Source organism: Ctenocephalides felis, unplaced genomic scaffold (assembly GCF_003426905.1).
Source record: "Ctenocephalides felis isolate EL2017-DRISC unplaced genomic scaffold, ASM342690v1 CF-g0.4_SCAFFOLD_01886, whole genome shotgun sequence".
NCBI lineage: Eukaryota > Metazoa > Arthropoda > Insecta > Siphonaptera > Pulicidae > Ctenocephalides > Ctenocephalides felis.
Window position 1 is genome coordinate 140,790,211 of NW_020538040.1, and position 53,066 is coordinate 140,843,276.

General features: G+C 29.9%; 1 protein-coding gene across 1 annotated transcript; it reads left to right on the forward strand.

The window, feature by feature from the left end:
- Nucleotides 1-19,680: 19,680 nt before the first annotated feature.
- LOC113375998 (cytochrome P450 307a1-like) lies at nucleotides 19,681-28,327 on the forward strand. The gene is made up of 4 exons (XM_026615934.1): nucleotides 19,681-20,128; nucleotides 20,616-21,038; nucleotides 22,719-23,099; nucleotides 27,987-28,327. The coding sequence occupies exons 1-4, from the start codon at nucleotides 19,681-19,683 to the stop codon at nucleotides 28,325-28,327; spliced, it is 1,593 nt and encodes a 530-aa protein (XP_026471719.1).
- The last annotated feature ends 24,739 nt before the right edge of the window (nucleotides 28,328-53,066 follow it).

Genomic DNA, 53,066 nt, shown 5'->3' on the forward strand with positions numbered 1-53,066 from the left:
ATTTTGGTCAAAAAATTTTGGAAAAAAAATTTTGGTCCAAAAAATTTTGGTCAAAAAAATTTTGGTCAAAAGAGTCTATATATATATTATATATATATATATATATATATATATATATAATAAAATCTATACAATATATTATTAATTCAATTAAATTTAAAAACTTGTATTTCCATGTACAACAATACGGATTACCTTTTATAAGTGGTGAAAGGAGATTAATTCAAAACATGTCAAAACTCCACATGTTTGACACATTTCAAAAGTGCATAAAATCAAATTGAGAAATTGAAATAAATCAAAAGTTTCGGTAGAATCTTCATAAAAGAGAGAGAGAAAGAGACAGACAGACAGACAGACAGACAAACAGACAGATAAAGAGAGAGAATTAGAGAGAGAGAGAGAGAGAGAGAAAAAGCATTAATTTGTTACATAGCATAATTAAGATCGTTCTTCATGCAAGAAGTGGATACAGAACATCGGATGAGTGATGAGTGAATGAGGAAATGGGCAGAACCTGAAACAATAAAGCAACACGTTAATTATGCATCAGTTATAGTGTAAGAAAGTGAAGCAAAAGTATAAATAACAATATTTAGAAGAATGCCTGGTTTTTTTCTTAATTTTTTCTGGCCTTGCTTACTCTGGGCATTTAGCCACATACAACATTTTTGATAAAAAATTTAGAAGAAATAATTTTGTAAAACAAATTTTTGGAATAAAGAATCCACAATTTTGAAACTGAAGTTAAAACAAAAAAAAAATAAAAAACATTGGTCCATGTTTTTAAAACTAGATTTAGAACAGAAAAAATCAAGACAAAAAAACAAAAGGCTTTGGAAAAAAACATTAGAAAAAAATTGGAAAAAAAAATTCGGAAAAAATTTAGTAAAAAAGAATTGAAAAAAAAAATCATGGGCCAGCTCCACGATTTTGAAATTGAAATTGAAATTTATAGAGCGTTAAATTACTTTAATCGCAATAGCAATCGTTATTGTGAGGGATTTTGATTTCGAATCCCCAAGCAATTTAATAATATAACATATGAGTATTAAGACAGTATTTTTCATACTTTCATATTATTTCCATACAAAACTTTGATTGAATTGCACTCTATCTAAACGTTAATTAAGATCTAAAACTTTCAGAGAATTGTATTTTATCTATTTGGAACCATTTGAGCCCCTGGGAGCAAGGAAATTTGAAAATAACCATTTTAAGGACCACCCTATATATATATATATATATATATATATATATATATGTTGTAATCGCTGTGAGTTTTATTAAAATTGCAAAAAAAGACATTTAATTACAAGAAAACGACCACGTCGATCTAATTAGCATGATTCCTAAATGATATCACTCGAAGAAATTTTGGATTTCTAAAATCAATTCAAGATTTTTGGCAAAAGCGTTGAGGAATAATTTTGTACTTATCTATAAAGAAACGGCTGGCTGATCGTCGCGTAAATCTAATCAACAAAGGTACTCATCGAGCATAGATAAGGAAATCGAGTGTAATAAGAAATGATCAAACTTTGGCTCACATACACCCACATACTTTTTCCAAGTTTTCTGTCAAATGATTCAGAATAACTTGCAACGCCGGAAAAACATTAATCTTCTGGCGAAAACATAAATATATTTTCCATCAGAAAGTTATAAAGCATAAACGGCTTTATTAATTCAGATTAGAAAAAGAAACAAAGAGAGTTTGGCGTTTTAGACCGAAGATTGTATGAACATTCTCAAATGTTTTTAAACGGCAAAATGTTTTTAAATATTTCATCAATTACTAACTTAAAATAATTGATTGTTTTCATTAGAACAATTGTTTTTTAAATTACTAAAAATTTTCCAATATTTATCAATTATTATGTTTTTAAGAATTTCATCTTAATATTGTATTTATCAAATTATTTGTTGATTTTGATTTATGTTGTTAATTGGATTTATTTATTTTGTTAGAAATTAGGAATTTTCAACAATCTCACTGAAGGATACAAGGCGACGCACTAGTAGTTTGGACGCAATTATTCGGAAAACGACCTTCTATTTGTTTATAAGGAACTTCTTATACTTATCGATAGTGTCATTTAAAAGGTGAAAGCAGAAAATTTGTATGTCAAGTTCGGAAGCGAAATTCTATTATATTCAATAAATACAATAGAAAGCATGATCCTGTGTAGGTAATTCATTGAATATTCACTACATAGCCGGAACAACTGATGATGGACGTCTAAAGATTGATTTTCATCGTGGTCGCCCCACACAAAATCACGTATTAATTCCAATGTAATTCAAGAAAAGGTCAAACAGATGTGTAATGGATTCACTTGAATTACAATGTTATATAACTAATTCAATAGTTTTTAGAGATGCCTCCGAGAGAGCAAGTTAATAATAATTTAGAAATTCTAATTGGATTTACAAAATTTGGCCGATGTAAAATGCAAATTCAAATATCTTTCTCTCATAAAGTCAAACAGAGGTCGTTTTTCGTGATCTGCGCTGTGTAAATGTCGTTTTAAAGATCAATTTTAATGTATTACAGTTGCATTTAGTAGTTTGTCAAAAAATCCATAAAAATTTATATGTTTTGTTTTTTGCATACGTAAATACACGCACAAGTATATATATATATATATATATATATATATATTAAGAATTAAGTCCCTTTCTTAAAAAAATAATTTATTAACTTTCCGTAGGGTAGTTATAGTAATGGGCCGAAAATGGAAAATGAGAATTTTTGCATATCTTCACGTTTTGAAGGTTTTTGAACATTTTGGCATACCTCAAAAAATGAATGTGTGTGTGTGTTTTGTATGCCCGCATTTTTTCGGCCACGTTTTCGGGCGCACGCATCAACCTATTTGAATGGTTCAAAAAACATTCCATTTGTGTTAAAATCATTCAAATCGGACGCTTAGTTCACAAACTGACATTTTTTGCACATTTAGCTCAGTATCTTTGAAACATCTCCCTATCAATACGAATCGAATGTTTTTCGAATGATCCGTGCGCCCGAAAACGTGGACGAAAAATTGTATTCATACATACATGCACCATGCACTTACACACACAGAAGTATGCCAAAATATTCAGAAACCTTCAAACGCAAAGAACTACAAAAATGTTCAATTTCGATTTTTGGACGATTACAATAACTTGCCCCACAAAAAGTTAAAAAATAAAAAAAAATTGAGGTTAACGATCCCTACAACTCAGGAGTATGAAAAATAGATGTAATCCAATTCACAGTCTTACTGGACGTGAATGTACAATTTCATAAAAATTGGTCAAACTGTTTCGGAGGAGTATGCAAAGTAACACCATGACATGGGAATTATATATATATATATATATATATATATATATATATATATATATATATATATAGGGTGGCCCATTGAAAAATTGGAATTTACCGCTAGCAATTTGCCTAATCGAAGTTGTAATATATGGAAAAAAAAAACTAAGAATTTTGAGACCTTTCTGACGATGTATAACACTTTATGTTTTCTTTATAGAAATATCTAAACCGTAAGATCACTAGATCGCTAGGACCACTAGATGAACCATCCGTTATATATATATATATATATATATATATATATATATATTATATATATATATATATTTATATTATTTTAGTCAGAATCTTAATGGCAAGCCCAGGTGACATCAGGTAGCATTGATCTCAAATTTCCACTTGAGGTTATATATCTCGATTATAAGCACAAGTGAAAATCGTCTCTCGTGGAATTAGCTGTATATTATAGAGAATGTCAACAAATACTTCGAATATTGTTAATTAGTTACAACTGGATTGAACTAAAGGGTTGCCCGGTTGCCATCCATTAAATAGAAGCTATATAATCGTCAAAACAATTACGGAATCTCCTAGGTATAACATATTATAATACAAAAAGATCTTCAATTGATAATTCAATTATTTTATTTCAAATAATATACTCTTCGTGAAATACGCTTATGTGCAATAAATTATTAAATTGTTGATACATAAAATGCAAAGAGATGTTTGTAAATTGTATGTTATAAGTAGAAAAAGTAACTTAATAAGCATTATAATTATTTATTTTCAGAAAATATTCGTACAGTCATATGTTCTCTACTTGTCGCTCTGCTTCCTCAAAAAGCGTTCTTTCGCACAACGTTAATTTCGAAGTTCATGGCTTTATGAAAATTAACTCGGAATATATGAATAACTCAATTGCAATGGCTTATCCATGTTAAAATTTTCATTTTCAATTCCAATTTACATATTTTTCAAATTGCTTTTTATTAGACCTATTTCAGATGCACTTGATTTGCATTTACTGTTCATAAAAACTATCAATAATTTTATTGACCTTCAAGGTGTTTTTTTTTCTAACCACATTTTACAATTGTTGTTCAATAATATAAAAAAGATGTTTTACATAAATTTTACGTTATAAACATTCAACATATAATTAAGTTGCATGTATGTATTTATAGACGAATCACAATTGACTAAATTGAATGTTGTTAAAAAATATCAACAAGAAACTAATTCTACCATAATAAAGCCAAACGCAATCACATATAATCTATTTACTAAGAAACGGAACGGATTTCCAACGTTTCGAACAGTTTTTAAATTTACAAATTGATTCAGGATTTTTGGCTTAAATTTTCACGAGTTCTTGACGATAGGCTTATACATTCCTATATATTATATCATTCTTATATTATTCTTATAAGAGATATAATTTATTTCCATATAAAAACTATGTTCAAATTTACTATTATGAGGATGATACTTTGTACGTTTGACCAGCCCAAGAATCTAATATTAATATAAAAAATCCTTTTCGACATATGACTTGAAAACATTAATAAAATTTATTCACTGCAGTACAATCTCCACGATCCCCACAATTGTAAATTTGAAAATGATCTTTATATGGAAATAAATTATATATCTTCTTCCGTATTATTGCTGATATTAATACAAAATTAAAATGTTTCAGGAATCACTTAACATTCATATGATCGTAAGTTTCATAACTAATATCAAAATAAAAATTTACGGGTGTTACGGAGGACTTTATTATAGAATATTTAGCGAAAAATATAAAATAAATGGAAAAGTCAAATAAATTTTGATATTATTTACACGTGAAATTATAAATATCAAATAAAAACAATAATAAAAAATATATCTGAATCGGGAATTGAACCCCGGAGCAAAAATTAGAATTCCACGACGATAGCCACCCGGCCAATCTGCTATTGATAAGGAAAAGCAAAGCAATGCAAACTTATTATAATTATTAATTTTTATAATTAAACCGCTTTTCATAGGCCTCTAATATTTTACCACGGTAAGTTTGGGCGTCAAATCTACCATTGTGCCAAGTTTTATCAAAATCCGAGACGAGCAACGCGCGGGTTCTCCTTATTAGAATTGGCGCAGCTGTTTTTGAATAAAACTCGACGTAATCATATTTTGGCTCACATACACAAAAATATACAACATATACAGAAAGAGATTTTACGATTGGAGGAAGAGGAATCACCACCATAAAATACGCTGATAGTGATGATATCGAAAATCCAAACCGAGCTGCAAAACATAATGAGCAAAATCGTCCAAGTGTTTTTTTTTTGTATAGCGAAGGAAATGCCTTTATGCATCCCAGACTGGTCTTTTGTCTGGGTATGTCGGACTCAATACCGCTCTGATATAATACCGACTAAAATCGTCAAGTGGGTAGAAGATACGGAATGGAAATCAACTTCGACAAGTCGAAAGTAATGAGAATCACAAAAAGAGATGGTCTCCTGAGGATAACGGTAAGAAATCGAGAATTGAGAGACTGATACTGCATGAGAGAGATCAGGACAAGGATTGCAAACGCCTAGGCGGCATTCACAAGTGAATGCTACTGACGAGCAAACTGAGTCTCGACTTGTTGAAGAAACTAATAAAGTGCTTCGTATGGGGCATAGCTTTGTACTGATCGGAGACATGGACTCTAAAACAGGTCGATAAGAACTAACTCGATAGTTTTGAAATGTGGTGCTGGAGGAGATAAAGTGGACAAACAAAATAACAAATGAAGTTCTGAGAAGAGTGGGCGCAAAAAGGACTTCACTGAGCTCAATCCTGAGAAGAAAAAGACGACGTCATCGAGGGTAAAATAGAAAGTATGAAAGGAATTGGAAGAAAAAGAATGCAGACGATTGACGACTTACGCGAGAAGAGAAAATACAGGGAACCGAAAGACAAAGCGCAGGATCAAAAAGCATGCAAACAGAAGTTTGGAAAAAATATATTTATATAAAAAAGAAGAGAGAAATAGTGGTAAGAAGAATGATAGACGTAAGTGGTGGTAAAGCGAATAATGATAGAGTAAGGGAATCCTTTATGTGTGGTGGCTCTCACACCATAGACCTGCCTTTGGGCAGACTACCATTTATTATTACACAGAAACTGACTCCAACATTTGTGTCAAACAATCAAAAATGACTTCAAACATCGAGAATACAAAATTAGCTAATCAAACATACTAGGAATAACAAACTTCCACATCGGGAGATTAATTATGAATGGCGATTGTCATTCTAAATTATATTCAAGAAAAACAATAATAAATTTCAGTAGTTCGAAAAAAAAATAGAACAGAGTTTTATACGAAGCGAATTCAATATTATGTTATGAAAGCAAAAACGTTATGATTACCTAAATAATTTAAATAAAGGTTTTTAACTTCCCGTAGAGTAAGTTATTGTAATGGGCCGAAAATCGGAATAGAAAATTTTTACATTTCTCGACGTTTTGAAGGTTTCTGAACATTTTGGCATACTTGAGAAAAAATTGATGTGTGTGTGTGTGTGTGTATGTATGTATGGATACAAATTTTCGTCCACGTTTTCGGGCGTACGGATCAACCGATTTGAATGGTTTAAAAAACATTCGATTCCTATTGATAAGGAGATGTGCTGATTAGTTTTTGGCAAAGGCAGGTCCAGCAGTTACGGAGGTAAGGAGCAAAGAGTGCAGAAAATAGAAATCAAGTTTTTGAGAGAACGGAGCATCCGATTTGAATGATCTTAAAAACATTCAATTAGTAATAATTGGGAAAAGAGGTTATTAGTTTTTTGCTAAGGCAGGCCCAGCCATTTTGGAGATACAGAGCTAAACGTACAAAAAATGGCAGTTTTTGAGAGAACTAAGCGTCCGATTTAATTGATTCAAAGAACTTTTTGCTTGTCTTAACAAAATAATTGATTTTGAAAAAAAAATTTTTGTTCAATTTTTTTTTTTTTAAATTTTTTGTATATCGTAAATAATTCAGATTTTATTTTTAATTCTGACTATAGTTTTAATATACTTTAAACAAATAATTTCAACTCTGCAATTCAGTTTATATAATTCTTATAAATATTAAACAATGTTACAATATTTATAATAATCTATTTGAAAACATTCAATATTCCTCAAACATTTCGTTACGGTACGGAAAGTTCCTGCAATTTGCCTTAAGGCACGATGCCACCCACCCCACTAGTTTGTATTTTAATGGCAAGAAACAATTAGTATGTAAGGTATAAACGGGAACCTAAATTTTAATTTACATATAATGATAAAGTTCTAATCTATAACTTCGGCTTATTTATATAGTGTTCCAATGTATGAATATTTTACTAACTAGGTGTAAGAGACATTTTGGCTTAGAGATAATTGCATTAATTTTACTATATATGTGAATAATCGACTTTACGTTATGAGTAGGGAGGACTAAGCACGGTAGTTCCAATTTTTTCTATCAGAAATAATTTTGTTAAATTACTAGTTCGCAGAGAGATAAGTAAATTAAATGCTAACTTTAAAACACGATGTATGTCATAAAATGAAATCATGCAAGTAAAGAGCGAGTGTCACAACAGTCCACACCCCTAGGTCAATCAGTTATGATTAAGCTAAATTATCTACGCTAAAACTAATTGCTGGTAATTAACTATCAATGTTTAATTTACAAAAAAATAAGAAACAAAGTGATCTATCTGTATACAAGTACCAGTTATTATTGAAATAAATCTAACAAAAAATCTTACTTTTCGCTCTTCAAGAGCAATGCGGTCTGCAGATCATATTAATGTACGGCGTATGTAATGTACTGACTCAATAGAATAAACATACTTCATTATTCTCTGTGTATGAAAGCACTTTTTGTAGGCCTATAATATTTTTGGATGTTTGTTAAGATAAACATTACTTGTATTGAGTTTTGTCAAATGGCTTTAATAATATTTTAATAATAATTGTGGCCGTTTTTAAAAAAACACCGACGCATAGTCAAGCTTGACTCACATACGCATAATTTTGGCTTCGAATGATTCAGAATGACTTGAAACATCCAGAAAACATATAATTACCAAATCAAATTTTCTGGTGAATACATAAACTTATCGCTGACTAGTTTCGTGAGACGATCGTAAGAAAACTACAATAAAAAAGTAAAAAAGGTTTATGCAAAAAAATATAAACCTAATTATAATTTGCATTGATTTATTGAAAAGCGAAAACTTTATTTTCGAAATAAACAGTAGGAAATTTTATTTTAGCCAAATCTCATATTTAAATTGATTAAGTCACACTAGAGATAGGCTTATCATATCCGAAGCCGGATCGGTTAGGATTTGACTCCGCTTCAGAGAGGAGTTAATTCCACTTAACAACTCCACAACTCCGACAACTTTGAAACATAATACTTGACACAAATGTGTTCTCTGGTGTGTTGTTAACATATCTAAGGATTTGAGACTTTGGAAATAGTTTACAAATAGTTCAAACATTTTTGTTCATTTTATAATAATAATTACTATTTTATGCATTTCAATATGCATACAAATCTCAAATTGACAAAAAACATGGGAATTTTGTAATTATTTTTGGAAAAAAAATATTTATTTTTATATGAAAATAATGCTGTGAACCTTATACATGAAATAAGAACAAATCTTTGTGTATAATATTTTACACAAAATAATAATACCTCACATTCTTTTATTATTTCCTTTTCTAGAATTAATTATACATCAGGTAGTTTGATTAGCATACTATTACTTTTACACAATTATAAAATCATAATTGTGTAAAAGTTATAATATAATACTAAATATGTTTTAGCTAGTTGTATACCATTGAAAGGGCTCATTTACAGAATATAGAATACAAAATAGCATTATTTTGAGACATTATATACCTGGATAGTCCTAAAACTGCCTGTGAGACGAGAAAAAAAAACACTTCTTTCGACCCAAATCTTTGTATTAGTAAAAAATTTCAAGCAAATATCTGCACATGCTTACAGATTTAGTAGCAGTTTAGGGAAGTCGTATATGACAAATCCTGTGAGACAACTCCACTCGGATTCACTCCGAGGAAGGATCGGAGTGATAACTCCGGAGTGAGTTACCCATATCTAATTTACACGTATCGAAAAATTCATGCGACTTTCCTTAAAACAAAACGTCACTTACGACTAGTATAACCAGTTTAGTCAACGTTTCCTTGGAAACATATATGCCCAATAATTTCAATAATTTCAATTACGATTACTATTATTTACGATACGATTTTAATTATTCTTACGTATCAAGAAGTTCATGCAACTTCCCTTAAGGCAAAATGACATTTACACCTAATTATAAGCAGTATAGTCAACTTTTTTTTAACAATATATACTGCGATTTCTAATTTAAGAAGATTCGATACATACTCAAAAATAAGTGATAATTCATATGCATTAATAATCAGTCGAGTGATTTCTTTGTAATTAACTTTTAAAAAATCGTCAACACTCTTTGATTCCAAACCGATTTTGAATTTAAAGCTAAATTCTAATGATATTAGTCGGTAGAAATAATCCAAACTGTTTATAAGAAATTTATATTTTTGGTATAGATGATTTATGAAATTATTAACTTCCCGAAGGAGAAGTTTATATTTTCATCAAAAAATCCGAATCGCTAATTTTACGTTTTCTCGACGTTTCAAGCCATTCTGAATCGAATGAGACCAAATTTGGAAAAAGTATGTATGCATGTGTGTGTGTGTGTGAAGAGATTTTTTGCCGTAAATCGACGTTTTCTCGAAAACGGCTGGAGCGATTTCAAAAATTTAAAAGCCGCTCAATGTCCCTCGATGAGGACTATAGTTTTTCAGTGCGACGATCGGCCAAGCCGTTTCTTTATAAATCGGAGAAAAGTGAAAAAAAATTTGTCTACGTTTTAGCCTGCAATTCTGAATCGATTTTGAAAATTCAAAAACCGTTCGAAAGATATTGGTTGGGAATCGTGCTGATTAGTTTTGGTAGAGATCGCCCGGGCCGTTTTCCTGTAATAAAGTTTTTTTAAAAAAAAAATTCGACGATTTTTATGATTATTTTTTGACGGTAGATACCATAGTATTCTAGATCATACTAAAATATTACGGCCCTACGACAACTGGTTTAGATTTAAAAATTCGTCAAAGTTTATAAAAATTAGTATGGTCTTTTTGGCATTTGTCAAAATTAGACTTTCATCGACGTTTGCTCAAAAACGCCTGAACCGATTTCAGATATTTAAAAAGCATTTGATGTATCTCGATGAGTATTATCGTTTCTCAGTTTTGTGCGACGATCGGCCGAGCCGTTTCTTTGTAATTTGGAAAAAAGTGTTAAACCCTTCGTCCACATTTAAGCTCATACTATCGAACCGATTTAAAAAATCAAAAACTGTTCGAAAGATATTAGTTGGGAATGATACTGATCAGTTTTAGGTGAAAATCTACCGAGCCATTTTCTTGTAATTAACTGTTGAAAAAAAATTTAAGCCGATTTTTATGGAACTTTTTTTGGCGATATATATCATGGTCTCATAGAACTTACTGAAATATTACGGCCTTACGACAAGTAGTTTAATTTTAAAAATTCAACGAAGTTTGAGAAAATGAGAAGTTTTTTTGACGTTCGTTAAAAATAAAATTAGATGATTTAGTTGGAATAACGATAGTGTATTTGGTCTTGAACATAGTAAACCATAAAAGTCCTACGGAAACTGGTTCAATTAAATTATTGATTTTTGAAAATTGGCTTTTAGAAAATACTCCGAGTTAATGTGTTCGTTCGTTCGTTTGCAATGATGTGTAATAAATCCACTCGGAATACTTATAATCACTCGTAAATTAATTTATTTTTTTATTGATTAAGTCGATTATTTACACATTTTGGAAAGTTCATGTAACTTGCCTCAAGGCAAAATATCAATACCAACTAGTTTCATATAGGATGATATGATATAGTTATAGTTTTATTCTTTGACAGATAGAAAGAGTTCGAGTTGAATTGATACTGTTGTATTACATTATTATTTAAGATGGTGTTCTAAGTTTGTCCAAAGCAAACGAGTGTCAAAGGCTCCGTGACCGACCAGCTGGTAACAAGGTAAATTAAGAGAGGCCTCAATGAATTGATGCGCATGGTCGGGAACGATTCCTAACATCGTGCATAATTTTACAAAATAACATATTCCGTAAGTTTCGGGTCTCTTATTTATGCACGTTTATGCATACGCCCTGAATGTTCAGTTCTATTCGGGCTGGTCTTTTAAAAATGAACACAACAAAACAACGTCAGGTTAGCGGTACACGAGAAAGTCTTTCACGTGAAAAAAAATTCACAATGATTTCCCGCAATCGAAATTCAAAATAAAAATACGATCTTCAGTTCGAGACGCGATTTGCATTGCGACACGTGCCCGATCTGAAAAGATTAGTGGAACAGTAAAATTAATGCATACGGATCAACAGATTATATAGAGGATTTTTAAATATATTGTAATAGGTTCCGTAGCCTCATTTTGAACATAATTTTTTAAGGAAGAAAAGAACAGACTTGGAATATGGATCTTTAGAATGAACTAAACTAGTGGGGCGCATGGCATCGTGCCTTAAGGCAAATTGCTGGAACGTACCAAAAATTATTTTTTTTAAAAAGATTAACATTTTTGAAAAAAAATTACTCTGAAAAATTAGATTTTCGAGAAACTATAAATTTTTGACAAAAATTTATTTTTTTTGAGAAAAACAATTTTTGAAGAAAAGTGTATTTTGAAAAATTTTGGAAATTCTGAACTTTTTTCCAAAGCAATCGTACTGCTTCAACTGCATAGAGACAAAATATCAAAGCGCGTAAGCGCCGCGCCGCCGTCTAACGAATAAGCATTGGTACGGAACACATAGGAATGTAAACAAAATTTATACCTATTGTTAAAATATCTATAGAATATCTGATAATTTGATGTGCATATATCTAATGATCATTTTTGACTGCCAGATGGCATTTTTTTTTACTTTTTTTACTAGATCTCCAAAACCGCGAGATCTGCCTTCATGAAAATTTGATCAGTTCTTCATCTTGTTAATACAAGTGAAATGTTTTTTGAATTATTTAAATCAGGCGCTTCGTTCTCTTAAAAACTGAGTTACCGTTATTAGCACTTTTTGCTCCATATATTCGGAACGGCTAGGCCTGCCTTTGCCAAAAAATAATAAGCACCTCTCCTTATCAATACGAATCGAATGTTTTTTGAATTATTTAAATCATTTCATCCGTGTTCCCGAAATCGTCGACTAAAATTTGTATCCGTACACATATACACACACGCACACACACACACATACTTTTTGTCGGAAATATGAGAGATATCGAAAAACTGTTAACGTCATTCTATTTATACTGATCTTGTCTATGTTGTTCATAACAAATAATGTAAAAAAAATTATTTGTTAGTGCGTGAAAAGGTGAAAATGATTTTTCATTTTCCATTTTCTACCAGTGCGGATTTTTTGACTACTTTTATATTAGCATCATTCGAAAGCCTGTACATTTTTCTTCCGTTATTCAAAAATTCATTTAACGAATAAGCATTGGTACGGTTAAATGTAAGTGGAACTTTGGGTGAAATGTTGTAAAAACTTAAGCTAGTACGCGCGCTGCCGGTACAAGAACACCCATATAAAGTCACTTTGCAGGAGCGACGAGCAAGCATAAGGCTCGTCGTTATCATGCGTCTCCACAAAATGTGTATATAAGTATGGAAATATTTATTAAAAACCAAAATTTATTTATATCTTGTATATAAATCTATTCATTAGTCATAATAAAAAATCCAACGCGCCGAATAAAACAATAATTATTATTGATTATTTTCATTCGCCGTATAAGCTTCTGAATATATTTCAATGTATGAAAAACTTAAGATTTCAATATTTTTCATGTTTTTATGGGACGCTACGTTCTCTCTAAAAACTGAATTACTATTTTTGGCGCTTTTTTGCCCCTGCCTTTACCAAAAACTCATCATCACGTATCTTTATCAATACGAATCGAATGATTTTTGAATTATTCAGATCGGTTGAGAACAACTAGTAGTGCATGGTATCGTGCCTTAAAACAAGTTGCTGGAACTTACCGAACCATAATTTATTTTTTTAAAAGTTTTACAATTTTTTGAAGACTTTGAAAAAAAATAATTTTTGAGAATTTTAGAAAATGTTTACAAATTTTTTGGAAAATTTGAATTTTTTTATATTCTGGAAATTTTGATTTTTTTTCAACGATTTCTATGATTTTTTTTGAGGGTAGATACCATAGTCTTATAGACCATACTAAAATATTACGGCCCAATGACAAGTCGCTTAATTTTAAAAATTCTTTGAAGTTTGCAAAAATTAGTATCTTAGTTTTTTGGCATTTGTCAAAATTAGACGTTTCATCGACGTTTGGTCAAAGACGCCTGAACCGATTTCAGAAATTTAAAAGCCATTTGATGCATCTTAATAAGGACTATCGTTTGTCAGTTTTGTGCGACGATCTGCCTAGCAGTTTTTTGTAGTTTAAAAAAAAGTGTTAAACTTTTCGTCCACATTTAAGCTCATACTACTGAATCGATTTTAAAAAATCAAAAACTGTTCGAAATATGTTAGTTGGGAATGATACTGATTAGTTTTAGGTGAAAATATGATCTTATAGAACTTGCTGATATATTACGACCTTACGACAAGCAGTTTAATTTTATAAATTCATCGAACTTTGAGAAAATGAGTAGTTTTTTTTGACGTTTGTTAAAATTAAAATTAGACGATTTACTTGGTATAACGATAGAGTCTTTGGTCTTAATAAACATACTAAACCATTAAAGCCCTATGAAAACTGGTTCAATTATAAAAATTATTGATTTTTGAAAATTTGCTTTTAGAAAATACTCCGAGTAAACGTGTTCATTAGTTTTTAATTATGTGCAATAAAGCCACTCAAAATACGTTTAATCATTAATTAATTTATTATTTATTGATTAATTATTTGACTAATTGACCATTTTGACGTTGTAACATTGTCCCCTCGCCCTGTAACAGAGGTCTCCCGATATGGGGTTCATTGTTACAATCGACCGATCTGACTAAAGTGCAATTGAATTGACGAATTTACTGATAAAAGTTATGTTTATATACTTTTAAGTGAAGAGGAAATGTTATAGTTTATATCTATGTCAGTTGAAAGTTTAGTTAATTTTTTCAATATTTTGCACAGCAATAAAACCTGAGAAAAACTTGACTAACAATGAGTTCTATAAACTGTTGGGCTGATTTGATTTAATGCTAGTTGGTTCTACAGATGACAATCCAAACAGTTGTCTCTATGTGTAATAAATTTTTATTGTCATTTCTGTAATAGGGCAAACATTAACTGATACCAAATCAAGGCAATTTTCAATTGGAATCATATTGCTATCCATATTTCCAAGCGAAAACCGTTGTCACTACTGCTTGACAAAAGGTTGCTCGGGGGTCGAACCTGGGACCTCATATTTAGGTCCAATCGTTCTAGCTTTCTAGTTACCTGAAATTGAGCCCTAAAATTTAGTGCAAGAAAAATGTCTTGCTACTGTATTAGTTGTTTTTTCCTTTCATAGAAATGTGTTTTACATCATAAATTCTCCAATCACACAAATATGTTTTATAACTTACATCAGTTCAAAAAACATATTTTGCAATATTTCACCAGCACTCATGCTGGACGTATTTATTTTTCCCAGTTGTGAAAGTATAAAGTTTTCTCCCAAAATGAAATCATTTTCGCGGTACGTGTTTGTATTGCTTTGATTAAATGTTAACAGTTATATCATATGCTTTGGGAAGTTCTAGCATATCTTTAAAACTAATATACACGGAATTGTTGTTGGTATTTATGCAAACACATACATAATGAAGACTCATTTATAAACATCAATTCACGTGCAGTGATAACATCAAACAAAATTCGGAGATTTAAATCGTGCAAAGTCAGTAGCGGAAGGAATAGATTTTTACGAAGATAGATCACACCTTCTATTGAAGTAAATGCCTAATATTTGAATTTTAACTTTAAAATTTTAGGGCAATTTGAGTATATAAATAGAAGTTATTTATTTTAATGACAATTAGTAATGCAGAAATTAATTAAAAAAAAATTTACCTCATAAATATAAATAACGTCTATTTCAAAAACATCAAGTCATTTGTTTTCTCATATTTATATAAATTATTTCAATCGTTTTTTTATTATTTTTATTTTACTTCATCCATATTACTTATTATCATCATTATTATATTACGCGACGTTCCAAGTCATTCTGAATCTTTTAATACCAAAAATTGAAAAAAATATGTGCGTGTATATGTTTATGTATGAAAGCCAAAATTTGATTCCTTGTCGATGTGTTCTCAAAAACATACCAATTTTAAAAATTTAAAAAACAATTGGATGAAACTTGATAAGCACCCTCGTTGATTAGTTTTGCGAGACGATCAGCCGAGTTGTTTCTTTGAAATTAAAAAAAAAAATGCAGAAAATTCCATGTTTTTGCTCAAATTATAAAACCGTTCGAATGGCCGTTGGAAATCGTGTTCATTATTTTATCGGGCGCGAAGTTTCTTCGTAATTAACAGCTTTTTGGAAGATTTTGATAAAACTTTGTATGATTGTAAAGTTTATGATCTTAGCAAACATCTCAAAATATTATAGACCTGCAAAAATAGCATTTTATTGAAGTTTGGAATGACGAGTTGTGTAAAAATTTGTAATTTCTATGGTGACAAGTTTAAAAAGTACTTAATCCGAATTTTCATAGACTCCAGATACAAGTCTATTATTAATACAAATCGAAAAGTTTTAGCAACTTGCCTTATGGCAGAATGTCACTTAATAATTTCGGGACCGTGTGATTGCAAGGCCGAATCTCTACTACCGACTTACCAAATTAATATAATTTGAGATTAGAAATTAAAAAGAAACAGTGTTATTTAATGCAAGATAAAAGGAAGCGTACTCCTACGAAAAGTCATTCCCCAGGTAACATTTTAAGAATGGGCTAATATGATAATGAGGGATTTAAATAAATGTTGAATCGATGGTCGGAGTAATTTATAATTTATGTTAACTAAAGATCTACGCTTAAATGGAGTAAAATGAATGTAAAATAAAGGACACGTGATACAGAGCTAACACGCCATGAAAAATATTAATTCAACATCATTATCATATTGCCCTAGAAGTACCGTTTCGAAGCCCAAAGACACACTAGGACATCAGATCATGAATGAAAGAGTGACCTTTAACCAGGAAGTGTAAAACAAAATTTAAAACTACTGGAGTCGGGTGTACGTGGTGCAGTAATCCAGCTTTTAGCCTTGCAACCACGCGGTCCAGAGTTCAACACCCGCCTAACGTGCTATCTGGTATCAATTTTGCTTGAAATTATTGAATAAAATTATGTTATCAATTAAAAATAACACTTCCACGCAAAAAACATAAAAATCAATATGGAAAAATTAATATAATGTCAAACCTTAAAAAATATAGAATACAAATAAAAATAATATAAGTGGCTGAATAGAAATGCATTTAGTAAATGATACAGGTAAGCCAATATTTTTCTTTTTTTAAAAAACAAACGACTACGTATTGTATTGTTGCTTTTCACCGCTACTTTTAGACCAAAAGGTTTAGTCCCTTAGTTAAAATAAAATTATAAATTAAAAAATAATTTACCTGCACAAGAACGCCTCAAATATGTACCGGTCTTGCTGCTCCACCAGGACACGAACCTGCATACTGTAAGAGAAGAAATCACAAGATACGCCATCAAGTATAGACATCGTCTGGAGAACCATCCTAACGAGCTCGTCAAAGCGCTCATATCAATAAACTACAACAGAAAACTAAAAATAAACGACTTTTTTTAATTTAGGGTAGAATGCAACTGTGCACTCTTCCAAGGATTCAACAATTCATTTGCAGGTAGCATTTTTTGTAATATTACTCATAAAATTTATTTAATGTCTATTGGACAAGTATAAATTATATCAACAATGAATAAAATGTTTAAAAAAAAATATAAAAACTTTATATGCCTCAACTTGTATGTTGAGGTGGATGTTTGTTTAATTCTGATCAAAATTTGAGTTGCAATTCTAAATAACATGTCTGAAGTAATATAATGGGATGTAGAATTCTCAGTTATCAAAATTTAATAGAAAAAAATTGCAAAAAGTCATAAAATATTCAAATAATAAATAAAATTAATACAGCTGATAAAATTGAATATTGCAAAAAATAATTCAGGAATGTTTTGAACGAATTAAATCGTAGTAGATAATAATTTTGATACTTTTTCATGCAAACGAAATTTTTATCTAGAATGAATAAATCATCTAAAAATATTAATTTTTCCATCTTTTATATTTGTGTCAAGAAACTCGCAATCATAAATGGGGTCGCAAATGACAAAAGTTTAAGAGCTCTGATCTAAGGTAAAAATAGATAGAATAAGAACAAATAATTATAAATGGAAGTTTCGATGTAAGATTTTGCATTTAACAATTTTATTTGATGTGATATTATTTTTTTTTTTTTTTTTTTTTGTTACAATTTATTTTTGTTAATCAAGACTTTAATGTCTTATTTACAAAATTGATATGAGCAAAAAAAAATACAAAAAAAAACAAAAAATGCAATACATTGAATATAAAATGAAAAAAGTTAAAATAAAAATTAAATTAAAACAGTAATACAAAAATAATAACATAATGTGATATTAATGGGATATAACGTATGAAAGTGTATATATCATTGGGTGTGGGTCATAAAATTTAAATATTGTATGTTGTATTGTATTGATTATGTTGTATTAATTATGATTAAGTGTTCAGTATTTATTTCAAGTCAATTTTATATCCAAAATCTTAAACTATTATTTATGGTAGCTATGTGACGGGTCTATATTCGTATAAGTTGGTAGTAATAGATTGTCAAAGTTGGGGTGGATGGCATCGTACCTTAAGGCGAATTGATAAAACTTCGCGTACCGTAATCAAAAATCTTGGTATAGAACCCAAAAAAAATTACACAAAATGTTAACAAATTATGAAAATCTCTATAAAATATCTGATTATTTAATGTGCATAAGTCCAATAAATATTTATGACCGCCAAATGACATTTTTTTAACAAATTTTTATTGATAGACCATAACTGCTGGACCTGCCTTCCAAAAAATTGAATCCGTTCTTCATCTTGTCAATACAAGTGAAATGCTTTTTGAATTATTAAAATCGGACGACCCGTTATTAAAATCGGAGTTACCGTTTTTGGCACTTTTTGTCCCGTATCTTTATCAATACAAATTGAATGTTTTTTGAATTATTCAAATCCGAGTTCCCGAAATCGTCGGCAAAAATTTGTATCCGCATACACACATACACATACATCAATTTTTTCTAAAATATGCCAAAATGTTCTGAAACCTTTGAAACGTGAAGATATATAAAAATTTTCATTTTCGATTTTTTCCCTACGGGAAGTTAAAAACTATGTGTTTGCTGTGCGATCAGGCATTTGCACATAAAACCTAACCTACAAAATGTACAAACGCCAAATAATTTCATCGTAAGTTTCTGATGTCAATTTAGTAACACATACGCAAAGTTCTGTTTTATGTTTAAAACGCCTGATCGCGCTGCAAATACGAGGCTTTTTGATGTTTTGTTAAGTTTGTTTGATATTTTGATATTAAGGTGACCAATTTTCCGCCTTGCGTCTCGGCTTTTCCTAAATGCAATATTTGTCCCGGTTTCAGGTGTTTTGTCTCGGATTGTCCCGGATTTTCAAAAATATTTTAAATGCCAATATTTTTTAAATATATTTCAACTAGAAAATTTGAATCGAAAAAATTATATCCCGTCCCGGATTTCATGCAAAAAATATGGTCACCTTAGTAATATAGCATTACCATAACCTACCTATTTTATCCAAGAATTAGCTTCCTACTCTAGTTATATTAGCATATTGTTCAGTGAAGTTTTAGAAAAAATGGAACTTAAAATATTTTAAGAAAGTGTACAATATTTTATGATATATAAATTTAAAATATACTATAAATTTTATTTTACTGATATTTGTGAAAAGTGTCCTACGACACCACTGTGCTACGCGTACACCTCTGAGCTACGTCACAGATAACTAGCATCACTCCGGTATAAAAGTCAAGACAAGCGAATCTTCACCGTCAGCAGATCAACCAAATCTCTCCCGACATCATCATGGATTACGACAACTTTTATCAAATAGCCGCCTACAATATCGGCGTTCGCACGGCGACCGCTTATCTGTTCGGTGTAGCCCTTCTGTTAATTGCATCCATCCTAAGATCAATAATCATCCAAAGCAACAAGGAAACAGAATCAAATGGAGAACTTAACAAATCAGAATATCAAGATCTGCGAGACATGCCTGGACCGAAACCAATGCTGATCATCGGGAATCTGCATCAGCTGAAACCGCAAGCGGACGAACCGCCTTATGCGGCGTTTACGCGTTTGGCGAAAACTTATGGGCCGGTTTACAAACTGGAAATGGGAGCTATCAAGTGTGCCGTGGTTAATGAATTGGAGAATATGCGTGAAGTGTTAATCGCTAAAGGAAATCACTTTGATGGAAGACCCAATTTTTGGAGATACAAAGAAATATTTAGCGGTGACAAGGAAAATTGTGAGTATAAGTTGTGACAAGTGTTTTAAAATATACGAGTGCGGTAACCCATAATTGTAAGAGACTATTTTTCAAATTTACGACGTACACATGTGAAATTAAAAAAAATACTGTCTGTTTTTTCTCATGTATACTATAAACTTTCAACTGAATTTATAGAAGTTTTTAGTATATGTCTAAATAAATATATATAAAATTTAATAGCTGATGTAAAATTTAATACATAAAATCGCGAAACAACAACAAATAAATTGATGCATTCTTGTTTCTATAATTCTTGCAATATCAAAACATACTCGTACATGACCAGCGTGAACAATTAGAAAGGATATCAGTTACAATGTATTCAATTTTAATAGTTGAATCTTTGTTTATTTTAAAACTGTGATCGCACCGGATGAAATTTAAAAATTTAAATATTAACTATGTTGTCCTTGTACCATTTTGCTTTTTAAAATTAGTATTCTAACATTTTTTCTTATTATAGCTCTCGCCTTCTGCGATTGGTCAGACGTCCAGAAATCTCGTCGAGAGATGTTACGAGCCCACACTTTCCCCAGAACTTACTCAGCACGCGGTGTGGAAATGGACGGACTGATTGGAGAACAAATGACCATAATGTCAAAAATCATACAAGAATCTGACAAAGATTCACCTTTACCTATCAAACCTTTGCTGCTCCAAACCTGCGCCAATATTTTCACCAGATACTTTTGCTCGAGGTCCTTCGACTTTGATCATGAAGGTTTTCAAAACACCGTCGAAGATTTTGATGAAATTTTCTATGAAGTAAATCAGGGATACGCAGCTGATTTTTTGCCCTTCCTGTCGCCTCTGCACGAAAAAAGGATGCGTGATATAAAGGTCAAGTCGCACCGCATCAGAGATTTCGTACTGGAGGAAATTATTGGTAAGATTTTTTTAGATTTTTGGTAAAATATTCTATAAATATTTGTTTTATTTCAAACGTATTTTAAACATTCAAAAATGTAGAATATAAATGCTAAACATTTTTAAATATTACGTATTTTGTCAAAACAATCTAAATACTTTATTTTCGACAAAAAATATTCTGATAGGAAACTGTTTTACAAGATCTATTTTAAAATGTGATCTTGATCTTCATTTTATAATAGTTTTAACCAGGCTTTTTTATTTAAAATTCATGGTTTTTGCTGTCAGAAAAATGTAGCACTTCTATGTCAGCTACTTAGAAAATATAGTATACTTCAATTAAGCTTCAATGCGTTTCAAAACGGTATTTGATATCATTTGATATTGTTCTTTTCCACTTAAGCACTTATATTCTCGTAGTGTTGATATCTATTATATAAAAATAAGTCGGATTTTCCTTCCTGACGATATAACTCCAGAAAGCACGAACCGATTTCGACAATTTTGCATTCTTTGGAAAGGTCTCGGGCTCCACAAGGTTTATAGCCAAGAAAATTGAAGAAAAATTTCAACAAAAAAGCGGGATTTTTTTTTTTTTTACATACGGCATCATCCCTGAATTAGATAATATAATCATCGTAATAAAATAATCTATAAAATATTTATTTCTATCTATTGAAAATAATACTTTTGCTTGAATTCGAAATGTTATAAGTTTTATGAATGAACTGAAAATTAAACAAAAAACATATTTTAGCGAATTGATTATAATCAATATTCATAATTAATAAACGCATAACTATGAATGCAAATCATTATCAAATTAACTTATTGTTAGTGTCGCCCAATAAGAGTGTATATTTATATTTGTATTTTATGCGGATGTAAGATTAGATTTGTTACAGTAAAATCACAATACTAACACAAATCTAAACCGATGAATAAAAAATATGTTATAAAATTGACAATAGCTTGAAAAATATTTATATGACAGATTGTTTGAATAATCGGTATATAATGCGTGGGATTTGAAAATGATTGTTCTGTAAAGATGCTTTTGATGTTAGGAAATCCTTTAAATATCCACAGCGCTAAATTCTTGAATCTCTAATAAAAAAACAGTATAAGCACCCCATCAAAAGGAAAATAGAATAAATAACCTGCAAATCAATTCAAATAACTTTTTCCAAACTGGGTTGCTTAACACGTTAAGCCCGGCACCGAATTTCCTGTCCTTTTCGTTCAGTCGGTAGTGTGGGTCTGCAACGTTTGCAAAATTTTTGTTTAGAATGTTCTAAAAAGTTGTAATTCTCCAATTTTTTTAATTTCATTAAGAATAATCATACTTTTTAACTTTAATACTGTCGATCACTCAGTTCATATAAAGAAAATTTTATTGTGGGTGCTGTGGCAAGTTGGCTTCATCCAAAAGTCATGAAGAACCGACGCTGGCTATGCGAAAAGTTGACTGTCGGTCCCTAAGGACCGACGCCGGACTCAACATGCTAAACAAGGTTTTCTCGTACCTGTAACTTCTAGATTGTGAACTGGGTCTTATCGTTTTAAAACTTAGAATCGTTCTACTATCACTGAATCTAGTAGTATATAACTGTTCTTATTTATCGTCTTTTGAAGCAGATTTTCGTATATTTTTATGTAAATTAATAGTTTATTTATAATGAAAATTATTTACCAGGTGATCGGTTTGAAAACTGGAAACCAGGAGATACCCAAAACGACTACGTAGATTCACTCGTCGAATACGTCCGAGGCGAAGGTACACCCGCGCTTTCCTGGGACATGGCGCTGTTCGCTCTTGAAGACATTCTAGGCGGTCACTCAGCCATCGGTAACTTGATGGTGAAAGTTTTGGGATATGTAGCATGTCGTCAGGACGTGCAAAACCAAATGCAGCAGGAAGTCGATAATGCTATTGGCCAGGAAGATAGTTGTCGAAGACCAGGATTGACCGATAGAGTAAACATGCCTTATACGGAAGCTGTGATATTAGAGGCAATCAGGCTGATAGCATCACCTATCGTGCCACATGTTGCCAACAAGGACAGCGCTATTGCAGGTAAATATTTAATGTAATTATAATATAAATTTACGATTGTTTTGAAAAGCTAATTTCACCGTATTAGTGCTTTTCCGTTCTCAACAATTATGTCATTAATTCCAAGGCATGTACAGTATTTTTGCAAAATCCTTTTACATGCTTATGAATTTTAATGCGCCCACATAGAATTAATTACAAATTATTTGTGATATTCGAACACATATTCCACAAATTTCCAAGTGCCAAAATGCTTGTCTTTACTAGATTTGAGAAACGTCGAGTCATTCCGCAACAAAAAAAAATATTTGAAGAATAGTTTTAAATTATTACAAAAATTGTTTGGAATAGACATAATCCCGATTATGTTTCAATTTTAATACAAACCTGGTACTGGCATATAACTTAATGCTTGTCACTTTAATAATATCTCTATTATTTATAATATTTGTGATATGAACTTTGTAAACTCTATGTCTACTGAAAATTAATTATACCACCAATAGCTCAAAATCTAAACAGTTTTGTAGAGTTTTCAAGCGGTGTTGACGTTGATAGATGAACTTTATCAGATTAATTTACAAAGAAACGGCCTAGTCGATACTTACTAAAACAGCATGATTCCAAAGTGTTGTGTTTCGAACAGTTTTTGAAATTTCAAAGTCAGTTTAGATTTACGCCGATTATTTTTTTCTCTGATTGATAAAAAATGCAAGTTTCATCAAACGGCTCTTAAATTTTTAAAATCGATGTCGCTATTTTTGAAAAAACATTGGCAAAAGTATATTTTGGTTCATATATACACATACTTCTTCCAATTTTGGCATCAAATAATTCAGAGTGACCTGAAACATAGAAAAAACAAAGTTTGCAAATCGGATTTTTGGCTCCTTCGAAAAATTAAATATTGTAAGATAAGTTTTTTTCTATGGTATAGTTGAACATAGTTTGCTTGATATATATACAATTTGTTTTATTGGGTTCTGGATTATTTGAAATACTTGCTTGTGTTTTTAGTGAACAATAGTATAGTAGCAATTATTTGATGAATCTATAAATGTTATAAATTCCGAATACATTATTCGATTATTCTATTATATTCCATCCACCAAGGTCAAAAACTAGACCACATCCCTCATTATAATAAAATCCAATCCATCATTTTTTAATCTATAGCCTACGGATGTAAGAAATCATTAAAATCACTTCATTTAATTCATAGTGGTGTAGTATAGCCATTTATCATCCACTTGCTTTTTTTCTCTCGACAACTTCCTCTATAAAATATCGAGCACCTATAATGACGCAAATATAACATAGACATTGTAGTCGTTTTCTCCATTTCGCTTTTCCAATACAAACATGAAACCTATTGTGATATATAGTTGATATTATGCCAATAAATAATTCAACAGGGTGGTTCAAGATCCTCACGTATTCGCACACGGAAATTTGGAATAAATTTATAGTAAACAAGTACTGCGCACTAAATAACCGATTTTGACATTAATTTATACCTTAACTGGCGCAGGATCTATGATCAATATTGTTGACTTACGAGCTTACTCTCTTTAACTTGACATTCATCGAGTTGTATCAACAAAATCTTGCATAATTTTTTATTGTAAACCTATTGTGCTATTAGTAAATTATACTTTGTAATTTGCACTATAACATTGAATTGGTAAACGTCTGCGGAAAATATGACGACGATGTTTCCATTTGAATTCATTTTGCGGAAGGTCAATGTTACATCACATGATCTCGTGAAATATTTCATGGTTTTCATCTTTCAAGTGAAAGTTGCAATAAGAAATATTTAAGAAATTGTTTATATATTGATTGCACCAAAAGTCGCCATTTTATAAAATTTACTCCTGGCATCGGCAGCTTTCGGTTTGATCATTGAAAGACTATTTTCATTCAGATTACTTTCGAGTAAGTTTTAACTTGCAGAAGGAGAAGTTTGTTTTCGTCAGGAAATCCGATTTGCTAATTATATGTTTTCTAGGCGATTAAAAAAATTATGTACGAGTCTTGCATGTAAGCCAAAATTTGACCTTCATTTAATGACTGCACCGAATTAATAAATCCAAAAGCCATTTGATTCAACTTGATAAGCTCACTTTGATTAGTGTTGCACGACGGATCGGCCGAACCGTTTCTTCAGTTGGGAAACGCGCCAATTATTTTTTGGTTGAGATTGAGCCAGCCATTTTTCATTAATTGTTACAAAATATTTGTTTCGTTTGGCCTACAAAAAGTGGTTTAATTATAAAACATCACTGAAGATTGAGATAATAGACTGCGTTAAAATTTTATAATTCTATATCGACAATTTTAAAAGTTGCAAAAACTTGATTCTATTCATCAAATCGATTGTCTATTTACATATATCGAAATGTTTATGGAATTTGCCTTATGGCAGAATGCCACATTCACCTAGTTTATTTAGTTCTTTCTTTTCAAGTTTTTGTCGTAATTATTTATACTTTATTCAATAAAAAATAAATGAATCTAGTTGGTATTGGCATTTTGCCTTGAGGCAAGTTACATGAACATCCCGATATGTATAAATCGACTTAATCAATAAAAATAAGTTAATTTATGAGTGATTAAAAGTATTCCGAGTGGATTTATTACTCACATTTGAAAACGAACGAACGCGTTAAATCGGAGTATTTTCTAAAAGCAAATTTTCACAAATCAATAATTTTTATAATTGAACCAGTTTCCGTAGAACTTTAATGCTTTAGTACGCTCATTAAGACCAAGTACTCTATCGTATGCCAAGCGAAATCGTCTAATTTTAATTTAAAAAAACGTCAAAAAAAAACTACTCATTTTCTCAAACTTTGATGAATTTTTAAAATTAAACTACTTGTCGTAAGGCCGTAATATTTCAGTAAGTTCTATAAGGCCATGATATATATTGCCAAAAAAAGTTTCATAACAATCGGCTTAATTTTTTTTTTTGAACAGTTAATTACAAGAAAACGGCTCGGTAGATTTTCACCTAAAACTAATCAGTATCATTCCCAACTAATATCTTTCGAACAGTTTTTGATTTTTTAAAATCGATTAGGTAGTATGAGCTTAAATGTGGACGAAAAGTTTAACACTTTTTAACTTCCCGTAGGGCAAGTTATAGTAATCGCAAAAAAATCGAGAATGAAAATTTTTATATATCTTTACGTTTCAGAGGTTTCTGAACATTTTGGCATACCTTAGAAAAAATGGATGTATGTGTGTGTGTGTGTGTGTGTGTGTATGTGTGTGTGTATGTATGTATGTATGTCCTCCTCCTCCGCTTTGCCCCTGCCTCTGGTCCCCACGGAAACCGCCGCTAGGCATTACTTCGTGGGGGGAGGATCTAGAATGTTAATGTTAGTATGTATGTATGTGTGTGTATGTATGTGCGGATACAAATTTTCGTCGACGATTTCGGGAACACGGATCAACCGATTTGAATAATTCAAAAAACATTCGATCTGTATTGATAAGGAGACGTGCTGATTAGTTTTTGGCAAAGGCAGGTCAAGCCGTTCCGAAGATACGGGGCAAAAAGTTCCGAAAACGGTAACTCAGTTTTTAAGAGAACGAAGCGTCCGATTTTAATAATTCAAAAAACATTTTATTTGTATTGACAAGATGAAAAATCGATACAACTTTCATGAAGGTAGGTCCAGCGGTTTCGGAGATATAGAGGAAAAAGTAAAAAAATGAGCCATTTGGCGGTCAAAAATGATCATTAGACATATGCACATCAAATTATCAGACATTTTATAGAGATTTTAACAATAAGTATACATTTTGTTAACATTCCTATCGGTTCCGTACCAATGCTTATGCGTTAGACAGCGACGCGGCGCTTACGCGCTTTATATTTTGTCCCTATGTAGTTAAAGCAGTACGATTGCTTTGAAAAAAAGTTCAGATCTTCCACAATATGTCAAAATAAAGAAAAAAAAAATTTTTCAAAAAAAAATTTTTTTAAAAAAAAATTTTTTTAAAAAAAAATTTTTTTTTTTCAAAAAAAACTAATTTTTTGTCCAATTTATAGTTTCTCAAAAATCTTATTTTTTCAAAGTAATTTTTTTTCAAAAATGTTAATCGTTTTAAAAAAATAATAATAATTTTTGGTACGGGAAGTTCCAGCAATTTGCCTTAAGGCACGATGCCCTAATTGCCTTAAGACAGAATTCCACTTACAGCTAGTTTTTGAATTACAAAGAAACGGCTCGGCAGATCGTCGCACAAAACTGACAAACGACAGTCCTCATTGGTTTTTAAATTTTTAAAATCGGTTCAGGCGCTTTGACAAATGACAAAAAAAACGATACTTATTTTTGCAAACTTTAAAGTTAAACGAGTTGTCATAGGATCGTAATATCTTAGTATGATCTATGAGACTGTGGTAACTACTGTCAAAAAAGTAATAATTGAAATCGTTAAAAAAAAATTTAACACTTTATTACAAGAAAACGGTCAGGCCGATCTCTATCAAAAACTAATCAGCACGATTTCCAACCAATATCTTTCGGACGGTTTTTGAATTTTTAAAATCGATTCAGAATTGCTGGTTAAAACGCGGTGAAAAATTTGTTACTTTTCTGCGATTTACAAAGAAACGGTTCGGCCGATCGTTGCGCAAAACTGACAAACGATAGTCCTCATCGAGAGACATCGAATGGATTTTAATTTTTTGAAATCACACACACATACACAAACACATACTTTTTCCAAATTTTGCTCATTCGATTCAGAATGGCTTGAAACGCCGAGAAAACATAAAATTAATGAATCGGATTTTTTTTTATGAAAACATAAACTTCTCCTTCCGGAAGTTAATACTATCATGCAACAAGTTATTTTGCAGTATAACAACTCTTTTCTTCTTTGTTACAGGTTACAAAGTGGAAAAGGGAACACTGATCTTTCTCAACAATTACCACCTAAACATGTCACCAGAATTATGGGACGAGCCTGAATCATTCAAACCCGAAAGATTTTTGCGTTCTGGACGTCTTGTAAAACCAGAGCACTTTCTACCATTCGGCGGAGGACGTCGTTCCTGCATGGGATATAAATTGGTGCAATGGTGCAGCCACGCAATCTTGGCCAATTTGATGAAAGATTTTACAATCCAACCTGTAGAAGGTGATTTGTATAAAGTGCCAGTAGGTAACTTAGCCATGCCAAAAGATTCCTTTCGGTTTAGATTTTTAGCTCGATCGGGCCAAACGTGAACGCGTATAAAATAATTTTAGCACAAAAACACGAGTAGGCGAGTTACTGAATATTAATCGCCTATTTAACGGGTCAGTTTATAGATATATATTACGTTAAATTTAAGTTGTATAAACTTGATTTAATATGTACAGAGAAACACGATTTGTTGAACCAAATGCTGGTGAAACTACAAAGATTGTTTTAAAGCTGGTATAGATATCAACCCTGAATATAGAAAACATAATTAATAATATTTAATGTTTTGAAATTAGTATATTTAATACAGTTTTGTATTAAAACTTATTTCAAAGTGAAATAAATTAGTCAGGTATAGGTCTCTAAAATCAGAACTAATTTTTAAAAAATCATGAATTTGCTCGTGTTCAAGTTTCGTTTTTAGTACGTGATATTCTAGTGAACGATACATGGAGACAAGAGGATTCTTTTTATATCCACGATGATGAAAATACAGTTTTCATTGTATAATTAATGTAAATAATCATTTAAATGTATATGAGACACGCTCACGCATTTCAAATGAAGAAAATTTCTCCAGAAAGTATTTTTCTATATAGGAATATTATAAAATATTCAGTGACACCAATTTTATTGTAATTGGTAGCTTTACCTGGAATTGAAAAATTTGCTAAAACATAAAAAAATAAAATCATGTAAACAATATTCAAGACGAGTAAATTTTTTCGAATATAAATAAAATACAATATGTAAAATGATAACGTAACTATGCATTTGAAAAATATTTGATTTTTACACCAGTGAAGTACAAAAAATTTCAATTATTTTTATTTGCTAACGTTAAGTGTTATAATAATAATTTTAAGCATACTATTTTAATATAATAGCATAATATTATGGATATCTGTTACATTAATTTATGTTATTTAAAAAGTTTCGATTAGGCCCTAAGAACTTTGTTTCTGAAATTGCAACTCTTTTCTGCGAGTAAAAACATAACACAATTTTTTAAAAATCTAAATCTGGCCGTACTCAAAGATTCATGAATATAAATTAGTTCTGACAGTAAAAGCAAAAAAAATCAATATGTAGAATTATTATTGTGAAATAATCCTAAAATAATTCTCGATCATCGCAATTACCAACCAATATTTTATGCTGTATTTAGATTTTAAAAAATTCTATATATTAATATTTTAACTAATATTGTTGAAGCAAAAATAACATCTTAATCAAAATATGAATCCCAAATAGAATTTCGGAAAAAGCAATTTATTATTTTTAGATGATAGTTCATGTAACTATACTAATATATTATGATCATTAGAAAAATCGTACTGAAGTCTGCGTTACTGTTGATCCATTTACCGCGTAAAATTTTTACAATTTATTATTGATCAAAAGTGAATAAAATAATAAATATAGTTTCAATAATAAAATAGTCAATTTTCTACCAATTTTTGTCATATTTGTAAATCACGAAACTATTCTAATCATATGCCTGGAACCAGCAAGAAATTGTTGTGTTCCATCTTAAAATAATACATTTGTTTTTCCCAAATCTATTAATTTTTATACTCCAACTTCTGCTAGAAAAGTTATGAAAGATAAAAGGAAAATAACATATCTTGAATATTAGAATTAATAATTAGGAATAAGAATTTACTTGTAAGACTGCATTTGACATTTATAGTATTCTTAGTAGCTTGTATTAAATATTTTTATTTGATTCAATATCATTACATCCATATTTTTTCGAATTACTCTAAATCAAATTCTAAATTAGAATATTTGTTGCTGAAAATACAAAAATGTCATTTAGCAGCAGGCTCAAAAAGCAATTTTCGTGATATAATTTGTATTTTATTTTTGTTGAATCACTCACTTAGTATTAAAATGAGTTAAAACTAAAATCATAACTAAAACATTCATTCATTTATTCACTCGTAAATTTAGATATATTGTGATATACTTGTAATATTTATTTATATTTATATTTTGTGTAATATTATTAAATATCGTTATATAAAAATATTTTACCTATTTTTTGTACTTAATGCTTTGCAAATGTATAATGTTAGTTTGAAATACAATATTTTGATGACTGATACTTGAATTTTATATTGCAACATAGTAGTAACACCATTCCTATGAATTGCGACCGCATCTAAAGACAAAGAGTGATCTGTTAATTGATGATCATGGGGAGTATGTTCTGTATCGACTTATACAGAGATGTATTTATGAAAAATATTTTATTCGAAATAAAATATAGAACTAGTGGTGTATGACATCGTGTCTTAAAGCAAATTGCTGAAACTTCCCGTATCATAATAAAATATTTCAGAAATATTAAATGTTTTCAACTAGATTATTATAAATACTGTAGCATTCACATCATTCGTGTGTAAATATAAGAGCTTATAAATTTAACGTCGACTCTTATATTTGTATACAGAAAAGTTAATAAACACAACTTAATCGGATTTAAAATGAAAGACATTGTCTAACATCTCTAAGTATTGTATAAACTGAAGTGCAAAGTTAAAATTATTTATTTGAAGTAAATAATAAGCTTTAGAACTTCAGAAAATTAAAATCCGAATTATCTTTGATATTAAATTTTTTTTCTTTTCCCAAAAACGATCGTTTCGTCAACAGAAGCAGAAAGTTTTATGAATAATTCAAATCGGATGCTTCGTTCTCTCAAAAACTGCCATTTTTTGTACATTTAGCTTCGTATCTCCAAAACGGCTAAACCTGCCTCTGCCAATAACTAATCATCACTTCTCCCTCTCATTACTAAATTAATGATTTTTAAATCATTCAAATCGTTCTCTCAGAAACTCGATTTAAATTATCTGCACTCTTTGCTTTGTATCTCCGAAATGGCTGGACCTGTATTTGCCAAAAAATAATCAGCACATCTCCCTATCAATAGCAATCGAATGTTTTTTTAAACCATTCAAATCTCAACCAATCCGCGCGCCCGAAAACGTGAACAAAAAATTGTAATTGTACACACAAACACGTATCCTTTTAATCCAAAGTATCCCAAAATGTTCAGAAATCCTAAATCGTGAAGAAATGCAGAAATTTTCATTTTCCATTTTTGGTCGATTACAATAACTTACCCCACGGTAGGTTAACTAGGTGTAAGAGGCATTTTACCTAAGGGCAAGATGCTAGAACCTCCCGGTATGTGTTAATAATCGGCTTGAGCAATAAGAATAAAGGTCAAGATTTAGCAACGTTTTAAATAGTGTCTATAAAATGTTCAACTCTTCGCTAAAAACTAATCAATTCTATAGGCATCCAATTGACATTTTTCAATGAAACTTATTATATATGTAATTGTATTTGATAAGTTTGATTAGTTTTTATTCTACGCAATGTCCTAAAAAGTAATTTATACAAGTGGAGTCAGTACAAAACACAGAACAGAATAATGCGCTTTAAAAGCACTGCCCAGTATTGAAAACCTTAATATTTTTTTTAAATTATACACATATTCATAACCCTATAATATTTTAAGATGAACTCTATCACTTTGCAAAGCTTTATTGAAATCGTCAATAAATCGAAGTCTAGCGGATCATTACCAAAAACTAGTCAATTTAATTCCCAAGTAATATTTTTAGACACGTTCTAGAGTTTACAAATTTAGTTCAAGATTTTTAGTGAAAACTTGGATAAATTTTTTTGCACTTATCTGCTAATTATAACGGTAATGCTCAACGTTTGTCCTTTAACTTTTTTAATCGGTAGGGGAGACACTTTTTTGATAATCCATAATTTTGTTAATTTATCAGTTAGCTGAGAGAAATGTAAATTAAATGGTGATTTGAACATTTTTTTACAACAACTTTAAATTCTGGCATTAAATACGATGGATTTGTCATAAAATCAAGTCATACAAGAAAAGGGCGAAAATAGCTGCGTAATAATTGGTTAAAGAACAATAGCTATAAACACAAAAATGGTTTATAACAATTTTTATTGTCGTTAATAACAATAATTAACAAACATTTAAACAAAGTTTTTGAATAAAATATAACAATATATAACAAAACATAATTTTTTAAACAAAGTTCACAAGAATTATTTCTAAAATCTTTTTTTCCTATATTTAATTTTTATTTTACTTTCTGTTTCGTATTTTGTCTTAGTTAAGATAGATTTTTTTATCTGTTTAACACAACCGTATCCAACGTACACTTTTGAAAACAAATCATCATTATGGTTGAACTAAATTAAATATCTAAGCAAAATCTAATTGCTGGTAAATAACTACTCATGTGCAACTTACAGCAAAATAACAATCAAAGTGATCTATCTGTACACAATTAACAGTTATTAGTAAAAAAATTCGAACATAAAAACTTTTTTCTGACTTTTTAAAAACAAGTCCAACCAATACTTGGGAACTTGTTCGAACAATTATACTTCATCTTGCTATATACTTATTTCGACTCTATATCAAAATAGGTACAGTTTAGCTCTTATAACCGTCACTACCGTGCCCTGGCACAACCGTACCCAGTCGGCCGCACAAAACGTCGACAAAGTGTCAACATTTGGTAATTAAATATTATGAAACGGATAAAGAATTATTACATACACTGCGTATTTTCTAAAAGCGCGGTGATTTAATCCAAATTTCAAGTAATTTTTATAATTAAACCAATTGTCATAGGCCTCAAGTATTTTAGTAAGTTCATTAAGACCAGAAGCCAAAATAAAATTCAATGATCAATTACCAAATGATATATTCCAAATAGTTTTTAAATTTAAAAAATTGGTACAGAATTTATTACAAAAGCGAGTGCTTATTGAGACACATCGAATGGCTTTTACATTTTTGAAATCGGTTTAGCCGTTTTTTAAAATACATCGGCGAAATGTCAAAATTCGGCTCACGTACCCACACATATATACTTTTTTCCGTATCTGGTCTCAAACGATTCTGAATGACTTGAAATGTCGAGAAAACAAAGTTAACAAGACGGAATTTCTGGCGAAAACACAAAATGTTCTTCTGAAAGTTAATTATGATTTTCAATTTTTGTTCAAAATATTTTGTTAGTACGCTCCTTGCAAAACAATTCTATTTCAGACCTTATAGGTCAATATAGCTCAATATATTTTCTTCTAATGACATATGTAGAATAAATGTGGCACTAATACAAACGCGAAATGAATTAAACTTAATACTTTGAGCGCCATAAAATGAAATTGATCACGATATGCGTCAGCTAATAAAGCTTCGACGAACACAAATGGCTAAAACAGGCGTCGGCAACTTTCAGCTAAATGAAATAACACTTGTAACCAATATCCTATTAGACTTGATATCTCATCTAAAATCATCTCCCATCGATATCTATTATCTATTATTTATTAACTTCCCGTAGGGTAGTTATAGTAATGGGCCAAAAATTGAAAATGAAAATTTTTGCTTATCTTTACGTTTCAAAGGTTTCTGAACATTTTTGCATACCTCAGAAAAACTGGATGTGTGTGCGTGTGTCCGCATTTTTTCGTTCACATTTTCAATCGAATCAACCGATTCGAAAAGTTCAAAAAAAACATTCGATTAGTTTTTGGTAAAGACAGGTCCAGCAGTTACGGAGATAAGTAGCAAGAGGAGGTGATTAGTTTTTGGCAGGTCCAGCCATTTCGAAGATACAAAGCTAAAAGTACAAAAAATTGCAGTTTTTGAGATAATTAAGCATCCGATTTGAATGATTTAAAAATCTTTCTGCTTGTTTTGACAAAATAATTGCTTTTTGGTAAAAATAATTTTTGTTCCAAAAATTTTTTTTCAAAATTTTTTTTTGTATATCGAAAATAATTCAGATTTTAATTTTATTACTGGATAAAGTTCTAAAGCTCACTTATATACTTACAAATAATTTTGATTTTGTAATTCAGTTTATATAATTCTTATAAATATTATACAATGTAACAGTATTTATAATGATAATCTATTTGAAAACATTTAAACATTCTTCTAACATTTAGTTACGCTGCGAGAAGTTCTAGCAATTTGCTTTAAGGCACGATGCCATACACCACTAGTTTTGCTATATATTATCAATTATCTTGAAGGGGGCCTTAGAGTCACCCTAAGAGTAACATGTTCAAATGATATAAAATAGATTTTTTTATATGAAAATAATTTATTGTATATTCTGCATATGTTAAACTAATATACTTGTGGTTATAATAAATAAACCAACTACAAATATATAAATTATTGTATTGAAATTTAAACGTGAAATGTCAAAAAGTTTACAATCAAAAGATAAGAATATGTGATATTTTTCCTTGAGGTAATACTTCCTCATATGTGTAAATAACGAATCAATTAATGTGTTGAAATTTAGACAATTTTGAACAATAATTGAAACTTTAATAAATATTTAGAACTAAACCATTTTTTGGCCGTTATATTTTAAAATATACTTTAGGAAATAAATTTTATCGTTATGTAAAGTTGCAATATGATGGTCAAAACTAAAAATTACTTAATCATGGTCAATCTTTACCATAAACTAATCAGCACGATCCCCAGCTGTGAAGTTTTGGACAATCTTTAAAATTTGAAAATCAGTTCAGATTTTTTTTCGAAAACATTGAGATTTTTTTTTACTTTCGTGCGAAAGTAGTTAACATTAGTTTCTATCGAAATTATAAAATTCGGAGCAGCTATTTTTGACAAAGGATCAAATTTTGACTATTATATATTATTTCCAATTTTGCTGTCAAAAAGATTCAGTTTAACTTCCAACGTCAAGCAAACATAATTTTAGCAAATTGGATTTTCTGGCAGAAAATAAACTTCTTCGGAAAGTTAAAAATTAATAATAATATGGAATGGCTAAACTTTTATCGATTAGCTATTTACAAGTCTTATTAATTGTTTATCAATATTTATATTTCGAATTTAAAAAATCATATGAAAAATATGTGAGAAAAGTTAGTTTATATGGAGAATAAAATGTTATTCAGGGTGGTCATCAAAGTAAGCCAAATAATAGATAATTGATAATATTATTTATAAAATATTTCATTTTTATACTTCAAAAATATAAATATAGAAATAGGAAAAACCTAAATAAAAATTGTATATTTTTACAGTTATTGCTGATAAAATTCACATGAAACACCATGGAATTACAAATTTTTATAATTTCTACTATTATAAAATATAAATAATACATTAATTTTTCTTAACATGAAATAGTTTACATACAAACCCCTGGACTATATAAAAATAGAACATATATAAATATCTCTAAACATCGACACAATATGTACAAAAATATGAGAGAAAAATGAATTATATTTTCAATCAACATTTATGTCATAGGCCATCATCAAGATTTTTTTTATTTGCAGCTAAAAGTTTAATTTAATTTTATTTTTTGTTACGAGTTTAAATCATTTAAAAAATAAAATAAAACTTATAATATTTACAACAGGATCACACAGCATAAAAATCCTAGTTTTTTCGCTTATTTTTAATTTTGAAAGTAAGGAAACTTCACGTAAGTATATAATGCAAATTAAAATATTTAACAAATTTCTTGAAGTTATCGTTAATATCTACCCCAAACTCAATCCTATGAATATTTCATTTACAAAGCTCAATGTTTGTATTTCTGACGAATATTAACTTATTAATAACTATAAAAACTGGATTAATCGATATAGTTGTCAATTGATATTAATGAATATTTATTTTTGACAAATATTAACTATAATAAAATCTATAAAAATTTGATAACTTAGTATAGATGTCACAAATATTTATTTTTTGCCAATTTTAGCATCATAGAAACTTTAAAATGACTAGACAGCGTTACAAAAATCTGAATCTGCGCATTTTTAATGCAAAGATCAAAACTATCCGAAGGTCTAAAAACGTAAATTTTAAACATTATTTCAATTCCCATTTTATGCAATAAAATAAATCTTACGGAAAGTTAGAACACAACAACAAGAAGGTTCCGTTAGACAAATATATTCATCGAAATCTAATTTTAATTATAGTTTATAAATTATTTATTATGAGCTTAATCGGAAATGTCGCATTGAATAAGAAATTTGTTTACAAATGTTAATGACATAATATGTAAAATTATAAAAAAACGATTAAAATGCATTAAACATATTATAGTGATTCACAGAATTTTGTCTGTTATTTTGTTTATCGTTAAGAGTTGTAATTTATTTATAAGCAATTGCAAAATTTGTTTTTAAGCTCGATCATCCTTTTATTGACACGGAAAATATATTGTAAAATAAAATTCAAACTCGTATATGTATGTATGTATAATCAACTCTGGTTTCCGTAATTTTTATATTTGTCATAATAGTTTTTTAAATAAATTGGAATTTTAATATTGCAGCCTTACCTTTTTTGTGGTACTTTACTCAAATAATATTTTTTGATGGAATTTATATAAAAAATCAAAATTTTATATCAAAATTGCAATACAAACAAAATAAGCTCAATAAGTTGATTGAGAAAAATAGTCTTCATTGCAAATGTATTTAAATCATGCATGATAAATAAATAAACTATTTGAAAGTGGCATTTTGTCTTAAGGCAAATTAGATGAACTTCCCGAAATGTGTAATAATTAACCAAAATTGACATTCAGATGATTAGATAAAATTTTCAACTGCTCATTTTGAGAATAAAGTTTTTGCTTTCGATTAAATATAGAGATTACAATTTCCAATTGATATTTCACAAACACATTTAAAAAATCATCTGTAAATATATTAAGGGGCACAACTAGTGTAACCGCCTATAAAAAGGTGATTTTCGGGAATTTATATTAAAAAAATACTTTATCAATCATTTCAAAATTTTAACAATATATTTACACATGTTTTAGGAATGCATAGTAAAATTTTTGAAGAAAAAAATTAAATATTTTTGAAGTTATCGTCGATCTCCAAAGGCGCGAAAAAAATTCCCTTCACTGCTGCAGTGATTCCTGTCTTCTATCTCATTAAACTAGATAATATTGTCTGTAAAATGACTACGATCAAACAAAAAATCAAAAATTGACAAAATGGCGGCGTTTTAAAAAAAAGTCAAATTTTACCCAAAATTTTGGCCGTTTTTGGACTGCCAAAATTTGATTTTGAATCCGATCAAAAAATCGAAAGTTCATTTTACGGAGAACTATATACAAAACATGTAAAAAAAAATTGATCGGATCATTTGTTTTTGAGTAATCGCTGCAGCAAATTCGGAAAATGCTGTTTCGAGAAAAACGCGTTTAAAGATAAAATGATCGTTGTACTATATACTATATATATACTCTTTAAATGGCTGCAACTCAAAAACTATTCAAAATAGCGATTTAAAATTTTGGTATGTTATTTTTAAAGGTATAACCTATCGAAATATGGTAAAATCGAAAGTTCGATTTTATGAAAATTTCACACTAGTTGTGCCCCTTAATCACAGTGCACAGACAAGTGCTTGTTTGTCCTGAAATGGAAGCCCCTTACTCCCAACTTGACACAAATTTTCATTACGATTTCCAATTGATATTTCTCAAACATATTTATAAAATCTGTAATTATATTAATTAAAGTGCACAGACATGTTGTAGTTTGTATGTTCTAAAATTGTAGCCTATTATTCTAAATTTTAATCAATTTATATAATTAAACCTATTTTCGTATAACTGTTTAGTGCAATGTAAAATTTCATGAAATGTAATTCAATGAAATGAAATGTTTTACACTATTATGCAAAATACAAAGAAACGGCTCGGCCGATCGTCGCACAAAACTGAGAAACGATAGTTCTTATCGAGTTATATCAAATGGCTTTTAAAGATTTTGAAATCAGCCGTTTTTGAGAAAACATCGATTTAAGATAAAAAATCTGTTCACATACACACACACACACGCGCATACTTTTCCAAATTTGATCTTATTTGATTCAGAATGGCTTGAAACGTCGAGAAAACAAAATTAGCGAATTGAATTTTTTTATGAAAACATAAACTTCTCCTTCGGGAAGTTAATAATATAATAAATCTATGATAAAAACATTTATGCCTCATTAAGTCAATTTCTCTTCATTCTTCACGTAGTTGCATATAGTTTTACTTTACATATTAAATTAATTAGCAAATCGAAAGACGTGACATAGTGCTAAAATATTTATTATTCATCGATAATAAAACAGAAAACGGTATATTTGCGAGTGATAAACAAATGTCACGTTTTTTTTCTTCTGAATATGTAATTAATGAAAACCTACGACAGTACGAATAAAATATAATAGTCAGTACGCTGGGTGATAAATTTGAAAAACACCATATGAATTCACGAAAACTATGTATATTCTGATGTATATTTATTATATATATATACATTAGGGCGGTTCTTAATATGGGCATTTTCGAATTTCCTTGCTCCCAAGGGCTCAAATAATTCCAAATTGATAAAAAACAATTCTCTAAAAGTTTTAGCTCTTAATATTAACTTTTAGATAGTGCGCAATTCAATCAAACTTCGTATGGAAATAGCATAGAAAAAAATTTAAAAATTGAAAAAAAATATTTTAGGTATAACTTAGCGACAAAAAAATTAAAAGTGAAAATTCGTGTCATTTTTTATTGAAAATTAGACGTTCTGCCAAATTTTTGAAATTTTTTTACGCTATTTCCATACAAAACTTTGATTGAATTGAGCTCTATCTAAAAGACAATCTCTATCTTTCTAAACTAAGCTAAAACTTTCAGAGAATAGTTTTTTTTAATCAATTTGGAACCATTTGAACTCTTGAGAGTAAGGAAATTTGAAAATGTTTATATTAGGGGTCACCCTAATATACATGTATATTTTATAAAATTTATAATATTTTTCAGAATATTAATTAATTATAGAAAATAAGCAATTATATCTTAATAAACCCAATACAATTTGAAAATGAAAGCACTACTAACAAAATGAAAAAAATCAAGAATATGCAGATTGATGTATTTTTTATTTTTTTCTAAAATATTGTTACAAGAATTAGCAAAAACAATTACAAGTTTATTCTGAGCTTTTGATTGTGCTTATGTATTTGAAAACATTGAGCCCTAAAACAGTTTTGACGATGTTTGACCATCATTAAACCTTATCATTCTGAATAATTGAGTCTGCGAGAGAAAGATTGAAAAACGTAGATCGATGATTTAAATTTTTAGTTATATAATTAACCCATATTGAGTTATAAACCTCTGGTATTTTAAGGGTTATATTTTGACTAATAACCCTTTTGCTACACAAAGTTTTAGTGATATCCAAAGCGTACAAAGTAAAAGTTCTTCTTATTACAATATTAGATCAAATGCAGTTTAGGCTACAATATATTAAAAGTCATGGTCGCCCACATGTTTTTGATTCTGAAAAATTTTTCTATAATTATCATATTTTAACAGCAATAAGAACCTTACGCTCTATAAGCTATTGGACTAAAACTTTTCTTTACATCGTATATTTAGATAATAACTCAACGGTTGATTCATACATTTGATTATTTTATCATTAGAATTTATCGAATAGGTCTAACTTATTATTAAATTTAGTGCAGCAATGCTAGAAGGGCTATTTTTACTTGAAAACATATTAAAAATCTAAAATTGATATCGCTACTGCTCGATATCAGTTGTTTTTGGAAGATAAAGTATTTTTTCAATTTGTGTCACTATCTCAAAAATAAATAAAACATAAAGGCTTTGAAGCTAATTCTGCTCAAATTTTGAAAGTATAAAAAATGATCAGATTACAATTTTATTTTATTTTAATAAAACGTTAAGAAAATTTTGAAGCATTATTTGAATTTTATGTTTTTTATAGTTTAATATATATATATATATACTCAATTGGCTGTTTTTTTAAATTAAATTAGGTAATCAAGCATAGTTAGAAGTATAAAACCAGACTAACATTATAATAGTTTTGCAAAAAAGTTATAAGGTCGAATTCATGAAAAAAACTAAAAAATTTAACTTTACTAATAAGGCAAAGTAGAATTTAAAAACTAACATCTTGTTTAGTCTTCAGTTTAAGTATTAGGCAATCTTTTATAGATATATTTATTTACATAGATTTCTAACTAGTGATTTGATTGATTCTGTTCTCTTTGCTCCGTAACTCCAAAACGACTATACCGACTTTTGTCAAAAACTAATCAGCTCATCTCCTTATCAATAGGAATCGAATGTTTTCTGAACCATTCAAATCGAATGATCCGTGTGCCCGAAAACATGAACGAAAAATTGTATCCATACATACATACACACAAATTTTTTTCTAAGTTATGCCAAAATGTTCGGAAACCTTCAAAACGTAAATATATGCAAAATATTTTAATTTCAATTTTTGGACGATTACAATAACTTGCCCTACGGGGGGCAAGCTAATTATTAGCAAAATAGCTAAATTATAATTTACATCTATAAAATTGAAGAATGAAAAAGAGTAGTTACTAGATTGGATTCCGAGTTAAAAAAAAACTAAATTAAAACAGTAAATCCAGACTATGCATCTACCTTTGGACACATTTATTACTTCAATTTTATACTTCATACAATCGTTATCCAATATGAAAACATGTTACCATTTTACCATATACTATACAGTATCATTTTAGAATAAATTAATAAACCACATGCAGCTTTTTTTAAAAGAAATAAAATATTTCAAGTGGAAAACTACCAAAATGTTTTCCATTCAATAGATAAATTATAAATACTCAAATGAGTTAATGACTATAATAAAAAAACTGAAGTGTATTACTTTCACTTTAAGTGAATTAATCACGTGTATTAATTCAAAATGAGAATTTAGTTCTCAACAAGAATCATTTTCATTTATTATCAGTTTTCTGTTAATAAGAAAGTTGTTTTGCAATACATGCAAGATTTTCATGAAAATTAATAACAATTTGCAAAACTTATCTCAACTCTCTTTCTATAAGGATACGTGTCCTTGATGCACAGACATCGAGGTAACAAAATGTCGCATCCGATTTACGGTAATTTTTGTACAACTTGACCATCATTTTTCGAATTCGGCCATGACAACGCTCTTTGTTTATCGCCAAATGTTCTGCGTCTATGCACGTAATAAATAATTTAGTAACAAAATTACCAATCCCATAATGTATCTATATTATTGCCATTTATATATCAGATGTTAGCGGAGTTATTATTTATATAACACATATTATTAACTTTCCGTAGGGTAAGGTATAGTAATCGCAAAAAAACGAAAATAAAAAAATTTATATATCTTTACGTTTCAAAGGTTTCTGAATATTTTAGCATATATGTGTGTGTGTATGTGTGTGTGTGCGTGTGTGTGTGCGGATACAAATTTTCGTCGATTTAGGGAACACCGATCAACCGATTTAAATAATTCAAAAAACATTCGATTTGTACTGATAAGGAGACGTGCTGATTAGTTTTTGGCGGGGGCAGGTCTAGCCGTTCCAAAGATACGGGGCAAAAAGTGCCAAGAACGGTAACACGGTTTTTAAGAGAACGGAGCGTCCGATTTTAAAAACTCAAAAAATTATTTACTTGTATTAACAAGATGAAGACCTGATCAAATCTTCATAAAGGCAGGTCTAGCGGTTTCGTAGATCTAGTAAAAAAAGTAAAAAAAAATGCCATTTGGCGATCAAAAATGATCATTAGACATATGCACATCAAATTATTAGATATTTTATAGAGATTTCAACAATAAGTATAAATTTTGTTTACATTCCTATGGGTTCCGTACCAATGTTTATCCGTTAGACGGCGAAGCGGCGCTTACGCGCTTCGATATTTCGTCCATATGCAGTTAAAGCAGTACGGTTGCTTTTCAAAAGAGTTCAGAATTTCCAAAATATTTCAAAATAAATTTTTCTTCAAAAAAATTTTTTGTTTAAAAATAGTAAATTTTTGTCAAAAATTTATAGTTTCTCAAAAATCTATTTTTTTCAGAGTAAATTTTTTTCAAAAGAGTTAATCTTTTTAAAAAAAATTTTTTTTTGGTACGGGAAGTTCCAGCAATTTGCCTTAAGGCACGATGCCATGCGCCCCCCTAGTTATTTATTACTTTTTGCAAATATTTCTATTATTAGGTGGTATTTCGGCTGATATCACAGCGTGTGATAACGCCTATCTGACTCACTTCGGAGAATTTCTCTGAGTAATGATATTTGGTTATTATTCATGTTATATTTATGTGACAATATCCACAGAAACGCGAGGAATAGATTATGATCATTCAGAAGTCTCAAGAAATCATCTTACCATATTCTGATACCATGGATTATTGAATTTTCTGTTTCAACACTAAAAAGGTTAACTAATTGTAAGTAATTTTTAATCATCGTAATTTGTTTCAATGATATTGTTTTAGTTTAAAAATTTCATTTTTAGTTTCTACTAAATGAAGGCTAGGATTATAGCCAAAACGTATGGATGTAAAATATATTCTTTAAAGAAATTTATGTTTTTTATTGATTCTATACCCGATTATTGAACTTCGTTAATACATATGTGAACACCAAATTTAGAATCATATTATATAATATATATATATATATATATATATATATATATATATATTTATATATTATATAATATATATATATATATATATATATATATATATATATATAGAGAGAGAGAGAGAGAGATTCTAACTAATCCTAACAAAAATTGCTTATTATTAATCGTTCATACAGTAATTTAAAGAGCATCTACAAATACAAATTGAATTGAAAATCTGACTTTTAAACAGTTATACAAAAAACTATGACTTACTCTAAATGTTGAAATGGGCTAATTGTCAAAAGATTCATCATAAAAGTATGAATCATTATACAACAGTATACAAATTTTTATATTTTTACAATAAGAATGTGTTTGCTCTTTTGACATTACCAAAATATTTACTGTTTTCTTGTGTCTAAAAATATGTAATAATTTCTTGCATATCTTTGATGAAAGGGGGGTTCGTATAGCCAAGGTAAGTGCTCGGTGTAACTAAAAGTTAAGGGTTCAAGCCGGCGGCATTAAAAATATACACTCGAATATGTTTTCAAGTGAAAGAAAATAGCTTTTTGGTGCATTGCTGTAATATAACAATTAAAATGGGCGGCCGTTGAGTTGCCTTCTAATACCGTTCAGAATAAAGTAAAATATAAATCTTTGTTATCAAGAACAATCGTTGAATAGCCTTCTAATAGCAACATAAAAATAAGAAACCTAGAAATTTGGATCACTCACAGATGCTTTTAGAACACCTAGTTTTATTTTATTATTATATAGTAAACCATTATTAATTTCAGAACAAACTTACATTATACTATAGATGAGAGAAGTAGGAAACCTCTGGATACTGGTTCAATACCCACATAGGCTAGCTTGGTATCTGGCAGTAGTTATCTCAGATTTTTACTTGTCATTGTAGATGTAAAATATGATATCGAGTGAAAACAGATTTTCAGGCGCATGCTGAAATATATATCCCATCAGTATTAAATATAATAAATATTTCATTATTTAGAGATTTATCTTTCATTCATTGCATTGTCGTAAACGATTATTAATTTCTGAAGAAACTTACATTATTTTATAGTTGAGAAAAAATAGAAAACCACTGGTATGGGTTCAATACCCACATAGACTAGCTTGATATGAAGCAGTAGTGATATTAGAATTTTACTTGAGATTATAGATAAATATGATATCGAGTGAAAATAAATTTTCGGGCGCATGCTGCAATATTTATATCTCATCAGTATTAGAAACTAGTGGTGTATGGCATCGTGCTTTAACGTGGAACTTCCCGTATCGTAACGAAATGACCAAAAAATATTAAATGTTTTCATATAAATTTTTATAAATATTGTAACATGGTCTAATATTTATAAGAATTATATAAACTGAATTGCAAAGTTGTTATTATTTGTTTAAAGTATATTAGAACGGAATTAAAATTAAAACCTGAATTATCTTCGATATACAAAAAAAAAATCTTGAAAAAAAATTTTGAAAAAAAAAATTGAAAAAAAAATGTGAAACAAAATTTTTTTTCCAAAAGCAATTAATTTGTTGAAACAAACAGAAAGTTCTTTGAATCATTCAAATCGGACGCTTAGTTCTTACATTTAGCCCTGCATCTTTGAAATGACTGGACCTGCCTTTGCTAAAAACTAATCAGCACATCTCCCTGTTAATCGAATGCTTTTTAAACCATACACATCGGTCGATCCATGCGCCCGAAAACGTGGACGAAAAATGCGGACACACACACACATCCATTTTTTCTGAAGTATTCCAAAATGTTCAGAAACCTTCAAAATGTCGAGAAATGCAAAAATTTTCATTTTCGATTTTCGGACTATTACTATAACTATCCTACGGGAAGTTAAAAATTCTAATAAAATGTCATCATATAGAGATCCACTACATTGCATTGTAATAAACACTAAGGATTTACATCATAAAAGCTCGTATAATTGCTATTCAAATAAAACAAAAATGAATTAGTTATTGTCAATATCGCAACCAAAGGAATAATCTATTTAATAATACCGATTGCTCTCATAGTCTCATAACATATTTCCCCTGGCACGCTTCTAGTAAAGATTTATGTTCCTGGAACGCCGCGGATCCTTCTAGCAAAATGAAACATGTTATATAAAAGTTTTGCTCGTAAAAACAGTTGGAGCATAGCGTAAGATGAAATTTGAATCTTTTAAAATCGTTTATGTTTTGCTTTTATTTCTCTCGTCTGTATAGGTTGATTGATTGAATAGTATTGTTTCTGGCGCATATGACCAAGGTTAGAGCACAATTCATCGATGACCCTGAACGTCAGAATATTTGTATAAATGCATGCAGATCGAATTGCATAAAATGCGTAGCGATATGTTTGTGACATTGTAAATATCGGAACGCAATCACGTATTAGTTACTTTCTTGTTTATTTTAGTAGCGCATTTCAAATGTTATTGTTTTCGTAATGCGAGAACTTGAAAATAGTTTTGTTTTTGTTTCTATATACTTACGTTGCGTGCAACCTGATATCAAGCAGTAGCGACATCCACAGGCATTAAAATTATCTACATAATATTGGGTTGCTCAAGAAATATGCCAAAAACTAGAATAGGTCAAGCATTGGCGTGTTTTTTAATCATTAGTTAAATGATCACAAACAATTATCATCATAAAAGCTTATAGAATGTCAAAATCTGATCGCAGTTCATAAAACAATTTTACTTCACTTGCTTAACAGTCGAACTTTTTGTCCAAACTCAGGAATCAGCGGATTTACATATACATATGCGCTTTTTCCTTACATTGTTAAATGTTATTGGTAGAGTGTAATTATTTCAGAATTACAAAGACTGATTTAATGCATTTAATACACAACGCATTTATAAATGTTATACACATCTATACAGATATGCCATACATTTATTGTAATAGCTCATAAATACCTTTAATATAATACCTTATATTTTTACCTTGAGAGCTTAAGACATTGTTTTTTTGTTTATCTATTCAAGCGCGTCACTAATTAAATGTCGAGGCTTTTCTGGCGATGAATTTACTGGTCGCCAGGTTGACCAGTAGTGTGGAACTCGGTCTGGAGGCATTACCCACTGAACCTAACTTCTGATAATTTGCCTGGTAAGATTGAAAACCATTATCAAACTATAGTCTGCGTTGGTCTTTATTTGATTTTCTTTACGATATCAAGAATTCGCCGAGTCACGCCGCTTCAGTTGCGTTAGATCTTCTTTTCACCATTCTAAGTTTTAGTAAAATTTAATTTTTAGTCAGTGTGCGCCTGCCATATCAGCTAATCTTCCAATAAATTGGGTATCCAGGAGAATGGCAGCGCTACCTTGCGGTTCTATAATATCTGGTGCCTTTGGGTACTACGAAGTAAGACTCCAGGTTCACCAGGTAACATAAGAGACGGCATTGTGTTTCTCAATTCCTTGTCGGTGGCTTCTGTGCTACGGTGACTTTTGAGTACGTGGTCCAATGTTCCTAAGGCATTACAACCTGCCCTAAAGTTCTCACTCATCAAATTGATCTGAGACACTATGACGCTTAAATAAAAATATTATTTATTCGCTCACCTCACCTGGTCATTTATAGCTGATGGAGTCGGTCAGTTTTATTAATCGGATTCTGTGCCTAAGAAGTTCCAGCCAGCTTGAAAATAGTAAGGTAAACCTTCCTTTCTGTGGGCGTGGGAATAGGAAGTGGTTACATCGACCGGTAGCCTCAGCAAAAATCTTACTGCTATTTTAATTAAACCATCCAGCACCTTGAGAAACCTGCGTTTGGCATGATATATTGTTCAGTGGCTAAAATAGTCTGGATATTCCTATTGCTTGTAAATTACACAACAGTTTATGCTGTGATTTGAATGACGCTTTCGACAACTTTTCAACAATAGCTTGGAGGTTCGTCTCAGGATGCCAGGTTTGCCCCTTCGGGTGCCTACTCCTAAAAGCGCGAGTACGAAGTACGAATACACTGCAATTGGAGATAATATTTTTATCAATTATTCATTTTCTGATCGCCACTGCAAAACACTTGTTAATTATGAGGCTACAATTAGAGTTATAATACTTGTTAGCATGGGCCAATAAACTCTGTAGTTCTTTGACCGGCGATGTCACAAAAACTAAGTCGTTGGAAAAGGCTAAGATATTATAAGATTTATCGTTAACACTGACTCCGATCTCTTAAGGGATCTTCACAATCAATGTTAATAACCGTATTAAATAGGATTGACGATAGAGGAACAACTTGTTTGACACTGCTTCTCTAAGTTGTTAGGATCCAAGCAAAATTTATGGGTGTTTTGGTCTACAGGTGTTGCAAAATGCTCTGCGACCTGGTCTTTTGTATTTGGTGCTTCGCTTTTAGCCTTTGATGGATGGCTTTCACATTTCGCACTGGTATCACTGGCAGGTGGGCTTTATTTATTTGTGTAACACCTGGCCAAATTAAAGTATTCTCCTATTTGGCCATTATTTTGGTCTGCTCCCCTTCTGCTCAAAATGCTTTTTTAGGCTTGATTTTTAATTTTAGGCCAACTAATGGTTGTTCTATTCTTTGTGTGTTTTCTGTTTGCGCACTTCACCTACTGTGGTGAGTATAGAATGATTTGTTGCACGAGGAAAGCGGCAGATATGACACTGGTCGATTACGGTGTACGCAGATTTAAATTCTCATCCAAGGCTTTCTTATTATTACTTGAACTGGCTTAAATATAGGCAAGTCGTCAGAGTTGACAGAATTTCTGCTAGCTTCCCCAGAAAGTAATACTAATGGGAGGATCTACAAAAAAGCAGCCACTTGCTAGTTGCGGTCGCAAGAAACCACAACCTTCTCCCCACGAATAGTCATAGTTAAGAGTCATAGTTGGTTGCTTGAATTTTTTCACATCAACATCCTAAGCAATAGGCAGATATCACATTGCTTCAATAGTCGACACCCTCTACATAGGGCCATTTGTGCAAGGTTTGAGCTGAGCGTTGAATTGAGGCTGAAGACGACGATCGACCATTTACTTGAATATGATGATTTTATCTTGAAACCGTACAGGTCAAAAAATAAATGATAATAACATAATTTATTACATGAATAAAAGAGTAAAAAAATCAATCTCCAAAGTTTACATTTTTCCACCTATTTTTCTCGAATTTATTAGAGAGTAAAATATAAATAATTTAAATGCGTTATTTGTGAACAAAATTTAGAAACGAGTATATTACTGCATATATATATATATATATATATATATATATATCTATATATTATTTTAAATATTAAACAAAAATATTACTTTTAAATCTGTCCAGCTTAAATATTTTAAAATTTTCACTTCAACTTATTCTGAACACATTTTGAAGTGTCTCATATTTCGAAGCTCAAGAGATACAAAAACAAAAAATCTCCCATAGAAAGTGTAATAAAATATAATAAAATAAGAGAATGATAAAGAATATGAAAGATTTTATATTTATGGCCGAATGCCAGAAATTCGTAAATAAGTTTGAATAAAGTTTCTGTATTATATGCCGTTGCTTTATGCGAACCAAATACTGTGTACAGGGTATATAATATTTTAAAAGCGAAATTATGCGTATAAAATATAAGACATAGTAACAGTCATCAAGATTTTTTTCTTTATTTTTAATTTGGAGTTGCCTTACAATTTATTATCTTTTCATAGAGGAAATAAGAAAAAAGTGGCACAACCGTACCCAATCTCCCTTACATATGTTAGTATGTACGACTTGTAACTATTTTGTGTCTCCTATACTAGCAATTAGTATTAGTCACTTTAATTAAATTATTAAGAATGATTTTTGAAACATTTGACGTCACTAACAGAAAAATAGAGAAAACCTTTAATATTTTATATGGAACGATATCATAGACGATGATTAAATATAATTAATATTTGAATATACTTTTTTAGAGTTAAAACTGTATATAAAAATTAGGAGCAGAAGTAAAAACATGATAATAATTTCTTCGTAATCCCCCGAAACAACAAATACATTTCTATGCTCCTGGGAGTTCTATGAGTACAACCTGAATATATTATATAATAATGTTTCCGCAATAAATGAAAAATAATATCTTTATTATATTGTATATTTTATATTACAAGATGTGTTAAATAGCGAAAGAAAATTTTGTCTGAATAGTAAAGCACACACGCGAACAATATGCAAATGACGAAGAAAACTTTCTCCCATCATAAAACAAATAACGAAATGAATTCGCTGAAGAGGAAAAAAGTGCTGAAATACGTCTGAGAATCAAGTATTCGGAAATATTCACACAGTATCGTTTCTTTAGAATGCAGGAAGATTATAATTCTAAGAATTTTTAAAAGTCATGCTTAATAAATCGATATAAGAATTTACATATTGCCCAAAAACGTTTAAAATTTAAACAAGTCTCATTCATTAGCTTTAAGCTTTACAAAAAAATTATTTGGTATTGATATTTTGCCTTGTGGCAAGTTACATGAACTTTCCGCTATGTGTAAATAATCGACTTAATCAATAAAAAATAAATTAATTTATGAGTGATTAAAAGTATTCCGAGTGGATTTATTACACATAATTGAAAACGAACAAACACGTCAACTCGGAGTATTTTCTGAAAGCAAATTTTGGCAAATCAATTATTTTTATAATTGAACCAATTTTTATAAAACTTTAATGGCTTAGTATGTTCATTAAGACCAAGTACTCTATCGTTATACCAAGTAGAACGTCTAATTTTAATTTTAACAAACGTCAAAAAAACTACTCATTTTCTCAAACTTTGATGAATTTTTAAAGTTAAACTACTTATCGTGAGGCCGTAATATTTCAGTAAGTTATATAAGATCATGATATATATCGCCAAAAAAAGTTCCATAAAAATCGGCTTAAGTTTTTTTTCAACAGTTAATTACAAGAAAACGGCTCGTAGATTTTCACCTAAAACTAATCAGTATCATTCCCAACCAATATCTTTCGAACAGTTTTTGATTTTTTAAATCGATTCGGTAATATAAGCTTAAATGTAGTTTAACGCTTTTTTCCAAATTACAAAGAAACAGCTCGGCCGATCGTCGCACAAAACTGAGAAATGATAATCCTCATCGAGATACATCGAATGGCTTTTAAATTTTCGAAATTGATCCAGCCATTTTTGAGTCGATTTACGGCAAAAAATCTGTTCACATATACACACACATTTGGTCTCATTCGATTCAGAATGGCTTGAAACGTCGAGAAAATATAATATTAGCGAATCGGATTTTTTGATGAAAACAAACTCCTCCTTCGGGAAGTTAATAAATCCATATATATATATATATATATATATATATATATATATATATATATTATTATTAAATACTTTATAATAAAAATTATAATAGTTCTAAATGAACGACAATTTTTACCAAAAGTTCTGCAAGTTTTAGATAAAATGGATTTTTTTTGAACTAGCCAAATCTTCTAAAAACACAACAGGTCCTAATATACACACATATATACCTAACTAATTTGCATACACTTTTTTCAGGGGAGTACGTACCGCAAGTTTTGGTTTTGCATCCACCAGGTTCTTGTTCAACTCGTGCGAAACGTGCAACTTGAAAATATAGATTAAATATGGTAACACAATCATTAAAATAAGATTCTAATTTAAATTTCAAAAATAACAATAATGACTAAAAAAAGAACATCTATAGGCTTTCCTTCTACAGTTATTACAATACAGTTATTCACAATATAACTAACATAACGATTAATGCAAGAAGAAACAAAAAAATATTTTATTCCAAAAATCAGAAAAAATAGAATAAATTAATTTAAAATTATTATTTAAAATATAAGCTATGCAAGAGATGTTTCGTAATAAAAGATAGTTAAAGTTATCATTTGGGATTTAAAAAGAAAAACAATACATAAAATATTTCTGTCAGCTCTTTTATTATCATAATTCCTATCTCAGAAACAACATACCGCCATAAACGGATAAAACGGCAGACACAATATGCCAAATTCATTAAGTATGCTTATGGGCCAAAAATAATGGTCAATGTGTGCCCATAAGAATAGAGGACGGCCCATTAAAGCCGCCACTAAATTACAACTACATTGGGAGAGCAATATTGCAGAGTTGGAACAATGCAGCACTTTGTTCATTCAAGCGAACGCAATCTCGTAAAAATAGCAGATGAAAAAATCCTCGGATGAATCTGTATTAAGATTTACGATTTATTCGATTCATACTGTATAATGTATTTGGTAATTCTAGTAATAATAATCGTGCCAAACACTTCAAACCAAATATTTAAGTATTATATGTAATGGTGCTTTGCACAAACATGGCATTTCGACCGCACCATTTCTTTAGCCCTTTACCCGTCCTTCATTGAGGATCCTATTTCTGTATCCTAAACTTCTATGTCCTGTGCCTCAACTTACAATTTTCATTATTTTCTCTGATCATAAGAAAGTTGACTATCCTCCTATTTTGATCTTTAATGACATCATGAAGCACAATTTTTTGCCAATTTATTGTGTCCAATACATCATCAAGTCAAAAGTCACTTTATCTGTTGGTTTAGGTAATTAAGGATCAAATCAAAACTTTTTATAAAAGTTCAAATAAATTTGAAAAACCATCATATGATGTACTTGTAAATAAAACAAACAACCTATAAAGAACTCACTTCAAAATTATAGTATTTTTCTACTATAAATAGAAACATGACAAACAGCCTTTATCACCAAATAGAAAACAATTACAAGTTATTGTTGTAAGTCATAGACGAAGAAATAATGCAAGTTTCAATCAACATTTAGAACACAAACAATAAATTCGAACAACTTAGAACCCTTGAAAACTTTTGTCTCTAAGAAAAAGATTTATAAATTTGTTAGTCATTAGGCAGCGTAATTGAGTAGATATTATTTTTCTTGTTAACGCTTTCTCAGATATATGTACATGTACGAATTTGAAAAAAGCATATGTGGGCCATAGTTTGATCCTTCGTCGACGTTTTCTCAAAAAAACCCCTCACTGATTTAAAAAATTTGAAAACCATTTGATGAAACTCTGTAAGAACTCGAAGGTAAGTGCATAATTTTTCGTCAAGGTATTTGCCAATAATCCTAAACCAATTTCAGAAACTAAAGATATAAGTTGCATATCGTACTTACTTACTTCTTTTTAATAACCGTCCGGCCAGCCAGCTTCCTCATAAGTATTTATTGAAAAAAAGTGATTCAAATGAAACACTACAATATGATAGTGATAGAACATACGACCTTCACAAACATTCTGAAATATTACAGGCCTACGAGTGGTTTCATCATAAAAAATGTAAAATAAAATCAAAGCAAATTATCAAGTAGTTTTGATTAATGGCCCGCGCTTTTAGGTTCGTGCAGTAGTTGGCTATCGAAGTGCTTACAAAGACTCATTATTATTGTCGAAAAAAATGAAATTTACAAATTTTTAATAATTAGATGAACGCCTAAATAAAAAAAACGTTTAAACTATTATACAGGGTGTCCCAGACCTTAACGTCGAGCCGAAACGGGGTGATAGTATACCTTAACTGTTCTAAAGAAAATAAGAAAAAAAAATGCTGCTTGAAAATGATGAGCTTTTAAGTGCAACCTAGAGCTTTGATAAAATAATGACTATTTTTAGGTTATTGTGGTCAATTTTTACAAATTTCAGGGCAGCTCCGTATGCTAAGTGAGAATCAACTAGATTCTGGGAAGAATAGCATGAGAGATTTCCCACTGCAATGCCCGAAATGGAAAATAAAAATATATTTTGGATCTGTATTTTCAAGTGAATATGAACAAGTGATCGCTAGTGAACGATGATAGAATGTCCAAAACGGGGGCTTTAACTCACGGCCCTGTCCACAAAGACAGTGCGCTTAACCGGCCATCGAACATCCAACTATATATATACATATATAATATTTATTAAAGCTGGTCGATTTGTATGGGTAAAAAAAGTCGCATAGGCACATTTGACTTTCGTATACTAGGGATCAAAGTAAGATACTTTGCCGAAGAAACCATTTCTCGAAAATGAATTCTGATGTCCCGTGCATTCACCCAAAGATTGGGTCAAATTTTAAAAAATCCTATTTTGGCTCATTTAGAACGCCTCAATAATG

Bases quoted from the DNA above. Each gene is read 5' to 3' on its own strand.
- LOC113375998 (XM_026615934.1), top strand. From the start codon at position 19,681: ATGGATTACGACAACTTTTATCAAATAGCCGCCTACAATATCGGCGTT. The intron at 20,129-20,615 runs GTGAGTATAAGT...TTCTTATTATAG, and splicing joins TAGCGGTGACAAGGAAAATT to CTCTCGCCTTCTGCGATTGG. The intron at 21,039-22,718 runs GTAAGATTTTTT...ATTATTTACCAG, and splicing joins CGTACTGGAGGAAATTATTG to GTGATCGGTTTGAAAACTGG.